The sequence below is a fragment of the Pistacia vera genome, unplaced genomic scaffold, assembly GCF_008641045.1.
Source record: "Pistacia vera cultivar Batoury unplaced genomic scaffold, PisVer_v2 Contig993, whole genome shotgun sequence".
NCBI classification, from domain to species: domain Eukaryota; kingdom Viridiplantae; phylum Streptophyta; class Magnoliopsida; order Sapindales; family Anacardiaceae; genus Pistacia; species Pistacia vera.
The window spans coordinates 181,287-239,632 of record NW_022196882.1 but is presented as its reverse complement, the minus strand read 5'-3'; the positions used below and the strand labels follow the sequence as shown (position 1 = coordinate 239,632).

The window sequence follows — 58,346 nt, the reverse complement described above, 5'->3', positions numbered from 1 at the left end:
TTAAACAGCGATTTAAGCCCAAGAAGTTTTATGCTCTAGTTCCTCATCGCGATCGCGACAGGAATCAATATAATATACCCCTTTGAATGCATTTGACTCGACCATTCTTGACAAGTCAGAAGAGGCCGGCCTGCTCGGAGAACCTAAGCCCATGAAAAATCCCCCCTCAGTTAGAAATAGTAAAAAGTACTATCGTTATCATTGGGACAATGGGCATCACACCGATGAGTGTCGAGCTCTCAAACAGGCAATCGAAGACCTTATCAAGTAGGGACATTTCAAAGAGTATGTTGATGACTCTACTCCCGTAAGAGAGAAAAATCGAGAGGAACCGGGCAAGAAGCATCGTGATCGCAAGGGTATCTGTAGCGTGGGGATAATCTTTGAGGGACCACACCTCAGAGGAAACTCGTGAGGTGCCCAAGAAAGATATGCTCGCGTAGCCCATCATGACCCTATTCGTGTGATGAACACAATGCAGCGACTGTCAAAGGTTCGTAGAGAGGAGGAAATCACATTCTCTGAAAAAGATACAATCCGATTACATCATCCCCACGACGATGCTCTCGTCATCACGCCCCAAATAGGGCGCTGCGACGTCCATAGAATGTTGGTGGATAACAAAAGCGCTGTGAACATACTGTTCCAGTGAGCTTTCAAAAGGATGAAATTGGATGAGGCTGACCTGAAGCCCGCCTCTATCCCCTTATATGGTTTTACAAGGGACCACCTGATCTCCAAGGGAACGATCTCGCTTCCAGTCACGTTGGGTGACTTTGACGAGGTGACCAGGGTCACTGAATTCTTGGTAGTGGATTGCCCCTCCGCTTTCAATGGCATCCTAAGGCGACCTTTACTAAGAAACTTTAAGGCAGTCACTTCGATCTACCATCTCAAGATGAAGTGCCCCACCCCAACGGTGATAGAGGAAGTAAGAGGATCTCAGCATGCATCTCACGACTGTTGTGTAAGGGCAATGCAGATGACGTGCAAGGGGAAAGGCATCCCACGTGATATTCCCAAACAAACAATGGCGATCAGTCGGATCGAACCACAACCTGACCCAGTCGAGGATAATATGGATCCTTGTATCCAGGAATGCCCTTCCAGTAGGCCAGTTGAGGATCTATTGGAAGTGTCAGTAGACCAGAACGAGCCGAGCTGAGTGTTGAGGATTAGAAGCAATCTCTACCCCTAGCTCGCTAATGACCTGACCAGCTTCCTCAGGGAAAATATTAATGTGTTTGCATGGACACATGCCGATATGGTCGGGATCAACCCAGACATCATTTGCCATGCCTTGAACATCGATAGAAAAGCCAGGTCGGTCCGCCAGAAAAGAAGAGCGATGGGTCCAGAACCATATGCTGCCTTGAAAATTGAGGTAAATTATCTCCTTCAGAATGTGTCCCTTCGGGGAAGCGCTCTATCTGAGCTGGGTTGTTGATCCGGTTTTAATAAAGAAGCCCAACAGCAAGTGGCGGACTTGTGTGGACTTCACCGACCTCAACAAAGCTTACCCAAAATATAATTTTCCCCTACCCAGGATCGACCAGCTCATTGATGCCACCTCTAGGCACAAGTTGTTGAGTTTTATGGATGCATACTCGAGATACAATCAAATTCCAATGTATGCGTCAAACGAAGAGCATACCTCATTTGTTACAGATCGGGGGCTGTATTGCTATAGGGTTATGCCCTTCGGCCTAAAGAACGCTGGAGCAACTTACTAGCGGCTGGTTAACCGAATGTTTTCCGAGCAGATCGGGAAGTCGATGGAAGTCTATGTTGATGACATGTTAGTCAAGTCGCATGTTGCTTCAGATCACATAGCGCATCTCGTTGAGATGTTCGACATCCTCCAGAAGTACAAAATGAAGCTCAATCCTTTCAAATGCTCATTTGAAGTATCCTCAGGAAAATTTATGGGGTACATGGTTAACCAGAGGGGAATAGAGATCAACCCCGAGAAAATCCAAGCTCTCCTCGATATAAAAAACCCGACCAACCGAAAACAGGTTCAGAGTCTTAATGGGCGAATAGCAGCACTCAATCGTTTTATATCGAGGGCAACAGATCGCTGCTTGCCATTCTTGAATATACTCAAGGCCAATAAGAAGTTTGAGTGGACTCCCGAGTGCGAACAGGCATTTCAGAGCATTAAAGAGCACCTCAGAAAACCATCTCTTCTATCCAAGCCTCTTCCGCAAGAAATTCTGCTCCTATATCAGTCTGTCTCGCAGTACGCGATCAGTGCAACTTTAGTTTGGGAAGAGAGCAGGATTCAATGGCCAGTTTATTACACGAGCAAGCGTCTGTTGGACGCCGAGATGCGGTATCCAAAAATGGAGCAATTGGTGTATGCCCTACTGATCGCTTCCAGAAAGTTGCGACCTTACTTCCACACCCACACAATCCATGTAATGACCAGTTACCCGCTCAAGTAAGTCCTCCAGAAGCCCAAGGCATTGGGTAAATTGCTCAAGTGGGCCATGGAACTAAGTCAGTTCGATCTACAGTATAGACCGAAAGCAATTATCAAAGGGCAGGCTGTTGTCGATTTCATCTCAAAATTCTCATATCATCCGATAAAGGAATCTGAGCAATAGGCCAGCGAAGTCACTTAGGAAACTATTCAGAACCTGTCGACCTGGAGCCTGTACGTCGATGGATCATCGAATAGAAAACGGGCCGGGGTAGACCTTCTCCTCTTAAGTCCCGAAGGGACTCGTATTCATGGCATCCTCCGATTTGGGTTCAAAGTGACCAACAATGAGGCCGAGTATGAAACTCTGCTTGCTGGATTGCGATTGGCAATCAGCGTCCACAACGACTCCATGCTGGTTGTCAACCAGATTTTGGGAGAATATCAAGCCAAGAAAGAAAACATGATTGGCTATTTGAAGAAAGCTAAGGCGACACTCGAGCCGTTTAAGCACTTCACGATCATGTAGATTCCTAGAGACAGCAATTCTATCATAGATGTCTTGGCAAAGATAGCCTCATCGCTGGATTTGCACATGCCAGAGAGCATTCCTGTTCGATTCATAGAGGCCCTCAGTATCAGTTTGCCCGAACAAGCCGTGAATGTAACTGAATCAGTCTCTTGGATGACCCATATCATTTAGTATCTCCGAGATGGGATCCTACCTAATGACAAGGTCGAGGCAAGAACCCTGCAAACAAGAGTTGCTATAGGAGATCAGCTGTACAAGCGAGAGTTTAGCGCCCCTCTTCTCCGATGTGTAACCGATGAAGAAGTATATTATATCATGAGGGAGATACATGAAGGAATCTATGGTAATCACACGGCCACACGATCCCTCGCCAACAAGGTTATTCGTCAAGGGTATTACTGGCCCCTGATTCAAAAAGACACCTACAACTTTGTTAAAACATGTGATAAGTGACAATGGTTCACAAACGTACCGCGAGCTCTTTCCCACCAGCTGGTAACCATGTCCAGCCCTTAGCCATTCTCCATGTGGGGAATCGATCTTATCGGACCCATGCCAGTTGGTAAAGGGGGAGTCAAGTATGCGGTGGTCGCGGTAGACTACTTCAACAACTGGGTCGAAGCAGAGCCATTGGCCACAATCACTACCAAAAATCTCAAGGACTTTATCTTAAAAAATATTGTGTACTGCTACGGGATTCCTCATACCCTTATCTCTAATAATTGGAAATAGTTCGATAACGAGGAGTTTAAACATTTTTGCGTCGAGCTGGGTATCCACAAGATTTTTGCCTCAATCGCAAGACCGCAAGCAAATGGTTAAGTTGAAGTTGTCAACAAAACCATCAAGCACACTCTGAAGGCCAAACTTGGCGCAGCCAAGGGAAATTGGGCTGACGACCTTCCTGAAGTTCTGTGGGCATACAAGACAACTCTAAGAACCTCTACCTCAGAAACACCTTTTTTGCTAGCATATGGCTGCGAAGCAATGATCCCTGTGGAGGTAGGAACCAGTTCACTTCGGAGGGACCTGTTCAACGAGACAGACAATGAGGCGCTTATGCGCGCAAGTTTGGATCTAGTTGAAGAACATTGCAGCAAGGCTCAGCTAAGAATAGCAGCTTATCAGCAACGCGTGAAAAGGTTCTTCGACTCTAAGGTCAGAAGAAGAGATTTCCAGGTTGGCGACCTCGTTTTAAAGGAAGTTCTTCTCGATATTAGAGAACCAAGTGCGGGAGTTTTGGGACCGAACTGGAAAGGCCTATACCGCATCGCCAAAGTGATAAGACTAGGGACTTATCATCTCAAAAGGCTGAATGGTTTCGAAGTACTGCGAGCTTGGAATGCTGAACATCTCCGACCATATTATCAGTAATTCCGAACTCAATTTTTCCTTGTAAAGACTTTACTTTTCTTAGTCCTTATAAAAAAAAGATGTCCTTTCGCAATTATCTTTCCATGTGTATGATTCTGTTAGCATAAATTTGTATCAATGTTATTATAGATAGTTAGAATGCGACCTCATGTGTAATAGAAAGTACGAAAATTGTAAGTATTCATAACAGATTAAGAAAGCCTTGTTTTTATTTATAAAATGAAAAGGAGTACAAAAAGTAAGAGCAATCATTGGCCTCCATCTAAAGGTGGAAAAGTAACCCGCCCGGCCCGGCCCGGCCTGGGTTACTTTGTTTGGCGGGCCGGGCCGGGCCTAACCCGCCCGCCAACAAAGGCAGGCCGGGTTAGGCCCGCCATTTTCTCCAAAATGGCTGGCCCAGCCCGGCCCGCCAGCCCTAACCCGCCAGGTTAGGTGGCGGGTTGGGCCAGGTTAGCCCGATTTTTTTTGTTTTTGTTTTTTTGTTTTTTTATTTAACTTTTCAAATAAATAATTATAAATATAATTGTTTTTAATTAACTTTTCTAATATCAATAATTCAATTCAATTTTTTTGTTTGTTAACATTTCAAATATTAATTCAATTTTGATACAATAAAATTATAATATAAGAAAAATTAGACTTATTGGAGTATGGAAATTGGAAATTGGAATTTGGAATTTGGAAAATTGGAAATATGAATTAAAAATTGCAAAAACTAATAAAAATTAAAATATGAGCAAATTGCAAAAACTAATAAATGAATAATTGAGAGATTAGAGATTAGAGAATATGAGAGAATTTGAGTTGTGAGAAAAATGTGAGAACTTAGGGCCAATTTATAGGAAAAAATGGGAAAGAGAAATGACGAAAAAGACCATTTCAACAACTATAAAACGGCTATATTTCAAGGGTAAATGGGTAATTTGAAAAATAAAATAAAATATTTTATTTTTTTTACTTTTTTCGGCCAACCCGCCGGGTTGCACACAACCAACCCAGCGGGTTGCTGGGTCTCTTGCAAAAGAGACAAAATAGCAACCCGCCGGGTTGCGGGTTGCCATTGTGCAACCCGGCCCGCCCGGGGGTTGCTGCCGGGTTAGGGTCAACCCGGACCGCCATCTTGGCGGTCCGGGCTTAACCCTCATTTTCCCGGGCCGGGTTAGGGTTGACCCGCCTAACCCGGCCCAAATTTTCCACCTCTACCTCCATCCCCAACTCCTGGGGGCACGACCTTATTGTCCCCAGGCTGATCGTCGTCCACCTGGCCGGCTGCGAGCTCCTCTGGGACATACTCCGGATGCTCTTCCAGGTCAGGTCCTAGGGCAGACTCCGCTGCATCCCCATCGTCAAGCTGTTCCATGGATCTAAGGATGTCCCGGTATTCCTTTGGGAGGTCGGACAAATCCATTTTGGGATTCTTCGGCCGTAGGGCATAGATGGACTGAATTGCCCATTCAGCAGCCTTCTTCTCGATCTCCGACTCTTGTGCTGCATCTCTTCGGTCAGCGAAATGACCTGGCCCTGGCTAACTTGGAGTTTGGCCTCAAGCGCCCACCTTTGCTTTTCGATGGCCTCCCATAGCTCCACCATTTCCCGCTCTGCTCGTAAGGCCCGCTGGGAGGTCGTTTGCAGCTCTTGCTCTTTCTTGCTAACCTCTCTAGTGAGTCTGGCCACCGTCCTCTGGAGCTCCTTTACCTCCTCTCCGTGTTTCTCTAGCTCGGGCTTCTGAAAGTCCACCGTGCGAAGAGCATCATTCCTTTCATTCAGATACTGGTTCGCCGAAATGGTGGACAAGTCTTTCTCTACTTCAGTGGCTTCTAACTCCCCTTTAAGCCACGTGTTCTCTTCTCTCAGCGCTACTATCCCCTCGGTAGCTTCTAGCTGGACCTTTTGTAGGGACAATTGCATAGAGAGCAGAGCCTGTGAACGAAAAGAGTAACAAGTTAGTTTCCTTGCTACTGAAAAGAATAAATGTAAAGTCCTCGCCGAGGACAGCTCGTTCTACTTTGCTCAGGTGCTGAGTGGATATGGACATCAAGTCCACAGGGTTGGAAGCCACGAACTTCTCAAAAGCCTCCACGAGCCCGCATTCCAGCAAGGTAAAAACCACCGGCTGCAGGTGATCCAGAAGTTGCCACATCGAGTCCAGCAGGAGTCGTATCGCTCACTGGTTCCTTGCCTGGTCTCCTCCCAAGGTCCGCAGCCTCGCTTTGCCTTGTTCGCAGCTCCCCCGAAGCAATGGAGATGACGGTCGCACCCATGGAAGGCCCTCCCAAGCGAAACGCTTGGTATAGCTGTGATCTCTCTGGCTAAACCCCCATGCCCTCCAGTTTGGACTTTAACTCTTTGGTCTGAAGTTGCTTTCGCTTCTTGGACTTTTGGGCCATGGTCTTGTGCTTCGGGCGAACAACCGAAGGCTAGGGAACCCTAGCAGGTCGTATCAGAGCACCTGTCGGTGCCCCTCCGATGGGGGGACCGTTGGGAGCTGCTCTAGTCGGTCCGGTAGCACTTACTCGGGGAAAGGTGAACTGTCTCGGTCGTGGCAATCTGGGCACCTTGGGAGGCATGGTCGCTGCATACGAACATCAGTAGCAAAACAGTTCGCTACGTAAAAAATCAAAAAATAAGCTAAGGTTATGAATCTTACTTGATGTGGTCTCTAGGGTCGCTTCGGAGTTGAAGAAACCATACTTCAGCAAATTTATGGTTGTCACGAGCAATCTTACGTTGCGACTCTCTTCGGACAGAAAGTTGAAGGTAGTGATCCTGTTCAGATCCTCGAGGAGTGTTAACCTGGTCATTTTGTTAACTGCAAAGAAACAGAGAGCTCGTTAGCGAAGAACAAAAGTAAGTTCGCAAACTCAAAAGAAAGGAGAACCTACTCGGCTCCTGAAAATGGCAAATGCCATCATGACGAAAGAAAAAGAACTTCGTCTCGTATGCCCCTACGTTGCTCACATAACTATGTATTCCTGCTTCGATAGTAGGTCGTTTGGAGAGATAGTAGGAATCCTTGTCCTTACTTTTTTTCAGAATGTACGAGCAACCGAGCTCTAGTGTAGATAGCTCGCCCAATCCGTTTTCGTCGCACACGATGTACATAGCCACGACTATCAAATACGCGTTCGGCGTGAGTTATAATGGTACGATCCCAAAATGATCGAAGACCGACTTGACAAAAGGGTGGAAAGGGATCAACCCTCCACTCTTGAATATGTTCTCGGAGATCGTAGCCATCCCTCGTGGCGGACTCCGAGCTATGTGCACCCTATCTCAGAAGACCTCCACGCTGAGAGTGTATTGGTCTACCACCCTCTGAATCTCCTCGGCAGTAATTATCGATAGAATCTCTTGAGGGGGACCCGTAGGAGCATCCTACACAGGCGAACTGGTCCCCTTCTCAGTTCTGGTCGTTGGGAAGTCTATTCTTCTGCGGTCTGAAAAGAAAAGCGACATGCGGGGAATCACTCTGTCATTGTACACTGTTTCGTACGATGACGTGGAGGAAAAAAGTAAAAGCTTCATCCCTTAAACCCTAGAAAAACCCTAACATAATACTTTTAGAAGCCACCGTCAAATGGCTCAAACCCAAGGAGAATATTTCATCTCCAATCAACTAACGATAGACTATCATCGCATGGAAACTATCGAAAGCAAGAAATAAAAATAAGTGGCAGAGAACCCATCCTTATCTCTTGGAATGAGAAGATGAATCGTCCTGCTTCAAATATCAAGCGCGCACTAGTCTGACAGACAAAAAACCAAGGCTCACAAAAATGTTTGCTCTCTCTGAGAAGTTAAGCATTATGGCATTACCTAAAGTGAGCTTGGGGTTTAATAGTGAAGGGAGTGGCGATTTGGTTTCCCAAAGTCAAACGACGTTTAGGCAAAAAATGTATCTGACCGTTGATTGCGACCACGTGTCGCAAATCAATGGAGAAGAGTGACCGTCATGCTTTGAAAAACCAAATCGTCGTTCTCTTCCATTGAAACACTCAAGCGATGCACGTTTCACTCTTCCACATTAAATGCGCCCACATTCGCATTTAATGCTCTGATAGGGAATGTCGTTTCAGCATGACTCGCATTTAATGTGTATGACTGACACTTATTGCGCACAGGACACGTCTGTCAAAGCAAAAGATATTTCATTAAATGTATCAGTTACAAAAGTGCAACGGATAACATCTGAAGAGGTCATTATATATAACACTCGTCGTTTTATGTCGGTCGCGAAGAGACGTGACTCTTCTATCTTGTCTTACGTTAGTTGCGGAGCGACGTGACCCCTTCGGCAAAAATTTCGCTAAGTGCAATAAGGTCACAGGCCTCGATCGAAAACCAGTCATTGTTATGGCACTGAACATGGTCTAAGAATAGGTCGCTGACCCTAAAGAGGAAGCCATGTCAGGGCGCCTACATGGAAACGTTTCTTTGACCTCTTTGCAGCCAGTTCGGATCGACCAGTATCTCGTCAAACGCATCAAATTAAGACATAATATGTAGTTTCCAAGGTTTGATTCTCAAACCTTAAAAACTAGGGGACTTCTGTTATGCCTGGAAAAGTAGGGTTGACGCAGAGCCCTGTCAACATAAGCGGTCAGAGCTTAGGCAAGTCCTGCAGCTAGGTCGCACGCTGACACAAGCGGCATGCTCCTGCCAGTGCAGTAGGTGTGTGCCAGGCTGGTGAAAGGCTGGAGGCGATCCACATGTCAAATCCTTACAAGAGTCGAGTACATCACTCGAGCAGATGAATAACGGGACGCAATGAAGGATTTGCACGACAATCTGACCCACTCCCTGATTTAGTAATCATTACTTCAACTCATCCCACTATAAATAGAGGGTTCCTCTCTCGTTTGTGGGATTAGCTAATTTCTCTCTGGAATAGCATATATACTCTCTCTTTCTCTTGTAATCTTTTGTAAATCAGTTCGCTGAACGCGACCTGATGTCATATATTAATGCGATACCAGTGAATGTATGATTCGCTTATTTAGGCATCTAAACCACTTTAAACACTGTTCTTCATCTTCTATTTAGCTCAATACCCTCGTATACGTGTGTCATCTGAGTCAGCTCAGTATTTCTCACGTGCGTTTAGTTAGTGTCAAAATCACGCATCAACAAAACTCTTAACAAAATAGCCATCAAGGACAAACATATAATCATGCTTGTATCTAATTGATTATTGATGAAAGTTAAACAATTATTATTATCGAGATATATTATAATGATGCTTATGGTTTTATAAATCATGTGTGGTCATTTGGTAAAGACTAAAGACTGGGTATAAATATTTTAGGCAGAGAATTTCATCCGCTGGTACCAATCTATCTCAAGTGAGATCAACATAGATAAGTATTTTATTGGTTTTAGGGGTAGATTGAAATAAAATCAATAAATCTTAGAAATATTTGGAATGAATATAAGTATTACACTATTATTTCTACAACTACTTTAGTTTTAATTGAACTCAAAATTATAAATTTACTTCACTCTCCTCTCAATGGGATATGAAATATTAATCTTGTTTAAGTTAAAAATAAAAAGAAAAACCCAAATTTTTTTTTAAAAAAATTTCTTCTAAAAAGATTAGCTTTTTCTTTCAATATAATTTTACTTATTTATTTAGAATCTACAAATATTCAGCGAAGCCAAATTAGTAATCGCCTTTCAAGGGCAAAAGCGGAAAAACAAGCATAAGAAGGTTTAAAACCTGAAGCCGAAAAAAAACAGAACGCGAAAATCATATCACTTGAGTATATGCTTCCCCAAGGATGCTCAGATTCTCTCCATCTTCTTCATTTCCATAGCACGCAACGAAATATCTCTCTTGCTCCAGTAACTCGATCTCTTTCTCCGACGATGGAGGCAATACAGAGCAGACTGGAGACATGGATCAGAGATCAGAAAGCCAAGATGCTGAAGGTGTCATGGGGCCCACTCCAGTGGAGAATGAGGTGGCCGCCTTGGAACGGTAACGACAGAGAACAGAGGAAGAGGATTCAGGAAGAGTACGAGAGACGAAAGAAGCAACTTCAAGATCTTTGCCGAGCCTTTAAGGCCGAGTCTGTGACTGATCTTCAGGACATTTTTTGTTGCATGGTGCTCGCTGAGTGCGTTTACAAGGTAATAATCTCCTTTTTACCAGAAACATTATGATTATTATCGTTTATGAACTTGCGAAACATACATGTATTGTTTGATTGTTTTTTGCTTGTAATTGTCTAATTTATTGCCTCAAATTTTTGCGAAATTAAGTGCTCTGCTGTATTCCTTATATTTTAATGTTCTTTTAATTATGCTAATTTTAGTTATCAGGTATTTTTAGTTCATTTGAAAGAATTAGGGTTATGTCGCTTCTTTCTTGTATTGATTAGGAAAACAATGGCGGAATACTTGGGTTGTAAAGAAAATTATATAATCTTAAAAGGGAGAATATCTTTAATTGTTTATTGTGTTCTGAATTTTACAAACAATGACTGCAGGAGTGGGTTGAGGCGAGAGAATATTGTATTACTTTAGTATTAGCTTTTATGTCAGAATTTTTACCTTGCACAATTTAACGGGCTTCTTAAGCAATAAATTTGGTTCTAAATGATCATAGTGATCTGAGTTTTTGTGGATGAAGGGGAATAATGTTGAAAGGCCAAATTTGACAATTCATTGTTGTACTACTCTTGGAAACGAGAAGATTATTTCCACAGAGCTTGGAAATGTATAGATAAAGTTCATTTTGACATTAAGAAGGGAGAGGTAGCTACTATGTTCGTATTGTGAACTTTGTTGTTGCTGGAGGTTTTTGCTCACATTGCTGGGTTGCTGTTATGCTATTTTGTCTTATGTTCAAATAGCAGTTTATACTGTTTTGAAACTTAATATATTTATAAAACCTGCAAAGCTTTTTCTTGAGTAACCACTTTGCAATGATAGAGAAACAATAAGGGATACATTTTTGTTTGATTATACTAAAAGTATTAAAGTAATGTTTATGATATTCTGGAAGAGGAATGATAAAAATGTTTCAGCCACTTTGCTTGAATGTCATGAATTTGGCCGTTTTTGTTTTGTGTGGTAGTATAGATTTCTGTCAATGGCATACATGTACCAGTTGAACAGAGTGGTGACCTTTGAATATTTGGAATGCCATAAAACTATGTCCGGTGAGACCATATTTTGTGTCAGTATTTGCTAGCTGACAAATCTTTAATTAAATTGTTGCTTTTTGAAATAATTTTTGGTGCCTTTATTGAATTGGTTCTTGTTATATGGCAGAGACCTGCTGCAGAGGTGGTCCGTGCTGTAAACAAGTTTAAGGCTGACTTTGGAGGGCAAATTGTTTCTTTGGAGCGTGTGCAACCTTCTTCTGATCATGTTCCTCACAGGTTTTTCTTTATCGTATGATTAGGTTTTGATTATGATTTCCGTTTTCATTTTTTTCTAGATTTTTTCAGTCAAACATTGCAAGAAAATTTGATCACTGGGATTGCACTTTTAGTGTTTTTATTGGTAGGGTTCCTGCGGATGGATTGTTTTTACAAATGCTAAGTTATAACTATCTGTTGTCCTGCATATTATTGGACCAGCTGGTCCAAGCAATATTTTAAAATTAATAATAGCCTTGAGAAGTTTAAAACTTTGCAATTACTAATCGGAGTGTAATATATGTTATGGGGCAATTTGGTTGTCCCCATGAATTTAATACTACTTTTCTCTTTTAATGTCTTGTTGCATGCATTAACCAAGCTAGTTGACCCTAATCCTCAGTAAATGGTAATTAAATATAAAAATAAAATCTTTGACAGAGATCTTTTATGGATGCATGCATGCATATCCATTAGTGTCGAGACACATGGATACACAATTTATGCAAAATGTATTTTTCTTTTTCATTTGCTTGAGTTTGAATTTTATGGACTCTCTTCTACCTTCTTTGCAGGTACCTACTAGCTGAAGCAGGTGACACATTGTTTGCTTCCTTTATTGGAACAAAGCAGTACAAGTAAGCATAGTAATACTCCTTTTTGAGCTTTCAACTAGCCATTACTTCTACAAAGTATGATAACTTTTTCCTGTTATATAGGGATGTTATGACCGATGCAAATATACTGCAAGGAGCTATATTTCATGAGGATGCTGCTGAGGATATTGACAGAACTGAGGTAGTTGAGACTAAAAAGGTTGAAGGACAGAAAGGAAATGGAGAAAATCAGTGGAAGCCCCTGGAATCAAAACCAAGGCAACTGAATGATAAACCTAAACCTGCTGCGCATCGTGTATGACTGCGTTATGTCATTTTTATCATTGCTTTAATTTGTATTAGCAGCATATGTTAAACATGTTTTGACTACTATCACCTATTCACTATTTTTCTTTTTTCTTATACATTTAAACTAGGATAGTGTGTTGCAATACATATATACATAAATATATTAACCTTTTAACTTTTTGGATTATAATATTTAGGGTTTCATGGCTCGTGCTAAAGGCGTACCTGCTTTAGAGTTGTACAGGCTTGCTCAGAAAAAGAAGCGAAAGCTTGTATTATGTGGACACTCATTAGGTGGAGCAGTAAGTCTGATTGGTTTTTTTATTAATATTTTCCAGCTTTTTGGTTGTGAGTAATGTAAATGTCTGTGCTCCATGCTTGTTTTGTTTCTGTAGGTAGCTGCATTAGCTACACTTGCCATATTGAGGGTTGTTGCTGCATCCTCGTCATCAAAAGAAAATGACAAAGTTCAGGTCAAATGTATAACATTCTCGCAGCCTGCAGTTGGGAATGCGGCTTTAAGAGAGTAGGTATCAGATCATAAGATAACAATCTTTAATTTTTCCTATGAAAAAATCATTTTATAAGTACCTATTAGAGTTGGTAGAAGAAGAAAGTCTTGATGTGTTCCTTTTTTTTTCGTTTCCCACTTATAGAGCTATATGGTTAATTTATTATTTTCTATTTGCCAGTTATGTTAATAGAAAAGGATGGCAGCATTATTTCAAGAGTTACTGCATTCCTGAGGATTTAGTGCCTCGTATCCTGTCACCTGCTTATTTTCATCATTACAATGTTCAGCCTTTGCAAGTGGCTGCTGAAGTTGAGAGTAATAGTTTGTCAAGGTCAAAACATGAAGAAGGGGTAGAGAGATCAAGAGCAGAGAAGCTGAAAGAAAATGAAGGGGAGCAGTTAGTTCTGGGTTTAGGCCCTGTGCAGAGATCCTTTTGGAGACTTTCAAGGCTTGTTCCTTTAGCGGGTATAAGAAGTCAATTCTATAAGTACAGAGGAAAACAGGGTGGTCCTCTAGAAGCATCTTCTGTGACTGATTCTGCTGTGGCATCTTCAATTGAAGAAGTAACAGATGAGCCAGAGTCTCTTGAAATCCAAGAGGGTTCTGATGGTGTCTCTCTTAAACCGCTTTCTGACACTAACAATGGATTGTCAGATGTAGCATCAACCAGCAAATTAGCAGAGAAAAGCAATACTTATGATGGGGATGGAAGGAAATGGCGAACGGTGCCTTCTTTACCTTCATATGTACCATTTGGGCAGGTACATATTATGTATTAGTACATTCTTTAACTTTATTGAAACAATTTTTATGGTGGTTTCTTTTGATGATAGGATGACCCTTTGATGGGTAGGATTGCACTCTCTTTAGACATGTTGGCTAGTTTTACCTATTCTTAGATATCATTTCTGGTTTGCTTTTGTCTTATCAAAGTTATTAATATGATTAAACTAGAATGAAAAAAATGGTATTTTGGTCAAGTTATTTGCTATATTTCAGAGCAAAAGCATCATTGTATGCCGTTTTTCCTGATCCGACTTCCTATGATATTTACCATAGGCTAATCTTGCTATTATTCAGTTGAATATGTTTATAATATCATTTAATGTTATTTATTCATAACAGCTTTATCTCTTGGAGAATTCAACTGTGGAATCACTATCAGGTGCAGAGTATTCGAAGTTAACATCGGTACGAGCTTCCTTTCATACTCAGTATCCATTATGCTTTTATTTTCTTAGAGAAAAGTAAAGAAATTGATCAACTTCTTGCCTTCTGACGGGAATGTTTGGCATATAATTCCGCACAAAATTTATTTATTTTTAATAGCACTGCAAGTTTACTGGTATTAGTTGTTGGTCACACCTTCTGGGATCTCTCATTTTGCTTGATTTCTTCTGGCAAAGACATTTTCAGGTCAGATCTGTGATTGCTGAACTGAGGGAACGATTTCAATCACATTCAATGAGGTCATATCGGTCTCGATTTCAGAGGTAATGTAATGCTGTACTCAATAGATATGTGCATACATATCTTATCTTTTCAGTCTTGATTTGGCATAGTATACGTTCAATTTTGTGGTTAGTAGGTCTAGATTGCTTGTACAGACTCCATGAATAAACAGTTGCTACTCTCAGTTTAAGATCACCAGCTGCTGTCATTATTGCTACCACCACCTGATTTGCTGCCACATCATGACCACTGCAACTATCACCTACACCAGCATCAATTTGATCAATGTCATTACCACCATGACATCAATGCCACGTGTTCAAATATTGAGATACTAAGAGTTTTGGATTGCATCTTAACTTTTGAAAATTATGTTGGGATCCCTAATTAAATAAATCCTTAATTAGTTGATCTCTGCAGAATATCTTAGATGACAGCAACAGATCTTTTTTCAGAATAACAAACTGGTGGTCATTCTTGTCCGTTACTTCTTCTTACGCACAATTTCTTATATTCCATTCTTTTTCTGCTTTTGTGCCTGCTCTCTGGACCAGAAATTTACAGTTTCACCATTTTCGCAATTATCACTTGCAAATGAAATAAGATTGAGCAAATAGTTGGTTTTTCTCTGAAAGCTTAAGTCACTAATGGGATTTGTGAAATCTTCTTCCTTTGTGTATTTTCGAGAGTTTTTCTTCAAACATGCAATTGGAGTAGATGTGGTTTACTTGAAATTTAATATGGTAGGTTTTAACTATTGGTGCATTCTAATTTTCTTTGCAGAATCTATGACCTGTGCATGAGTGATGATGCTGGGTTTTTCTCAGGAATGGAGCATTTACAGCAGTTTCCACATTTACAACAATGGCTTGGCCTCGCAATAGCAGGTACTGTGGAGCTTGGACATATTGTTGAGTCCCCAGTTATTCGAACAGCTACTTCAGTTGTTCCTCTCGGATGGAGTGGTATTCCTGGTGAGAAGAATTCAGAGCCTTTAAAGGTTGATATAACTGGTTTCAGGTTGCATTTGTGTAATCTGGTTCATGCTCAAGTAAATGGTAACTGGTATATGACTTTCCCCATTTCTTTGCTCATTTTTTTTTTTTTTTTAAAATTGGTTTTGGAACTTTGTGTGCCTATGAGTATTCTCGCTCTCTCTCTCTCTCACAGATAAGAAACAGTAAAAAAATTATTATGATAACTTTAAGTGTGCATATATCCCCAAACTTTTTCCTTGATTAAGATGTATTTTCATCTGTTTGATCTTTGGACCTGACATTTTTCTTATAAGTTTCTGGGTTATCCTCTCTTTGCTCTCTCTCTCTCTCTTTCCTTTTGTTTTGTTTTTGAAATTTACTATAGGAAAATTCAGAGATTCATTAGTGTGCAATACTGAGCTTGGATAATTTAATCAATCAAACCTGGAGTGATTTGAATATCAAAGGTTTCAAATCAGAAGAGGATTTATAGCCTAGAGTGTGCATTGCTTATAAAATGTGGGCATCTTGAGTTGATGTACACCTTGGTAATTGTAGTCCATCATATAAATTGATTTATTATTTTTCTTTATCATCAACACTTTTATGAATCCTGTTATTTATTAACATAATTGGTTATCATTTATATTTTTTTATTATGAGATTCTGTTGTTTTTTATCACATTTTTTTTCTTAATCAGGTGTTCAACTACTGTGGAATCATTTCCTTCAACCCCAACATATTCATACAATATCGGATTAGAACCAGAGTTGCAAAAAATACGAGTCTTAGTTGGAGCTCCATTGAGACGACCTCCAAAGCATCAGATGGTGGCAGACTCTTTAATGTCTGTGTTTCCTTCTATTGATTCAGAAACTGTTAACCATAATAGGGAACATAGATCAGGGTCATGTCATATCGAAAAATCGATCTGTCCTGAGGGTTTGAGTGACTTTTTTATATTCTGCACTAGTGATTTTGCCACTGTCTCCAAGGAGGTTCATGTGAGAACTCGTAGGGTGCGACTACTTGGCCTTGAGGTATGAATGTGTTACATTCTAATTGAAATAGTGGGTGATTCTGTTTGTTTTTTGCATAATATTAAGCACGGCTATGGGTATCGTGTAGGGTGCTGGTAAAACGTCCCTTTTAAAGGCAATCCTGAGTAAAGGCAAATTAACCACTATTCCCAATAGTGAAAATTTGCTTGTGGAAGCTGATGTTCAAGAAGGTATTGCTGGTGGTTTATGCTACTCTGAGTCAGCTGGCGTAAATTTGCAGGTACATCTATTTTAACCGGTTGCCCGGTTATAACTTTNCTATAGGAAAATTCAGAGATTCATTGGTGTGCAATACTGAGCTTGGATAATTTAATCAATCGAACCTGGAGTGATTTGACTATCATAGGTTTCAAATCAGAAGAGGATTTATAGCCTAGAGTGTGCATTGCTTATAAAATGTGGGCATCTTGAGTTGATGTACACCTTGGTAATTGTAGTCCATCATATAAATTGATTTATTATTTTTCTTTATCATCAACACTTTTATGAATCCTGTTATTTATTAACATAATTGGTTATCATTTATATTTTTTTATTATGAGATTCTGTTGTTTTTTATCACATTTTTTTTCTTAATCAGGTGTTCAACTACTGTGGAATCATTTCCTTCAACCCCAACATATTCGTACAATATCGGATTAGAACCAGAGTCGCAAAAAATACGAGTCTTAGTTGGAGCTCCATTGAGACGACCTCCAAAGCATCAGATGGTGGCAGACTCTTTAATGTCTGTGTTTCCTTCTATTGATTCAGAAACTGTTAACCATAATAGGGAACATAGATCAGGGTCATGTCATATCGAAAAATCGATCTGTCCTGAGGGTTTGAGTGACTTTTTTATATTCTGCACTAGTGATTTTGCCACTGTCTCCAAGGAGGTTCATGTGAGAACTCGTAGGGTGCGACTACTTGGCCTTGAGGTATGAATGTGTTACATTCTAATTGAAATAGGGGGTGTTTCTGTTTGTTTTTTGCATAATATTAAGCACGGCTATGGGTATCGTGTAGGGTGCTGGTAAAACTTCCCTTTTAAAGGCAATCCTGAGTAAAGGCAAATTAACCACTATTCCCAATAATGAAAATTTGCTTGTGGAAGCTGATGTTCAAGAAGGTATTGCTGGTGGTTTATGCTACTCTGAGTCAGCTGGCGTAAATTTGCAGGTACATCTATTTTAACCGGTTGCCCGGTTATAACTTTTTTTTATTTTAATTATTCTGTCAACTTCGATATTGACATAGAGGTTGTGCATAATTTAATGACTATAACTTCATAAGCTTTACCTATTTTAGGTTGTGTGATAAATTGCAGAATATCCACTTGCTGCTCATCTAATTCTTTGTCTCCTCAATACCTGATGTTCTTTTAGTCTCATTTTCATTTTACAGAAAAGCTGGCAGTTGCCTATGTAACCTTCAGGGCTGCCATTGGAATCAATTTGGGTGTGGATTGAATAAAATTTGTATTTGAATCTGATTATTAACATAGAGTACCTGACTTTGAAGTGAAATAGAGGATCTTCTGAATCTGAAACAAGTTCGAATTTGGTAGGAAATTGTAAGCCTAAGTTTAATCATTGGATCCATATTAGAAAACTTCTGATTGTAATCTGGTTTTTGGAATTTAACTTCTTACCCAATGGAATTAGAATAAAGCATGGCAGAAAATGAATGCAATGTATAAATTTTGGAATGAAAATGAATGCAATGTATAACACAAGAAGCAGCATCAATGAATTTGAGGGCTGTATTACTTGGATAGATGGAATATCTTTGGAATATGAAGTTTTTACTTTCGTTAGGGCTTGAACTCTTTTTCTGCATTTTGGTTGCTTTTTTTATTTTTTCTAATGTTCTCTGTTTTGTAGTTTAACTTTATTTTTACCTCATGCTTTTGAACTGCAGGAGTTGACCATGGAGGCTGTCCGTTTCAGGGATGAACTATGGATGGGAATTCGGGACCTCAGTAGAAAGACAGATTTGATTGTTCTTGTGCATAATCTATCTCATAAGATACCTAGATACAATCAACCGAATGCATCACAGCAGCAGCCAGCGCTTTCACTTCTGTTAGATGAGGCTAAAGCCCTTGGAATCCCATGGGTCCTTGCCATTACCAATAAATTTTCTGTCAGTGCCCACCAGCAAAGAACAGTGATTGACGCAGTTGTGCAGGCATATCAAGCGTCTCCAAGCACCACAGAAGTTATCAATTCTTGTCCATATGTTATGCCTGGTGCTGCAAGTGCTTCTTTGTCTTGGAATGAAACTGGTGGAGATTCAGATGGGAGGATGGGTGCTCAGAAGCTTCTTTTTGCTCCAATTAATTTAGTCCGGAAGCCTTTCCAGAGGAAAGACACTATTTTCCCTGTGGAGGGTATAAATTCTCTTTGTCAGCTTGTCCACCGAGCGCTTAGGAGTCATGAGGAGGTCTCCTTACAGGTAGGCACATTGCAGTACATATATATGTATATGTGTATGTGTGTGTGTGTGTAATTTATCAATGAATTCTTTCTGTGTAGTTTAAGAGAATCATAGGAATAATGAAATAACTGACTTAAGTCTTTGTGCAAACTCCAAAAATAGAGAAATTAGAAATTGTTAGTTATATGGAATGAATTGGCAAAAACATGTAAATATGTCCCTAGACGATCAGTTCTTGGTACTGCTAAAATCCGTTATGGTGGCTTCGAATTTGTTGATTGGCATCTTTTTATAGACAAGTTTGCTTGTAACATTTAACTATGTTCATGAATCTGGGTATTTCTAATGTAGATTGGATTCAATTAGTGCCCTTAGCATGTATAAGTTTGGTTGGTTGAACATAGGATAATTGTTCTAAGAATCAACTTATTGGTTATTCAATGATGTTATAGTTTTTATAATCTCCTCTTATGTTGCCTCTTTTTTCCCCAAGGAACTTGCTAGAGATAGGCTGTTGGTCGAGTTGGAAAGAGAACGTGCTTTGGCAATAGAGGCAAATTCAAAAGCCAAGGAATTCTCTTTAACGGCAGCTGCTGTGGGTGCTTCTCTTGGGGCTGGTCTAGGCATTGTCTTGGCTGTTGTCATGGGTGCAGCATCTGCTTTGAGGAAGCCCTGAGAATTCACTTTTTGGGGTCATATTCGAAACCTACTTATCTTCTCGATGTGGGGTCAGACTTTAGGGTTACCCTGCTTCAACTATTTCTGTTTACATTTATTTATGTCCCTGAATTGTTTTAGGTACCATCCACAGATCTCAGGCCATTTATTAATTCCATTCATGTAAATTTATTAAAATCTTGTGTAGAGAGACATGTAACATCACGTATAGAGAATTAAGTTGATTTGTTCCAAATAGAGTGCTCCAGTCTAGTGATGGATACGGCACAAATTGGAAATATCTCTCCTGTTGTCATCATGGAGAATTTCTTGATGAATTGTTTTAACCGCCAGAGAAATGAGAGAAAAACCTTTCTGAGCAAAAACTGGAAAGTATGCTCAAGTTGTGGATATAAAATTAGATCTCTATCTTCCGTCTTTATAAATGGAGAGAGGCGCCGACTAGTAACCCAATCGGTTGGTCAAGATATACGCTTATTCCAGAATGCTATTGGGGAAGGGCAAGGTACAATTGCCGGAAAATAAATAATTAAATATTGCTAACCGATACTCAGTGCTATGTGTTTGCACTTTGCACCAACTACACTTTCATGCAGAACAGAATTTATGTGATTTTGATAGTAGATTGGCAGGTTGATACACTTTAGTTGCCTATGAGTATGTAAACTGTGAGATCCTTTTTATTAAAAGCTCTCAATTGTATTTGGTAAACAATCGTAAGACATTCAGAATAATTGGCTTTAGAAATAGAAATACAATCATGTTTTATAGCTTACCCTAATGAAAACTTTCATCAAAATTGGAAAAACTTGGTAAAAATATCAGGTGAAATGAACAGAGCTCATCTGGTGCAGCATGAGAAATTGATCATACTTTCCTTTGATGAGTTGGCCCCATCCTTGACCAAAGTGACTCGGTTGCCGGACAACTCAGCTTTGTATGCATCAGAGTTTATGACTTTCTTGCTAATGTTGCTGTAAATTTCCCGGATAACAATCTCAAAAGCCGTTTGAACATTAGTAGACTCAAGTGCAGATGTCTCCATGAAGAATAATCCCTCTTCTTCTGCAAGGCTTCTACCTTCCTCTACGCTAACATCTCTTATATTCTCCAAATCACACTTATTTCCTACCAGCATTCTTGCCACCGTAGTATCACAATGAGCTGTGTGATTATACAAATGAGGGTTAAACTTCGTTGACTTCCCAAAACAAAAATTGAATAGCTAATTTCCAACGTCAGGCTCATAAATTGAAGAAAGAGGAGGTGGAATATTAAACATATCGAGATTCAGAAATGGAAATTGTTAGCTGTGTTCCACCCACAGGATTTACCACATTGCAGAAAGATTATTCACATGATAGTAATCTAGCCAATGAAGCTGGATTTAAGATTTGAAATTGTCTATTTAGAACCAATCTAGCTATGTTATATTTATATATAGCATTCAGAAAGGAATCCCGTCACTCATGTCTGGTAGGACTAAAGTATGCTTCCACTGGTTGAAAACTGGAATAGTTTTTGAGGATCATAATCAGAAATACAGAGTTCAATCACAATAATATCAATTTGTGATAAATATGCATCTGACCAAAGTTCAATTTTACAGAATCTCAATTTCCACCGGGAAAACTAGGCAACAGCAACAAGAGCCAAAAATTGACAAGCTAATTAGGGTTAAGGCTTATTCCAGAAGAAACTAACCTTCTGTTTGGTAGCCAAGAAAGAGAAAAAGAAGGGAAAACAAAAAGTCGGATTTCCATAATATATCTTATCACAATTTAGGGCAGAATATTCAGTATCAATAAACTTTTTAAAGGCCTAATACTAAAAGGAAGGCAACTTTTAAGCTAATCAAGCAAAATATCCAATCACAGAGTTACACACATCCATTTCCCAGAACACAATAAAGCAACAACATCAAACATAGTTAACCATAACATTTTTTTCTTTCTCGCACAAATTTTACTTCGCAAAACAAACAAGACACAAAACAGTGGAGGCAAGGCCATTGAATCACAGAAACTAAAACACAAATAAATAAATAAATAAATAGAATAATTACAAGACTTACTGGTTAGCTCTTCAAGCCAGCGTTTAATGCTATCAAAGCTACTTCTTCTGGTAATGTCATAAACAACAAGTGCACCAACAGCACCTCTATAGTAAGCAGAAGTAACAGCTCTGAACCTCTCTTGACCAGCAGTGTCCCAGATCTGTGCCTTCACTTCTTTCCCATCAATCTCCACCACCTGCGTCTGAAACTCTACTCCGATAGTCGCCTTTGAATTATTATCAAACTCATTCCTTGCAAACCGTGACAGTAGGTTTGATTTTCCCACCGCCGAGTCACCTATTAACACAATCTTGAACAAGTACTCTTCACCTTCTTGCTCTTCTTTCCCCATTGTTGGAGAGGCGCTTGTGCGTTTCGATGAGAATGTGAAGTGGGGTTTTAATTTTGAAGGGGGAAAAAATTGGCACGGACAAGACTGCGTAATTGGCGGGGGAATATTTTGGTGCGGCTTTGACTCTAATATTGAGTTGAGGTTGGGAGGAGATGGTGCTTCAGTTAAGTGGCTTTAGTTACCGCAGATGGATAGTTGGATTGAATAGATAAGCATTTGATGAGTTTGGTTGGGTTGGTGCCAGATGAAATTCATCATGTCAGGACATGTATGGCAATTGATGACTTATAAGACCATTTTAAGTGACTTGACCTCCAATAAATAAGAAATTTGTTATTTCATTCCCTCATTTTATTGGATTTTCAGCATTTTTCTTTTAATTCTTTGTTTATCATGTGAATGAAACGTCAATTATAAGCTAATTAGTCACTCTTCAATATTCAATATTCAACATCCACCGCTCCAACAATCTATCTTTATTCTTTTCACACCCTTTTTGTTTGCCTATCCAATAATTTTGGATCATGCTTAACAATTGTGATTAAGATCCTTTTTATTGTAGCCTAAGTAATAACATCTTACTCCCATAAAATTATAGTTTTGAGTGTGTTGAGATGAAAGAAAAGAAAAACTAATTAATTTTGATTTATAATTATATATACACCCCTATTTCTTCTGATGATCTCTAGAATTGTGGGTTCTGCATTTACCAGTAAGGGGCAGCTGTCCTCTCTCCAATTTTGACACATCTATTATCATTGGACTCCAAAAATGGTTGTTATTTCATTCTCGAATTCATGTTCTACAAAAATGGTTAGCAACCAAGCTGCTCTCGTTTCTCATGTACAAGTATGAACTGGAAGATAAGTAGTCATTGTGTGGCTGTGCGAGTGAAATGGTAACGAATAAAAGTTGGGGCAGGGAAGAGTGGCCTTCTTTTCAACTAATTTAAGCGGGTTGATAGAGGAAGTCAGTGGAGGAATCAATCATTGGTCATAACTATACAGTTACACCTACGACTATGATTCATCCAATCAACTACCCATGCCTGAAGGACTGGATTTCATTACTCTCTCATCAACTCTCAACCACATATGCACAATTTTTAAAAGCACTCATCTAAATTCTAAAGTGCCGTATATATATGCCTGATTCACAGCTGTCTATTTTCTACTTTACTCTGATATTTCACCAAAATCAACCAATCATTCCATTATAAACACATTATAGCCTTAGGTTAAGACATTAATCTGAGAAAATTTAACTCTCCGGCCATCCAAGTTTCAATTTAACAAAATGGCCTTAAAAATATTTTTCAATTTTTTTTTAATTTAGAGAAGCTGATGTGGCATAGTTAGGTTTCAATAAACATGTTAAATGGGTTAAAATGAAAGGATTAAAATATATGTGGGAAAAATATAATCAATAAAAGTTTTTTAAAATTTCAAATTTAAAAGTTCGCCCCACCCATTCAAATCGCTTAATCGAAACTGATTAGGGCAAAAATCGATTTCTTGAACCCTAAACAGAGACTGTGCGATTTCCAATCCAAACTCCAAATTTTCACACCATATTCAATCCTAAAATCAATTTGTTGAACCTTAAACGGAATAGAGTTGCGATTTCAGGCGATACAGTCGTGATTTTTCGATCGAAACTGCAAATTTTCACACCAAATGCAATCCTAAAATCGATTTCTTGAACCCTAAACGGAATCTCTGCGATTACCGACGATACAGTCTAGATTTCAGATCGAAACTGCAAATTTTCATACCAAATGCAATCCTAAAATATATTTCTTGAACCTTAAATGGAATCTCTGCGATTTTCGGCGATACAGTCTAGATTTTGATCGAAACTGCAATTTTTCACACTAAATTCAATCCTAAACCATGGCTGACATTCACAATGAGAACAAAAACCCAACGCCACTCGGAATCCTAGAGTCCGGTGACGCAAGCAGTTCAATGGCTGCTCCGGTGGATCATCCAATCAGTGAAGGTGGTCCACAGGCAGAGGAGACGACGGCGGCACAACAACAGAGAGAAGAATCGCAAAACGGTTCTGAAGAGGAGGAGACCAGCGAGAATTCAGGCAAGAAGGAGGAGGCCGAAGAGAATGTAGGCAACGAGGAGGCCGACGAAGAAAGGGTATGTATTTGTTTTGGGAGTGTATTGCTCTGTACTGTCGCTTAAGCGATCATTTGTATCGCTTAAGCGATTTATCCCTTTTACTCATGGTCGCTTAAATGATTCCAGATCGCTTAAGTGATCTTGTCCGAGGCAGAATCAACATCTACCCAGATCTAAGTTCGCTTAAGCGATTCATCTCTTTTACTCATGGTCGTTTAAGCAATTCCAGATCACTTAAGCAATTCCAGATCTCTTAAGCGATCTTGTTCGAGGCAGAATCATCTGCCCATATCTAAGATTGCTTAAGCAATCTTTTGTATCGTTTAAGCGATTCATCTTTACTCTTGGTCGCTTAAGCGATCTTGTCTAAGGCAGATTATCTGCTCAGATCTAAGATAGCTTAAGCAATTCATCTTTACTGTTGGTCGCTTAAGCGATTCCAGATTGCTTAAGCAATCTTTCGTATCGCTTAAGCGATTCATTCAGTTTAGTCTTGGTCGCTTAAGCGATTTCAGATCGCTTAAGAGATCTTGCACGAGGCAGAATCAAGATCTCTTAAGTGATCCGAAATCGCTTAAGCGACCATAGAGGTAATTTTTTGTTGTTGATATATTGTTTATTAGTTGTTTTGGTTTATTTTTGTTGTTGATATTTTGTTTATATTGATTGTGCAGATTGTACGGACCGTAAACTATAAAGACTACGGGTTAGACATTGTAAGCGAGAATATATCGTACTTCCCTGTAAGGGTGACGGTCAGGTCGAGTTGGGATGTTTTTGAGAGAATAAAGGAGATTTTACATGGATTGAGGAATGGTAACGACAATTCAAAGAGACTTGTTTCGGTCAGTTTTTGAAAATTGGAACAAATTGGAAAAAGGCGTTCTGGGGGCAAGGAGTGCATTATATGTTGTTGCACTCAGTAAAATGCCAAAAAAAGCAAGAAATGTGGTTCGTGGTGGATGGAAAGCCACTACATTTTGGGATGATGGAATATGCCTTGGTGACCGGCTTAGGATGTGGGAAAATGCCAAATGAGGATGAGGCACAGGCAATAAAGGAGAGTGGGCCAGCTGTAAGGTTGGCTAAGAAGATTTTGCAGGGGAAAACATCTATTACAGGACACGATTTAGAGAAGATTATAGGAAGAGTTCGGTTTACCGATCCAGAGAAGTTCAAACTGTGCTTGGTATTGTTCTTACATTCGATCCTAATGGCTGGTGACTCAATAAAAGCCATTGATATGGATTAGGTGAGGTTTGCAAGCAACTTAGACTTCTTTAATTCTTATCTGTGAGGATGGGTATCATTTAAGCGAACCATGGACTCTCTGCAAAGGAAAAACATGGCGTTAAAGTAGTCCCAATGGGTCGTGAAGGGTAAACCGAACACGTACAATTTGTTTGGCTTCCCATGGGCAATGCAGGTAAATATTAATAGTTTTTTGTTATATTTTTTGTAATATATGTGTTTGAATTATGATATGGATTGTTTTTTTATAATGTAGGCTTAGATGTATAAGGTCGTCCCTATCTTCGCTAAGACGGGGGGGAGGGGGAAGAGTTTGGATGTGTGACAACAATTTCTTAGGATGTTGCGGTGGCATGTCGAGAAGTGTACCCATTGGGATTACGATCAAATAGACATTGAAATTGAAGCGGCTGGGGTAAGATTAAAGGAGTAAGTTTTTGAATATGCAGTTACTTTAAAATGTCGCTTCAATCTGATTGATTTTGTTTCTTATTGCAGAAAGTCGTCCGTCTCTTTCTCACCGCTACCAGGGGTGAAGCGGAACATGAGTATGTCACATCTTTCGAACCGGTAGAGGATGAAAGGGATGAACTGATAGACCGCCTGATGCAAGACCTAGAAGGGGTCACGCATGTGACGGCAGTTGTAGGGCCACTGCTTGAGAATGTGGTTGACGCCGAGGATGATGAAGCTTCAATCGGCGAGAGGGAAGATGAGGAGAAGGAAAGGGAGGAAGAGGTTCGTATGCCTCAGCAAACCGGTACAACAAGTACCGCTTTGTCGAGACGTCGGCGTCGGGAGAATGAGGTGGTTGACCTCATAAATGGCTTGTTTGAGAGTTTTACAATAGCTGTTTATGACAGGTTTGACAAGATAGAAGAGTGGATAAAAATGGTGGAGGAGAAAATGGATAAGGTGGCTGAGAAAATTGGTACGGTGGAGGAGGAAGTTGGTGGAGTATTAAAGGCAGTTGAAGTGCAATCTGGGCTGAAAAGAGAGAGCCGAAATAACAAGTTTGTCAAATCGCCTTACACGGTAGTAACACATGGAAAGAAGAAGAAAATTAAGAAACAAATGGAGGAAGAAGCAAAAATAGAGGAGGTTAAGGAGGTTGGTGGAGGAAGTGGGGCAGTGATAATGGAGAAGGGTGAGGTGGGAGACGAAGGAGGCAGGGATGTACAAATGGAGGAAGAGGGAGGAAGTGGGCAAGCAGAAATGGACTCAAAGGTCGATTTGTACAAACCAATAGAGGAGGAAAAGAAAAAACTCTTCTATGCGTATTACAATGAATCAGGAAGTGATGCCCATGTAAAGTATAAGACAGGGGATTATCATCGGAAATGGTTTGAATAGTTGTTGACGATGGGTAGGTGGCTTGAGGACTCGGTGAGTTATTTTTGCTTAATTTTCCTTAATTTTTCTTATGTTTTCCAAACTTATCATGTTATTTTTAATTGATGCAGCACATCGATGAGGTATTAGCACTGATAAGGCAACGGCAGACCAGTAATGGTGATCTATTGTATCCCAACTGTGCCATCATCGATGTGGCATTTGGCCAAACGCTTTCGACATATCATAATTTAATTAAAAGGGCTGTTGGTGGAGGTGCAGCAAAAGGAGCCAAGCGAAAAAGACTAGCCCTAGAAGACTTGAACTGCATCCCTAATGATTTTAAGTTTGATGACAGGATTATGTAGTATATATGGGGGAAAAGGCCCAAATATGACCACAGTTGGGCAAAGGTTAAAAGAATCAACTGCATCATCAATGTCAGAGATATACACTGGATAGCAGTTGTCGCACATCTAGAGGAGGGGTTGTTGAAGATCTTTGACTGTAACCCAACTATTTGTCGAGACAAGCAATTGGAGATCGAGTTGGAGCCACTGTCATGATTGTTCCCACGGCTGTTGCATGACAGCAGGATGTTTGAGCACTTCGATGATCAAGTATTGACCGAAAAGTGGCCAGTTAAGCGCTCTACCGTCCCAAAGAATGAGTCAAGGTAAATTTTATATAAAACTAACTTACATAATACAATTGTTCTATAAGTTGATTCTAATGCTAATGTCTTATTCCTATTGTAGTACTGATTGTGGGGCATATGCCCTGAAATTTATTCAATTCGACATGAGCAACACCCCAATGGACGGCTTGAATGAAGAAACAATGAGCAACTATCGGGAACGCTGGGCTGTTGAGTGCTTTCATGGGCATATGGATCCGTTTTGAGTGACCAGAACCCAATAAAAATGTATGGAAGTTGGACTTTGAATATTGTAGTTTATGTGATATTGATGTTAATACTTGGGTTATGGTGCTGATGCTACAAATGTCATGCTTATACAGAGGTTTACCGAAAGAGACGGACTAAGTGAACTTCTCAATCTTGCACTCTATAACTTTTTGGATTTTTTTTTTTAATTTACAAAAGTTGACGTGGCTGCAAGTGTGTGCCGGATAATTTTGCAGGTTCTTGGCAAACAATGAGAGGAAACTTCTCAAAGGCTAGTTGGCAGGAGGAGGCATCTGCAATCAAGGCTACTGGCAAGGCATGGGTACCAACAATGATCTCAAACAAGTTCCTGGCAAATAGAATTTGAAAACTTCTCAAAGGCTGGTTAGCAAGAGGAGTCATCTGTAGTCAAGGCTGCTGGCAAGGCATGGTACCAAACAATGATCTCAGATAGTGATTATACAGAATTTAAAAACTTCTCAGAGGTTGGTTGACAGGAGGAGGCATCTGCAATCAAGGTTGCTGGCAAGGCATGGTACCAAACAATGATCTCAGACAGGTTCCTGGCAAATAGAATTCAAAAACTTCTCAAAGGCTAGTTGGCAGGAGGAGGCATCTACAATCAAGGCTGCTGGCAAGGTATGGTACCAAACAATGATCTCAGACAGGTTCCTGGCAAACAGAATTCGAAAACTTCTCAAAAGCTGGTTGGTAGGAGGAGGCATCTACAATCAAGACTGCTGGCAAGGCATGGTACTAAACAATCATCTCAGATAGTGATTATACAGAATTCGAAAACTTCTCAAAGGCTGGTTGGCAGGTCACAGGAGAGAAATGAGAATGTATGGAAGGGAAATGAGACGAAAAATGATATTTTGAATTGGGTTCTTCTTTGCAATTATTTGGGTGGAGGAAATTTTATTACAATCAGAACTAGAGTTAAATATCTTAGGAATTATTGTGTTTCGGCACTATTATGGATGATTTTAAGTTTAAACTTTCAATTATATTGATGTCTTTAAACTTTTAATTACATTGATGTCTCTTATATTTTTATTTGTGATGAATTAGATTGATATAAATTACTTAACTTTACGATACAAATTCTTTTCGGATTTGGGAGGGAAATGAGTGAGGTAGAAATGTATCCCAATCACAGTCATTTCGAAATTAATTAACTTAAAGACAAGCATGGTACCAAACAATTACGTATATGAGCGACCACATATATCTCTTAAACGACCAAGAGTTTTCCACAAATGATCGCTTAAGTGATCTAAAATCGCTTAAGCGATCATACATTTGGGCAGATGTTGATTTTGCCTCGGTCAACATCGCTTAAGCGACCAAGAGTCTTTTATGAAGAATCGCGTAAGCGATACAAAGGGATCGCTTAAGCGATCATAGATCTGGGCAGAAGATAGATCGCTTAAGCGACCAAGAATAAAAGCCAAGAATCGCTTAAGTGATCATAGATCTGGGCAGATGATTCTACCGTGGACAAGATCACTTAAGCGATCTAGAATCGCTTAAGCGACCAAGAGTAAAAGCCAGGAATTGCTTAAGGGATATGTAAGGATCGCTTAAGGGATACGTAAGGATCGCTTAAGCGATCATAGATCTGGGCAGATGTTGATTCTGCCACAGACAAGATCGCTTAACCGATTTGAAATCGCTTAAGTGACCAAGAGTAAAAGCAAAGAATTGTTTAAGCGATACAAACGGATCGCTTAAGAGATTATAGATCTGGGCAGATGATTATGCCTCGGTAATGATTGCTTAAGTGATCATATCCGTGAACATAGCTTAAGCGATCTCTTAAGCGATCGTCCATGTGGGCACTTATGTATTCTTTGCTCATGATCGCTTAAGCGATCGTAAATCGCTTAAGCGATCAAGTGTAAAAGGGTAGGATCGGTTAAGCAATATCATAAATAACACTAGATCTCTTAAGCGACTAAGTCTAAATACACAGGATCGCTTAAGTGATATATCAAATTGCTTAAGCAATCCTGTGTATTCGGATTTTATTTATTGTATTTCAGAAGATCGGTTAAGCGATTAACGCTATCTTAAACATATAAGGTGTATGATACGTTCTCAGTAGAACATGACCGTTTTTATATTTTAATTAAACATATAGTTCTTTTACGTCAATATGAAATATATAAGGTATAGAATGTTTACGTCTATGCTAAACATATAGGGTTTACGATTTGTTCAGTGGACCATGACCGTTATTATATTTATATTAAACATATAGTTCTTTTTATTTTGCATAAACAAAGAAAGAGCGAGAAGTACCTCATGAAGTTTGAAGGGTATAAGAGAACTAGGTAACCATGCAAGCTTAGTGAACATATATTCTTCTTCTTTTCTTGGAACATAAAGATGTTAAGCTTGCATGGTTACCTAGTTCTCTTAAACCCTTCAAACTTAATGAGGTACTTCTCGCTCTTTCTTTGTTTATGCAAAACAAAAAAAACTATATGTTTAATATAAATATAATAACGGTCATGGTCAACTGAACGAATCGTAAACCCTATATGTTTAGCATAAACGTAAACATTCTACACCTTATATGTTTCATATTAACGTAAAAGAACTATATGTTTAATTAAAATATAATAACAGTCATGTTCTACTGAGAACGAGTTGTATACCTTATACATTTAAGATAGCGTTAATCGCTTAACCGATCTTCTGAAATACAATAAATAAAATCCGAATACACAGGATTGCTTAAGCCATTTACGATTCGTTCAGTAGACCATGACTGTTATTATATTTTTATTAAACATATAGTTCTTGTACGTTTATATCAAACATATATGGTGTAGAATGTTTACGTCTATATTAAATATATAGGGTGTATGATTCGTTCAGTGGAACTTGACCGTTATTATATTTTAATTAAACATATAGTTCTTTTACGTCTGTATTAAACATATACGGTGTAGAATGTTTACATCTATATTAAACATATGTCCATAAACTTGAAAAAGAAATATGGCAGTAAATTATCCTTAATCACTTAAGCGAAAGGATCTATTTAGCTTTGGTCGCTTAAGAAGGTTATAGCAGTTGTGCTGAAAACCTTATTGTGATAACAGGAGCCGTTGTTAATAGTCAAAAAGTTTCTGAAAAATTCTAGCAGTATCTTACTCTACAGAGTGCAGAGCATATTGTTACAGAGTTCAATTTTATATATCGGTTAAGTAATCCTATATACATAAGTCATGATTTGCTTAAGTGATATCTTGCATCGCTTAAGCGATCATGCCTAATTTCCTTTGTATTGTACAATAATCATTCGCAAATTCAAGGCTAGAGATTTGGGTCGAAAAGAACTAGATAACCATACAAGCTTAGTGAACATAACTTCTTCTTCTTTCTTCAAAACATAAAGGGTTCGTTTGGTTGAATATTCCTATCCATATTCCCATTCTTATTCCTAAAATATTTGTTTGTTTAATTATTTGGTAAATATTAGTTTATTTTTTAATTACTTTTAGACCCCTTAAGTTTATTAAATTCATAAAAACTGGCAAGAAAAATTTTAAAATTTAACAAAAACACCCCCACCTACCCACCACCGTCGGAATCTAGCCAGAAAAGGGCGTTACAATACAGACCTATTGGATCTGGCAGGTAGGGCATCGATATGGCCTTTTCAGGCCACATCGACCACAGATCTGGCTAGAAAATGTCAGATCTACGGTCAGATTTGGCCGTCAATGGCCGTAAAAGTCCAGATCTGGCCATCGTTGACCATCAATGATGGCCATTTCTTTGGTCGTCCATGACGGCCAGATCTGGCCTTTTTGGGCCAGATCTACTGTGGATCTGGCCGAAAAAGGCCACATCGGTGAATTACCGGCCAGTTCCAGTTGTTTATAGGCCGTTCTAACAAATTTCGGCTACCACCGATGGTGGTTGCCAAAATCTGGCAAGTATGAGTGGGTGAGGGTGTTTCTGTTAATTTTTAAACTTTTTTTGGGGGGTATTTAATGAAATTAATAAACTTAAGGGGTTTTAATTAATTAAAAAATATAATAATATTTCCTAAATAATTAAACAAACAAATATTTTGGGAATATGGATAGGAATATTCAACCAAACGCACCATTTATGTTCGGAAGAAAGAAGAAGATATGTTCACTAAGCTTGCATGGTTATCTAGTTCTCTTCGAACCAAAGATCTAGTGATCCTTGATCGGCTCTACAAAAGGAAATTCGTTTAATTGCTTAAGCGATTTAATGTCTCGCTTAACACTAAAATATAATAATAATAATAATTTGAACCTTGTAACCATATGCTTTGTAGTCTGTAGACTAAAAGAGTGCCCGAATTTTTCAAAAACTTTTTGACTATTAACAACGGCTCCTGTTATCACAATAAGGTTTTCAGCACAACTGTTGTAACCTTCTTAAGCGATCGCTTGCTAAATAAACGGGATCGCTTAAGTGATTAAGGGTAATTTATTACCATATTTTTTTTCCAAGTTTATGGACATATGTTTAATATAGACGTAAACATTCTATACCATTTATGTTTGATATAGACATACAAGAACTATATGTTTAATTAAAATATAATAACGGTCAAGTTCCACTGAACGAATCGTATACCCTATATATTTAATATAGACGTAAACATTCTATACCATTTATGTTTGATATAGACATACAAGAACTATATGTTTAATTAAAATATAATAACGGTTAAGTTTCACTGAACAAATCGTACACCCTATATATTCAGAGTTGGAGCAAGAAAATGGCTTCAGAGTTGAGATATGGATAAAGAAGAAGACGGTTAAATTTTCACTTGGTCGATTAAGCGATCGCAGCGATCATGTGATGGGCAGAATCAATAACTGCCTAGGTGCATGATCGCCTAAGCGATCCGTGATATCGCTTAAGCGATTCTTCTCTTTTTCACTTGGTCGATTAAGCGATCTATCATGTGATGGGCATAATCAATATCTGCCCAGGTGCACGATCGCCTGAGCGATCCGTGATATCGCTTAAGCGATTCTTCTCTTTTTCACTTGGTCGATTAAGCGATCATAGATCGCTTAAACAATCATGTGATGGGCAGAGTCAATATATGCCCAGGTGCACGATCGCCTAAGCGATCCATAATATCACTTAAGCAATCCTTTATGAAAAACCCTTTGTCGCTTAAGCGATATACTTAGTCGCTTAATAGATCATGGGCAATACATACTTTTCCATCTTTTCTCCTAATTTTTGACAAACTAAAATTACCAACACATATTAATTCTATACTTTCTCCTCAATTTGACAACCTAATTCCAAACTAAAATCACCAACCAACACATATTTAGGCCGTCTAACAAGAATACTAAATATAAAGAATTATTTATTCAAGGTAACACTAAAATTGAAAACATCAATAATTGAATACAATAACTCATCAACGGTTGGCCTTGGCAACTCCTTGAATTTCATCCTCCTTCAAACCTAATTTTCTGGATCTGCATGGGATTACTTCTAGCAATTGCTTCTCTTATGGTCAGGTTGCTTGCAAATTGAGCACTTATTTATCTTTCGAGGAACCTCAGAGGTTGATGGAATACGCTTAACTCTTTTTCTCCCCTTTGCTGTCTTCTTGAATGGCGGATGGATGATAATGTCAGCCAACTCTGGCAGCACTACCCACTGCTCTTCTGGAGGCACTGGATATATCATTTTTTGAATAAGCTAGCATGTAGTGAGTTGCCATATAGAGAGGGGAGCAAAGTTCCATGTAAATTCTTGAACCAAAATCCGGCTTCCGTTGGTGTTTCAGTGCTGCTAGTGCATGAGGACAAGGTAAACATTGAATGTCAAGCACTTTACAACTGCAAGTTTTACTAACAAGGTTAACTAGGGCATCCAGACCATAGCCGCACACAGTGAACTCTTGAGAATTAAAAGGACAGGCAAACAGTGCATTTGACAGTTTCATAAGCTCTCGCAATAATTTTTTAGCTGACGGAACAATGGTTGTAGTAAAATTATCTGACTCCGTACGACGCTCATGGAACCACCATGACAATGTCTTCTGGATTGCGTAAAAAAGTGCAACTATTAGAAACTCTCTTTCTATTAACAACTTCGAATTTATGGACTCGGTTATGTTCGTGGTCATGACATCAAACCTTCTTCTAGAAAAGTAAGCTCTACTCCATCGCTCGAAACCAACATAATGCTCAAGATACTTAGCAACTTTATCATCCTTGATTCGGATTTGCTAGAAGTGCTCCTCGAACTCATCAACCCGATAAGCTTTTGCTGCCATGTAGTATATCTGAAGGAGGCCTGTAAACTTAAACTTTTGTTTTATGTTCTCACCAAGGTGCCTCATACAGAATTTGTGATGTGCTTGAGGGTAAATAGTGGCAATCCCCTTCTTTATAGAGTTGTGCCTATCAGATATTATTCACAACACGTCACTGTTAGGCACTATCGTACGTAATTGCTGAAAAAACCAAGTCCACGACTTGTCATTCTCAAAGTCAACCACACACCATGCAACAGGATATGTGTGATTCTCGCTGTCCTGTGAATGGCCACCAACAATGTACCTCCATACTTTTCCGTAAAAAAGCAATCATCAACAGCCAACACCTTTCTCATGTTTACAAAACCCCTTATAGCAGAACTGTAAGCAACAAAAATATATTTAAACATCATATTCTTGTCCCATTTCAAAGCCGTCTTGCTACCTTCTTTTGTCAACTCAAGCATATAACGGTACGCTTCTAATACTGCGTACCCGTGCTCCAGCGTGCCCCTCACAAAATCTTGTGCACGTTGTCTCCCTTTCCAGCATTTCCAGTAACTAACAACACATCCCAACTCTGTATGCACAAGTCTCTGAATCTCTTTAGGAGATGGACCTTTCCCTTCAACGAACTGACTTTTGACAAATTGTCCAATAACATCAGCAGAGGTCTGTCGATACTCACCTGAAATATGTCCCAAACCACATGTGTGCTCACGGGTATATATGCTAAGAATAAATTTTTCGGACTCCGCCAACCTTCTACAATAAACCCGCCACTTGCACTTTCGGTCATGATATGCAACTGTCACAACCAATGAATTTGACTTTTTGGTGATGAACTCAAAATTACCTCTCACCGCAATAAGTTTTAGCTTCCTCACCACTTCCTCTTTGTTGTCAAACAAATACCCTAGGCGTAACTCTGATCCATCCATAAAAACATGAGCTGATTCACTACTACCTGCAATTGCCCCCTTTGAACCTGTATAAACGACTATAGTGTTTTCTTCCTCACAAACTACACCTTCTGCATAATTTTTATTTAAAGGAATCTCTACATCTGCGGGAACATGTACGGGGTCCTCCTTCTCAACATTTTCATTCTGCCACCCATGACCAACCTCTTCTACAGTGTCCTCCTCACCACCCAATTCACCGTCTACTCTTGATTTTTCAACTAACAAATCAATGCCCTCGTAGTTCAAATTAAAACCAGGCAAATCTCCGCCAACTTCCTCGTTATCCCCTTCCTTTAAACCAACTTCCAACAGTTTTTCTATAAAAGAAACCCTTAAAATCGGCCTCGAACCATTATCGGCCACATCAATCATATATAACTTCACACTTTCATTCGACTTTAATATAGCAGGAGGTACCTTATAATGTTCAAGAACTCTGCTTAAAATATACTTCACAACTATATCACTACGTGAGCAACTCAAATCACCTCTTCTAATTATTTCATCAATCAACTCATCAAAACTAACCTCTGTGCTCACAGCAATTTGTATAACTTCTTTGCTCTTCCCAATCCACTTCCACCTATTTTCTTCCTCCACCCACTCACCAAAATATTCAACACCCAAAACAACTTGTCCAATGTCTAATAATAGCCAACTACCTATAATGCAAGAAAAAAAAAATTCTTAACTGATGTACTAAGGGTTGAAATATTTTAAAAAACATCTGCACAATCACTTGACAGATCTGGTGTATCGCTTAAGTGATCTGGGATATCGTTTACTTGTAAATAAGCATGATCAATTAAGCGATCCAGTGTAAATAAGCATGATCACTTAAGCGATCCAGTGTAAATAGGTATGATCGCTTAAGCGATATTATGTCATTTACTGATCACTTAAGCGATCTGCTGCTATACACCAGACTTTTAGCAGATCGTTTAAGCGATCTATCTGCTGCATTACTAGACGTACTAGATCACTTAAGCAATCCATCATATCCAGAACACGTTTTCAGTCATTTCCATCTACAATCAGTGCTACCACCCCCAGCTACCCACAATGCAAGAAAATTTTCAACAAATTCCACTCCTTTCAACTTCCATTACATCAAATACAATCCAACAACCTAAAAAACTAAATCAAAATCATAACCCAAACCCAATCCATCATTAAATCTTTGTAAATTGAAAGGGAAGATACGCATACCTAGACGAAATTTCAGCAGTAGCAGTAGGAGAAGGAGGAGGATCTGTGTTGGAGAAGATGTTAATGGTGGAGGAATGCGTTAATGTGGCGGGAGGAAGAAGAAGAAGGTGTTTGGATTTATTTGCAAGATTTTTGACTCTTTAGAGACTTATTATAATTTTTAAAAGATTACACAATTATTCATTAATCCTAATTAATCCCCTAATTATGTTTAATTAAGCTTAATAAAAAACATGACCATTTAGTTAAAATTTACAAACTCTATAACCTTTTAATTAAATTTTTAGTTAAAATGGTCTTTTAATAAAATGTCCCCATTAATCTCTCTATCCCATTTTCAAGTGCAGTGCAATGGCCAAAAAATCATTGACTAAACTCCCATTTGTCGAAAGTCAAAATGGTAATAAATAATACATCAAAATAAGCCAACAATTATTGAACATTTTCATAGAAATATCAGTGCTTAAATTTGACTTTTAAGGAAGCAATACATTGTGCGCTCAAAAAAATCTGCTATCATTTCCTTCCTACATGGTATTTGTTGGAATTAGCGACCAACAAATTCAGGCGTGTTCTTTCTTTGTTTTTTGTATGATTATTTTTTCTTTGAGTAATGTTATGTTTATTTATGAATTTATGAATTATTTTATTCATCTTTATTAAAATTATATATGATATCCATATTATGCTTATAATACCTATACTATATTTTATATTTACAAAGATTAGTAAGATAGTTAATAAGCTTGGTAAGCATAACATTATTGTTTTTCTTTTTTATTCCATATTATTTTAGTATTTACACGCTAGATAATAATTATTGTCATTATCAACTTGTGGGATGTGACTTCAATGACAATCCTATTATCCAGGGAGCTTGTTAGAAAATTAATGGTGTTTTTACTGACAATGCAACTTCAGATTCTTTCCAGCAACTAATGATTTTTAGTTTAGTTTCTTAGAGACATGGAAATGAATCGAACATACAATTCTAAAAATCAATGGTGCACAATTTTGTATTTAGTTATTATATTTTTTAATAGATTTAAGTAAAAGGAAATCAAGAAAGACTTTCTAGAAAAAACTATTTCGAGTCTTCCACTCATTGTGGTACGTAGTGAGCCTATGAAAAGTGATGAGTCAAGAATGTCTGCTGTGGAATCCCACTCCAATTATCCCTTCCACCAAGTCATTATAAGAAAAACCTTCATTTAATGGAGCTTCAAGTGAATAAAAATGAAAACAATGACTTTGCTGCCCAGTTTTCTTCTATTAAATTTTCTATGCATCTGTTTTGCCGCTGATCCTTTGGGGGATTATTGTAACAAAGGCACTAGCATAAGCGGCAGTAGCCAGGTATCAGCTAATATTGATAAGTTGTTAGATGAACTGGTTTCCAAAACTTCCGAAACTGGTTACATTGCTACTTCCTATGGTGAAGACCCACACAAAGTCTATGGCCTGGCACAATGCAGAGGAGATGTCAGCAGCAAAGATTGTTCAACTTGTATACAAGATGCAGCGAAGCAAATTCGCGAACGTTGTCCAGATGAAGCTGATGCTAGGATTTGGTATGACTATTGCTTTCTACGATATAACGAAGAGAATTTTGTTGGGAAAGTTGACACTGGTTATGGTATATTCTACTATAATGTTGAAAATGTAACAGATCCTGAAAGTTTTAACAGAGAACTAGGAGCTTTAATGGACAAGATAAGATCACAAGCTGTTTTGCCTAAGAATGAAGGGCTTGGGAAAGGCAAAACTACACTGTCATCATTTCTGACTCTTTATGCTTTGGTGCAGTGCACAAGAGACCTAGCTCCTATTAATTGTGCTCAGTGCCTGGCCATTGCTATTGGAAATTTTCCTAAGTTTTGCGACAGCAGGAAGGGATGTCGAGTTCTATATAGTAGTTGTTACGTTCGCTATGAACTCTATCCATTTTTCTTCCCTCTTGATTCAAACAATACCCACCCTGATGCTTCAATCAAGACAATAGTTTATCCATAGATATTCCAGTCCTAGTTTGCCACATCAAAACCAGTTTCTTCTGAGAAAATGATGCATGATCTTAAAGACAATTTTATTTCAATCTGTAATTTTATTTAAGTTATGTACATCAGATCAAATAAGCATAAAATGCTACAGAGCGATCTCTATTATCAATATTTACAATATGCTTTTTCTGTTTCAAATCTCAATGTGTATGTTTACATAACATTTTCTTCTCTTTCAACAACACAAGCAGTTCAGGATCAAATATCTTCGCCTTTGGAGTATACTTTGCAGGAAATCAGACTAATTGTTGGCTTTTCCCAGACTTCTAGGAAAAGGGATTGCATCTTTGACATCAATGAGGCCAGTAATGAAGAGAACCATGAGTTCAAACCCAAGACTAAATCCAGAGTGCGCTACTGTTCCATGCCTGCGTAGATCCAAATACCATTCATACTGCTCTTTTGGCAAGCCCAATTCCTCGATCCTGAAACAAGATATCAATGAACAATTTTATGGACTCGAGAATGATACAGCGTCAGAGGGACCTCAGGTTAAACTTGTTTATTAAAACTTCCGGAAAACTAAACATATTTATTCTCCTAGATTAGTTCGTATAGAATTGAATTGGCATTAGATTACCTTGTATTCAGCTTATTAAGGCGTTCCTCATTTTGGCTGCCTGTAATCAACTTTCCAACCTGCAAGCATATGCATGGCCTTTTTATAACTAACCTAGAATGTAAAATGTATTTAGTTCCTTAAACTTTTTAGAAAAATGTAGAGCTCACCTTTGGTACAACCATATCAAATGCTGCAACTGTGTTTCCATCATCATTAAGGCGTACATAAAATGGTTTAACCGCTTTGGGATAATCATATACGATTACAGGACACTTATAGATCTCATCAGCCAAATAACTGTCATTAAATTAAAAGAAAGCAAGAGTTAACAGCCACTTAACTCCTGTCATTTCAGATACTTGCATATTTATATTAAAAGCAGAACATGAATACCTTAGATGTTCGGCTGTGAGAGCCACACCCCACTCGAGTTTTGCTTCGAAAATCTTTTCTGTAACCTAGTTAATAATTAATAACAAAAGAAAAAAGGCTTTATGAGATAAAATTGCTAATGTCAACATGTTTTACCAAACTGTTCAGCTTCAGCTTTACCTTTTCCAGAGCTTTCACTGCTTCTGTGTAGGTAATCTTTTCAATGGAGGATGACATCATTGATTGCAGCCGATCAATAATGGTTTTGTCAATCCGTCTGGAGATAAATTCCGCATCTCGTTCACAGTTTTCAACAATCCATGTGCAGAGGAACTTGAAATAGTCATCCGCACAATTCATGACATCCTGGGAAATCCGCAATGTATAAATATCAACATAGAATAATTACTCTGCATGTGGGACAGTATGACCAATCTGTTAGTTGACCAAGGCCTAATGTAGATGGTTCCAAATAATCTTAGCTGGTTGTTATGCATAGTATGCAAGGACAAACTCCTAATTCAAGAATATGATTGTCATTATATTTTCCACATAAATGTTTTGGTTGATAGGCGGAAAGCACCATAAACTCGGTCAATAATACTACCATGTTATAGTATCTATCTTGAAGGCATGTACAGTCTTAATGAAACCCAAATTAGGTACATTTGCACATGACTATCCCCCTATGTTTCAGCTATGCAAAATTGAATCACTTATATGAATCTCTAGACTTTGTGAATTTATAAGCAAAATGCCGACTACAAAAAATACTAATTTAGATAGTGGTGAACTGACTTTGTAAAGGAGAACTCGTACCTCTAATTGTGAAAAAGCGATTTCAGCCTCAACCATCCACATCTCTGCCACTTGTTTAGATGACTCTTTCTTCTCTGCTCGAAACCTGGGTCCAAATGAGTAAACCTTTCCAAGGGCACACGCATAACTCTCCAAATGAAGGCGACCGGAAACAGTGAGATAGGTCTGGCGAGAGAAGAAATCTTCAGAAACGTTAATTTTATCAGTCTTAATTGAAGGCGCTGGCTGCGTTTTTTCTTTTGCCTCTAGCTGTGATGCTATTTCATTTGTCTTCCTTAAATCCTGAAGAGCAGCAGCGAGTGCTTCCTTATTGCTTTCACTTCTCTTGAGTTCTTCAACTTGATTGCTTTTTTCCTTTATAGCAGCCTTTATGTTGTCAAGGCTAACGCCTTCAATTTCCTTAGCGGCTTTTGGCTCCTCTTTATCTGCTTTTTCTAAAAGAGTTGTCACCTGGAACTTCTCACTAAATCCTTCAGCATCAGTGGTGGTGATAATGGGAACTTGAACATACAAAAACCCATTGTTTTGGAAGAATGTGTGAGTTGCGAAAGACAGGGAACTACGGATTCGCATAATAGATGCCACCTACATGGCGTTAAACATTCTAAGATTTAGTTTCTGGATATGCTTGTTATGTCGGAAAATTGAACATGCTAGATGTGCTTTTAGATGTGGCTGATATATCCAATCGTAATACTGTGAAGTTATATGATGAGATAAAAACATCTCAATTGTAATGAGGGATGCAAAAACAAAAAGAAAATTACAGAATAGCAATAGATGAAAAAATTACCGTAGTTGTACGAGGCCGAAAATGCGCAGAATCCCTTAGCTTATCGAGTGGTAGTCGCTTTCTTGATAAAATATACTTATCATGATCAACCGTCCCAACATGAAGAATTTTATCTACTTTGAGTTCAACAACACGATTTCCCTGAAATGAATGATCCAACACACCTTCTGCTAATATACAAGTTCCAATAGGCAGAAGTCTGCTAGGTGAAGCCAAAGTAGATTCCACCACCACCTGAAATATCGTAATTCAAGTTTTTTTTTTTTTTTTTTTTTTGAAAGAATAGAGAGTATATAAGTAAATTTGTTTTTCATTAGTTCAAAAGAAGAAAAAATAATGGATAGATTTATCATTTTCATAGCTACTAATAAACCTTATTTTCAAGAAGTAAACATATATATAGCCATAAAGTTGTACCTGGAGAGCAGCTACAGAAGAACCGTCACTAATTTGCAAGAAGAGAGTGGAAGGCAGTGGTGGCTTAGGAAGCACAGCTTCCAACTTCTCACGGATAGTGTTGGTACTACCACCACCAGAACCGCCACTCAAAACCTTTATTATTGTCCTGAAAAACGGGATTCTTGATTGAAGAATCTCCACACAGCTCACATCTTTTTCTTTACGTTTAGGACTTGAAGCCACTGCAGCACCATGATCATCAGATGTTGGTGCTGGTGCTGGTGCTGGTGTCACCGGCTCTTTTTTAACTTCTTTGGAAGACTTTACCCACCCGCCAATTACCAATCTCTCACCAATCAATCCCACCCCACCATCATCACGTTCAACAATGGTTTTTACAAGTACCCGGTTCGAGTACTTCGATGTTAGACTCACCATGCCGGTGGAAGTGGTGGTGGCAGCGTCGGTGAAGGTGTCAATGGCGGTGTTGGCCATAGTGTTAGTTTCTTGCTGAGAATCCATTTTCGGGAATGAAAATTGAGAGGATGAGAATTGAACAAACAAGAAACGTGTTGAAGAGAACTGGTTATGAGGAAGGAAACGATTGAATGGTGGAGAAGGGACATGGTGATGGTAGTGATGATATAGAAGAGAGATGGATGCTTTTCTTGGAAGTGATTAGTAAGGAGGAAGAGATTGGAGGTGAAAGGAAAGGGATTGTTTGGAGATATTGAGAGAGTGTGGGCGGCAAGGTTTGGTATTCTTCAAGATTGGGGCATTCGCGGGAAGTCTAACCGCTTTCCAAATAAGAAGGCAATCTTTGGGCTGTAAAAAGCCTGGGCTTCTGTTCACACTTGGAAAATTTTGATAGCCCATAATTTCTTCATTAACCTCAAAAATGAAATTGTGATTAAGAATCACCGAAAAGAATATCAAAACCTCTTTAAAATATAATTTTTTTTTACATATCTTTTAGGTTGAAACTTTTTAATCAAAATTACTTAAATAAACATATAATTACTGGCTAAACCCTCATCACCATAAGCCATCATTTTCTTTTGTACTTCCTAATAACTTCATAAAATCAATTTCGAAAGGTGCAGTCCTTTGAAACCCAGTAGTTAAATTTTCAAAGAAACAAGACCCACTCGAACAATTGTCAGCATAATATGGTCCCGTATGGATAACTGGATATGTAAGGGTGTAAGAGAGAAGTCAAATATTGAGCTTGTATTTGATATAAAATTCTGATTCTCTAGTTTTGATATATAAATTCGTTAAATTTAACTTCAAATCCAAACGATGAATTTAAAAATGTAGGGTCTAATTTCAGTCCGAATTAAGATTCAGTATTCTTATGTATTTAGATAATCAGCCCCAGCTAGAACAAAAACGCTTCTCAGTTCAAAATCTTAATAAAAATAGAGACCAAGCTAACTTCGTTGCAAGGAAAACCCTTTATACTATTCAGAGAATAATATAAGTGGGAAACAAGAGCCTGAATCATCATTTCCCAAGTCTGAGTGTTAAATTTAGAATAACTGTCGTTGAAAATTGTGGATGCTTATTTTAAACAAGAAGCAGGAAGTGCATATATCTAAGGATCTGAGCAATATTATCTAAGCCTGGAATCCCTGGATGCTTCTTTTGGTGGGTGAAATGTCTCTACCCATCTAGAGACATACGAATGATTTTTTTAACTTGAATTCCAAAACAAAAGTTATTCTTAAAACTGAAATCCCTCTTTTCACCCTTCAAAATATCAAAACAATATAATGTAAACGAGTGATTTTTAATAAAAGACATGAGCATTTGAGTAATTGTAGCTAAAGGGTCCAGCCCTCTCAATATGTTTTATTGGTTTAGTCCCAACAATCGATCTGTTGGTTTAGGGAGCCTGGGGACCCCTACGGTGTGCTACTCTGATTCACTGCAGATTTTGCCAGTCTATCTCTTATAGCCATTATTTAGCCACAACCCTTTCTGTATCTATCTGATTTATAATAATATTTCAAATTCCTTCAACTCCATTTCATATCAACCTTCAAGGTTACTCCTGAAGAATGGCTAACTTTAAACTATGCAACCTACTCTTGCTACTCTTCGCTTTACTGCTTTCTGCATTTGTGATACAAGGTCATAATCCCACTTCTTTCTTTCTCCGAATCTTCTTTCCTTTGTGGGATATACTTACTTAATATATACTTTTTTTTTCCTTTTCATTCACATTTTTCTTTAAGGAATCCATTTTCAAGCTTATCAGAATTGCTTTTTTATTTTTGTTGCAATTGGATATCTCATGTTTATCCTTCCAGCATTGCAGGGTCTAGAACTCAAATAACATTTCCTTATTATCAAAGGTCCTTTGATTCCTCTCCATCTCATTTGAAGGTAAGAACTGAGAAAACATTGACTGCAAACGTTAGCCCAATGTGTCATCATACTTAATCTCCTTGTTTAAACATTTTGGTGCCAGCAGGGAAGCAGTGAAGCAAAGATAAACAGGAATTCAAGAAGATTAATGATTGGCTCAACTGCACCAACTTGCACTTATAATGAATGTAGAGGTTGCAAATACAAGTGTAGAGCTGAACAAGTTCCAGTCGAAGGAAACGACCCAATCAACAGTGCCTACCACTACAAATGCGTATGTCATAGGTAAAATTTCGATCAAATTAATATTATTGTAAGGTGAACTGATGAGCTGCAGGGTGCAGTTTTGAATCAAGATATTACGGAGCAGATTGTCTATTCAATTAGCTAGTTACATGAATATCAATATTAGCTGTGAAGTGTCCATCTGGGACGCATCAACTTTCACCTCTTAGATTATAATGCATCTTTCTTGGCGAAAATCAATTGAATTTTCACACTCTTGTCTTTTATTTTCTTGATTGCTGTATCTGGAACAGTAGAACTCATGTATCATGAGTCTTATCTTTTATGAATCGTCCTTGTTTGTCTCTAGCTAAATTTATAGGAAAATACGTTGTAGTTCAGAACAACTGTAAACTCACATGAAAGCTTTCAAAGGAGATAAGATTCTTACACACCACACACTCACATTCACAATATTCAAATTTCTGTCGAGTGTTTTTGCTATATACGTACATGTCCAAATGGCTTTCTAAATTGTTGAAACTGGTTGATCTTAAATGACTTTGCAAATAGAAATTACAAGGATGGCTTCTGGGAAACACTATAACACTTGTAAGGTGAATTGAAATCGCAATTAGAATAATATATGGCGTGAAGTGATGCATCAATTCCATCTTGGTATTCCTCGTAAAATGAGAAATAGATAGGTAGGTAGAGATGTTAGGGTTTTGAGGCATTGGAGAGTTGAATGTTTAAAGAGAGAAATGGTGTGCAAGTGGGCACATGGAAGTGGTCCCAAATTAAGAAATAAGCTAAAAAGAAATCACATGGGCAACTTGTTTGAATTCGTTCATCTGCGGAAAAGGGCAAAACTGAAACGAAATGAATGAAGCCAGAAGCTCATAAGGGAATGGAGGACCCATTTTTCAGTGTACAAAAACAACTTACATTTGTATATATATTTGCACTTGCTTTTCTTTCTCTTGAGCTTGAGAATATTCTATTCATAACCATTACACATTCGTTCTGTTACATGGACAATCATTTACCCCATCATTACATTTAGTTGCTGTTGCTGTTGCTCCTTCATCATTTCACCTTCCCCGTCACCTCTCTACAGTTATCAACTATCTTTCGTGTGCAATGACATTTCGCATGAGCTTGATTCTATGAAATAGTATTACCTTTCATGGCTTGTGGGGTTAATTATGAGACTTAATCGTAATTACATCTCAACATTAGAGTTATAATTTCCTTAATTTTGTCAAACTAAACTAAATTTTCTCTTATTTGGGAGATGCATACAGTAAATGATTGTATATATCCAATTCAAATTTAAGGATGATGGAGAAGCCAAGGTAATTTGGCAAACAAACTTGAATTAGTAACAGCCCACAACTTTTTAGTACTCTATTAATCCACGTATGCCAGGACCACAGTGCAAGACCGGTCCCATAAGATATTCTGGACCTGAGGTTAATTCTTCAGTTTTTTTTTTCTTTTTTGGTATTTGTACCTTAATTAATTTTGGGATCCTTTGAACACTCTACAAACCTAAAAGATTAGGTAAGTCACAAAGTGAGTGACCCCAAGGTTTGAATCCAAAAAATCAATAAAGGGAATAACCATTCTTGACCACCAAGCCAACCCTTAGAGTTTTATTGAGTAATTTTAATTTGCTAACAACGGTTTCAAGTGTTATATGTGAGGGATCCAATGAGATACTTAGAAAAGAGAAGAAAGGTTATTTATAATATCAACAAACTTTTTATATAAATTGTTCTTATACAAACTGAATGCAATATAAAGAATCAAATACATATTTGAAAAAAAAAAAGAAATTGATAATTAAATAATTAGTATGATTACATACAATGTTATCATACCAATTTATATGACAAAATTTATATAAATTTACTTATATTTGAAAAGAATAACATATTATTATTTTTATAATATTTAATATAAATTTACTTATATTTGAAAAGAATAACATATTATTATTTTTATAATATTTAATTCATTTCTGTTTTAATTTTGGTGTGGGCACCAACTGATGAATCAAGGAACTGATGTAACTTTGAAAGCTCTGAATTGAGCATAAGTACTGCCTATAGGGTAGATTAAACCCGTGACAACAACAGTACCTCTAAGAAACCAAAATGTCAAAAGCTATTTGTCCAATCTAATTTCTACCGTTAAATTTCAGACATATATAAAATTATTTCATCCAATTATCTTTTAGAATCGAAACCCAAAAGCAACTCATGACATCAAGAAAAAGAAAATCATGGTTGATGTCGTCCGCTGTATATTTTCATGAATTTTTTTACCAGACAATAACAGTAAAATTGTCCTAATTATATGCATAGATGTTGACATGCATATATATATATATATATATATATATATATATGACGAGGTCTAATCAGTATGACATTTCATGTACCGACACTGACAAGTCTAAACTCTTAATCAGTCAACTATAAAACAAAAACTATTAACAACGACTTTGTTCCAAACCCAAAATTTTAGGGTCGTATTGGTAGGTCAAAGAAAGACAGGCAGTATCTTTGAAAATTCTTGTGTTGTTCATCGTCCAATTATAGTTTCACTTTCGGTCCACAATGACCTTCAATTCTATATTGATAGCGACTCTAATTACCTTTTTTGCTTTTTGATCTTGCTTGAAGCCTAAGACTACGTATACGCAAACCCTCAAAAGAAAAAGGTTACATGTGACAGCAGGAGACAAAGAATTTAGCTAAGAAATCTCTAGTTTCTGAGCAACGTATCTTCTAATCAAGGATATCAAGACTTATCTGGGTCAACAATCTTGCATGATATGTTAGCTGTGGAATATATACTCCTTGACTGTACACATACTTTAGATTCTAATTAATTAAGGCCTCTACACTTTTGCCCGTGGAAATTAATGAATAAAGAATTAATATCGAAGATAAGGGATTGAAAGTCAAATTAAGATCTCTCTGAAAAGTGTTCTTGACAAATTTTATTAGATATATATGCAGTGACAGATTAAATAATCTCCAGGTTTAGAGAAGTGTCAGTCTATGCCTTTGATATTTTTGTGTTAATTTATCCTCAATATCAAACGCGTGGAGATGCTTCAATGGCCAAATCTGATATTTGAAAATACTCTCCATTAATAAATTGAATGGGTATGAAATTTGGGTTAAGAATAATCAGAATTAATTTGGAAAATCTGTATTGATAGGTATGTTTACCTTAAATATTTTTAATATCCAACACATGCTTGTCGTGATTTTCTTGGACTAATCACTTAATCTCCAATTACCATGCTAATTAAGGAAGGGTACAGTGAGCATGCTTATGTACTTTACCAAAAAATGCAGTTTTTAAAAGGTTCCGAATTTTATTCTCTTATAATTTATATGGCTCCGTATGATAATTAATTTTGTAGCAATAATATTTTTTTGGAGGGGTAGGGCACTTAGGGGATGGTAAGTTAAAGAATTAACAGACAATACTTAATGTATTTGACAGCCCCCAATCCTGGAGCATAATCAATTAACGCCTGAAAGAAGTCACCGTGTTGTGCAACGAAATATATTAAAATTTTGCACATGTCTCACGCATGGATATGGTCATAATTATCTAGTTAGCATTGAAAGGAACAAATGAATAACATAATTAAACTTACCGGACATTACTCACACCAGCGGCTAAACATCATAAACAATATCATTATTATGCTTTTCTTAATCCATTAAACGATGTAAAAATATACATTATGCAATGTAAACACGATCTGGGTTTGAAGCCGCCATACAGCTTTGACTGTTGGTATGGTCAAGATAACTTAATTTTGATCAGGCTCAAGAGTTTGATGCTTTTGTTTATAGCTTTGGAAATGAGTTAACCACTTTTTCCTAACCAAATAATTGTTTAATGACATTTTCTCACCCACAGACTTTTAAAATACTATTTTATTATCCAAATTTATATTTTGACAGCGAACAAATAACAAATTCGATCCAAACTGTTGAAACTTTTGAAGAGGGGAGGCCAATAAATCTTTTGGTGGAAGGTTGTAGAGGTGGGCGGAATTCAAAGGAACCGGAAACGGCCGGTACCTTTGATTTGGAACTGGAACCAGAATTGTCTGTTCCAATTCCTAAAAACGTAGAATCGGAACCTGTGTTACAGATTCAGTTCCGGTACCCAGAAAAATATCAATTACCCTCCTTTTTTTATTAAATGACAAATAAACCCTTATAAAATTAAATTACACCCCTAATAGTTTTATGAAATGACAAATACACCCTACAGACTTTACAAAAATTACAACTATTCCAATATCCATTTCATCCTCCTAAAATTAAAATTACATAACACATTAAATTACACAATAACATAACATAATAAGTTAATAACATATCAAGTTTCATCCTCCCAAAATTGTATTTTGATATATTGCTCACATGATATTAATTGTATTATTATTTAAATAATTTTTATGTCATACAATTTAAACGATGTTTTAAGTTTTTAAACTTAAATATAAATACTAAGTTGAATTAAGATGTTTTAAGTTTTTAAACTTAAATATAAATACTAAGTTGAATTAAAATGTTCTATCGAATAATATAACACGCTAAATAGAGATTTTAAAGTGAAAAAGTGTTGACGCATGACATAAGTATAAAAAGAGTTATTTAATTGGACATATGGATAATTGTTGCTACTAAATAATGATAATATTATCAAAATAATTAAAACAAATTATTCACACATTTTTTATCAAGTAAAAGGTAAAAAAGAATTAACTTTCTTAATTCACTTAAGTGGCATTTGATAATTTATTTGACAACTAAGTATGTCTAACTACTAGATAGGCCTAAGAAGTAAGTGCAAAACATTAAATAATATATTTGTTTATATTTACTTGATGTTTGATCATAAGTATTTAATTGTTGGTTTCCACTCATAATAAACATTTAAAAGTTATCATTTAACGTAAATATCTTAATGTATATTAGTTTCTTATTCAAATAATAAGTAAAATTTAAATATTAATAAAAATATTTTGAAGAACTGATCTTTTATTGAAAAATTAATAAGACTTTTGATATTAAGATTTAAAAAAAAAAAAAAAAACCAAAATTTTCTTATATATTTATATGACACGTAAAATATCAAACCCCCTACAAAATATCAAAAAACCCCTTATTCTTTAATATTATGTTATTTTAGTCCCAGCTCCTTTGATTTAGAATCGGAACCGAAGCCACACAGTATTGGTTCCAATTTTTTGGAACCGGAACCGACCTTGTCATCGCCGGTTTCGAGTAGGAATCGAAATTGACACTCGGGTACCCGTCGGTTCCGGTTCTACCCTAAAATTTTGTCCACTCCTACAAGTTTGATTTTGGTGGTTGGGATTAATCGGAATTTGACTTAGGAGGGATAGGTACGCAAACCCTAATCACTTGATTGCCCAAAATTGGCGAGGTCGGTGGGACTAGGGTTTGAGGGGTTTTGGTGCGTGATGATTAGGGAAGAGAATGGTGGTGGTGTGGGGTCGCAACGATGTTGGAATCGGAAATAAAATATAAATTTTGATAGTAAAGTGGTTTTTTAAAAGTCTGATGGTCGAAGAGTGTCATTAAGTCATTATTTGGGTAAGAAAAAGTCGTTTACTCTTAGGGGTGAGTGGTTCCGGGTACCCTGCATTAATTTTTCGAGGGAATTAGAACTAGAACCGTACAGTGCAGTTTCTTAAATTCAATGAACCATAACCGAAACCTGAAATGCAGGTTCCGGTTCCTTTCCCAGGTGCCCTGTAAACAACAATTACCCCCAATTAGTTTAAAAATGACAAAAGTACCTTAAAATTTTACAAATACACCCCTAAAAAATTTTAATTACTCATTCGTTTGTGTCCAATGTGACCCATAAATCCTCTAATCTCTAGACAACATCTGAATTTAATCAATTCATCATAGTTCACATAAAATCCTCAATCAAAACGAAAACACAAACAATTAATTAAACAATCATACTATAAATCTATCATTTAATATCATAGTTAATTAAATTTCTTATCATTTAATTAAGTATTGTACTAATGTTTATGATTGAATATTATAATTAAGTAAGTAATCATACTATAAATCTATAATGTAATGTTATAATTAATTAAATTTTTAATCATTTAATTAAATAATGTACTAATGTAGTAAATCACTAATGTTTATAACATAATATTATAAATTTATAATTAATTAAGTAATCATTTAACTATATAATGTTATAATTAATTAAGTGATTTTAATATAATGTAATATTATTATTAATTAAGTAATTATTTAATTATAATATAATGTTTTAATTAATTAAATTTCTAATCATTTAATTAAGTATTGTACTAATGTTTATAATAGAATGTTATAATTAATTAAGTAATCATACTATAAATTTATAATGTAATGCTATAATTAATTAAATTTTTAATTATTTAGTTAGGTATTGTACTAATGTACTAAATTACTAATATGATAATATAATGTCATGACTAATTAAATAATCGTTTAATTATGTGATCATACTATAATGTAATATTATAATTAATTAAGTAATCATACTATAAATCTTTAATGTAATATTATAATTAATTAAATAATCATTTGTTTATAATTAATTAAGTAATCATACTATAAATTTATAATGTAATGTTATAATTAATTAAATTTCTAATCATTTAATTAATTATTGTACTAATATAGTAAATTACTAATGTTTATAATATAATGTCATAATTAATTAAGTAATCAAATAATTATGTAATGTTATAATGAATTAAGTAATCATACTATAAATCTTTAATGTATTATTATAATTAATTAAATTTTTAATCATTTAATTAAGTATTGTACTAATGTTTATAATGAAATGTTATAATTAATTAAGTAATTATTTATTTATAATGTAATGTTATAATTAATTAAGTAATTATACTATAAATCTACAATGTAATGTTATAATTAATTAAATTTCTAATTATTTAATTAAGTAATGTATTACATTACTAATATAATGTTATAAATTTATAATTAATTAAGTAATCATTTAATTATAATATAATATTATAATTGATTAAATAATCATTTACCTAATAATGTATTAATATTTATCAATTTATCATATATAATTAATTAATTACTAATTTATTAAAGATATACTTATAACTTGATAATTGAAGTAAATAAGTAAATATTATATTATTATTCAATCAAATATACTATTTTATTCAAAAATAATTCTTTTAATAACATTAAAACACTTTTAATTGATCCTAATTTTAATTATACACTTAATTAATCAAAACTTTAATATTAATATATTAAAGTTTTTTATATGGTGTAATTTATATGTAATAAATATAATTCAATATTTATTTAATTAGGTTATTGTAAAAATTCAACTTTTTCCATTTTAAATTTTTTATATGTAAAATTGCAATAGACCCCTCATTCTTTACAGATATTTCATTTCAGCTCAGGTTCCAAAACAGGGTACCCGTTGCAAGTTCCAAACCCGATACCCACTACAAGTTCTTTTTTCCAGGTTCTAGTTTCGGTTCTGGTTCCGAAACCAGACAGTGTCAGTTCTAAAAAAAAGGAACTAGAATCTACCCGCACAATGTCAGTTCTGAGTAGGTTATGGTTCTGGTTCTACCCTTAGATTCTAGTTTTACCTGTAAGTTTCGGTTCTACCCGCTATCCGTAGTCCCGTACTCACTCCTATTTACTCTTTTGGAAATTAAACCATACTTGACTAACAATACATAACTGTGTGTTGTATTATCATTTTTAATTAAGTGAAGAAACTCAAACTCAATACCTCACGTTAATACATCTAAAAATTATTATTAAACATAAACCAAAAAGTTAGGGAGGACCATTTTGCACAATATACAAGTTGGGTTGTCATGCATTTCAGCATTTGTCAGAAATCGTTGACGAGGATTCAATGCCCTTATGTTCACTGTCTGTCTTTACCCCACACGCACCCACAATACAACCCTTGAGATAAAGTATAAAACTGAAAATTATACTTTATTTATTTATTTTATAAATAACTGAATGTGGACTAGCATTTGTAGATTGATGCATTAATTTAACAAAAACGTTGGGAATCCCCGAATCGTATTTACTCAAACATTTAACCTAAAAGTTAAAAGGACTCAGATTGGTGAGACAATTGACGAATTAATCTACACCATGGACATTGTACAGTTAGGCATCTTATCTTATCTCCATTTTTTCCTTTGGGATATGGTTCTTTTTAAGTAAAGCAAGATACATGTAAGTATGTTCAAAAAAATATAAAAATCGAACCAAACAAGTAATTGAATCGAAAAAACAGTTTGATTACGGTTCAAAAAATTCAAAAAACCAGATTTTCAATTCGGTTATCGGTTCAGGAAAAAAATCAAAACCGGTTTTTTGAATCGGTTTATATATATATAATAAAATAATAATAATTTAAACTAAATCCCTAAATTCACTCGACCTAAATCCCAACCCAAATTCCCGATATCCCTTCTCACTCTCAGTTCTCAAAACTCTCCACCGTCACCGTGTCATGGCATCTTCGTTGTGTTCTTCTAGCAGCAGGACAAGCTTCATTCTCTGTAGTTTTTCGGTAAGCAGGAGTAGCTCCATCCATGATCTTCAACTTAATTAAATTTGTAGGGCTGTTTTGTAGATTCAGTATCCGCAGAATGTTGACTTTTTCTTACATGTTGACATTGCCCCTTTTATGCTTTGTTTCTTACAGTCTTAGATATGGTGTAGGCTTGTTCTTTGAATCGCTAATCTAGTTAATTTCACTTGTGTTGTTGTTTCTTTCTGCCAGTTGAATTTGATGTGGGGTTGGATTGTGTTTTATTTAGTTTTGAATGTTTGCTTCTTGAACAATGCGGGTGTTGTTTAGGATTCTTCTTTCCTTACTTTGTGTTGATACAAAAATGAGGATGGTTCTTCTTCACTTTGCTTACTTTTTATTATTCTTCAAGGGGGAAAACTAATTCAAAACTGATTAACCGGTTTTTCAATTAACCGAAAAAACTGGTTTTTCTCTCAAATCGGTTCGGTTTCAGTTCGAGAATTTTCTTAAACCGAAAAACCGGTTCGATTTAGAAAAGCAGTTAACCGGTTTAATTAACCCCTTTTGAACACCCCTAGATACATGTGAAGAAAAAAACTATGGGTAACCTTTTGTCTCTTGTTTGCTAATTGTATATGTATAATAATTGAATTGTTTAATATAATTCACTAGGTATTTGGTAAAATAGGGAAATGAATTGTGGTGTAATTATTTTAATATTAATTGTGTAATTGATTACGCGAGATATGAAAGAAGCATGATGGAAGTGCCAAATATTTCCATATAATTTAGAAGTCAAATCAAATTACACCAAGGTTCCGCAAGAAGACAAATAAACAACCAACTTGATTTGGTTTTAACTTGAAACGGGAGCATCCTTTTCCAATCATTTTTCCAAAATTAAATTATGTTGTTTTAATTATATACTACTTGAAGAGTAATCATATCATTTAGCAAGCAAAAACTAGGTGTCATCATATTGACCTTATATTCTAAATTAATACCATTATTGCCTCTCCATATATTTGAAAGTCTAATTGTCCTAAAAAATTCCCTCATTTCATTCATTCTTGTAAATAATCAAGGATATCGCTGGATTCCACTCAGCCCTCCGATTGTATTATTTAATGAGTTAATAACTTGGCCAAATGAGGGAACGCATTTACTCCATTAATTTAGGAATCAGATTACATTTATAAATTATTGACATTAAATTATGGGACAATGTGTCTATTTCTCTCTCTCTCTCATTTTTTTTTTTTTTTTTAACGAAGAAAATCAAGTAAGTAATGTACATTAAAACTATGAAAATGATAATGAATAAAAGTCATTTTACTATTTATGAAAACATTATATATATATAAAACAAGAAAAACGCTTTAACAAAAAAATTAATTAAGTGGAAAATGATTGTAATTAGTAAGATTTAGCAGGGTGTAGTCACATGTGAATAAGCGGTTCAAATATACAAACAAAACTCACATTCACAAAAATAATTATAGTTAATATTTTATTCTAAGCAAAACTTAATTGAAATAAAATTTTCCGAAGTAGCAAGACTAGTAACTTTATAACAAGGTTTTAAAACTCAACTCGGGGAGTGACTTGATTAGGTCAATGGGTCATTAGGTTGGTTGATCGAACTGATTCAACCGCTGGGTCAAACCGTGATGCATCACGCTAATGTTAATGTGATGATGTCATTCTAATCTCAGTATAACATTTAAAAATAAATAAATAAACGGTTCAATCACTGGGTTAAACCGGTTGAATTGATACTTCGTAACAAAAAGTATGATCCAACTACTATTTAAACTGGATCATTTAATATTTCTGATTTTTTAATCGAATCAATGTGGTTTGACCATTGGTTCCGGTTCAACCAATTGAACTGGCCGTTCAACCAATTGAACTGGCCAAGTCAGGCCGAATTTTAAAACCATGCTTTCTGATGTAAAATAATAATTATTTCATCGTTGACTTAAGTTACGGTGGTCGGTAGGTCAATTTCACAGAAAGTTGATCAGTTTTTCTATATTTAACATCTAAGAAGCCAGCTCTGTACTTGATATTGGTCGCCAGCCATCATACACCTAAGGCTATATGGCTAAAACAGAGTTTAACATGATTATTTTTATTCCGCTGTAATAATTTCTTATGTTAAAGTATAATAATATAGTGTTAAACATGTTTGATTTAATATTTTTATCCCTGGTCTAGACCTACTCTAAATAGCGTTGTGTATAATATTCTAAAAATATTATCCTATTTTTTAATTCTTTTAACCCCATAAGATATTAATTTCACTAAATACCCCCTGAAAAAAAATTTAAAAATTAACAAAACCCCCCCATCACCCCAACTTGTCAGTTCCGGCACCCACCGTCGGTGTAGCCGGAATCTGTACACACGCCTAACTCCGACCATAAATGGCCGGAAGTTCACCGCTGTGCCTTTTCCGTCCAGATCCCCACATCTTGCCGAAAAGGCCAAATCTGGCCGTCGTTGACCGAAAACGACGGCCAAAGATGGCCCTCGTTTGACCTTTTCCGGCTGTCGACGGCCATAACAGACCGTAGATCTGGCCTTTTCCGACCAGATCCATTATGGATCTTGCCGGAAAAGGCCATAACGACGTGTTACGGCACAGATCCGACAAGTCTGTGCCGTAACGAAATTTTTCAGCCAGATTCTGGCGGTGGTGGCCGAAATCTGACACTGCAGGTGGTGGGGGTGTTTTTGTCATTTTATATGTTAGGGTCTTTAGTTAAATTAGTAAACCTAAGGGCTTTTTTACAAATTTTTAAAATTTACCTCGTAATACTCCCATATCCAATAACCCAATACTATCCCTAAAATCCTATCCAAAATACTAAACCAAACGCACCCATAACTATTATATATAAAAATATATATATATATATATATATTTAAGTTGGAGAACGTACAAAGACCACAGTTTACACAATTTTTAGACTATGATCCATGCATTTTGAAATATACTGATCACATGGTTAAAAAATTGTGTAAATGTGTGAGACTCTTAAAAATTATATATATAGGTTATCATATTTAACATTCTTTATATACTAATACTATTAATCTAATTTCAGCACCTTTAATCAAATTTGATTGGTGGCTGCCCAACTCGGTAATTAGTATGGCACTTCAACGGTTGAACATATATTATTGTTAAATTTTAATATACATTTTTTTTTATGAATTTAATATAAAATGTGATTTATATAATAGTATAAAATAAAATTACTGGGAATAAAAACTAAAGATGGAAATGGCAAGGAGTCACAAGAGCACAGAAGGGAATGCAGTTTGCAAAGAAATCCAACTACAGCCAGCCCTGAGTCAAGATGAAGAAGGAATTTATGGATTATGGTGCCGCGCCTACAGCTACAAGGAAACGAGGCTCACGGAAACTCCAGGCCACAATCCACCGAATATGGCCACGTGGGACTCTAGTCAGGCAACACGGTATGTACCCCAGAATGTCTACGGTGGTACCGCTTGTAATCTGCCAAATTTTCTGATTAAATTCTTTAACTTTTTTATTTACTTTATTTTGTAACATGTATCAAAATATTTACGGGTTTGCAACAAAACCTACTTAAATGACAAAAAAGACAAGAAACAGAAAATTTTATATGTAATTGATATCCAAAACTAGTTTTAAAATTTTAGTACGGGCGTGGCGTGTTTAGTAAAAATCATTTTAGGTATAAATATTAAATAAGGAATAAAAAATAAATATTATATTTATATATACTTGGTAATAAATAAATGAATTTAACTTTCTTAAATAGTGTTTTAATTCATAGTATACAGCTATATTAAAAAGAAAAGAACATAATTAGTGAAAATAGGTATGAGATAAGTAAGGTAATTTAACTGGCAATAGCGTGTAGGCTGTGACGTGGCAAATGTATGTACATTTTATACAACCGAGGAATTTACTCCTCTCCAAATCCCACAATAGAAGCATAGAACATACCCTATTGTTTTTCGGTCTTTTCACGACTTTCTCTCTCCTGCTCTTTTTATATTCACATCAGCCTTTTTCCAAGAAAATTGCACACAACCACCTTTGCTCTGATAGCTTCTGTTTTACTCTCTCTCTCTCTCTCTCTCTCTCTACTTGCCTTCTTGCTCCTTTTGTTGCTGGTCAAGAAATCATGACTGGTGTTCCAGATGGAGAAAGTGTCACTCTTGATCTTCTCAAGAAGAAGATGGATGAGTTTGCCAAAGAACGCAACTGGGAACGCTTCCATAGCCCCAGAAACCTCCTTTTGGCTCTGGTATGCGTCTTTCATCTCTACATCCTCCTATAAATTATGCTCCTTTTCTGTATTTATTGTTTTTGCCTAATTTCTGTTAAGAGTCTTGATTCTATGGTAGAGAGGTGGATGATAAGCAGTCACGTTATTATTGTATTTAGCTTTCATTTTCTAAAGGTTGGATTTTTATATTTTTTGAAGATTTGACCCATGAATACAACCAAACGCCAGTTGTATTAACAAAGTCTGGTTGGTATCATATTAAGTGGGCTTCTTCTTTTTCCTTCTCTCGATTTTCCATCAACTTGCTTAAGCCTCAAGTTAGGGTTTAAACCTTTTAACCATTTCTATAAGAAGTTGTTTAACCAGACTCATTTCACCAAATCTCTCTTTGTGTTGTTATATGTTACAAAAATCTTTGAAATCCACTTTTTAAAGGTTTTACTTTTTTTTTTTTTTTTTATAATCTTTTTTGTCTCACTTCTCGCAAAACATGGAAAATTAACAGTAATGATTGATTAACCCTTATGATTGGCAAACATACAGGTGGGTGAAGTGGGAGAGCTGAGTGAGATATTCCAATGGAAAGGAGAGGTACCAAAAGGATTGCCTGATTGGAAAGAAGAGGAAAAAGTACATCTTGGGGAAGAGCTCTCTGATGTTTTGCTCTATCTCGTCAGGCTCTCTGACATGTGTGGCGTGGATTTGGGGAAAGCCGCTCTCCGTAAGGTCGAACTTAACGCCATTAAGTACCCTGTTACTCTCAGCAAAACTTCATCAGACGAAAACAATAATGCCGCTCACGATAGTGTGTGATGATTTCGTTTCGTCTCTTTTGATCTCCTGGGCAAATATGGAATATTGATTTTGAAGTGGGTTCTAATTTAATTTTGTTTTCATTGCATGGGGACGGTGATGGAGATGAGATGTAGACTACTAGTAGTTAAGGCCGTGTCGGGCATTTATTCACAGATTTTAATACAGTGTTATTAGCTGAATCGTATCTCTCTTAACATATGTGAGATATGGCTTTTGTGATATCATAAAAAATATTATTTGATGTTTTGGCTTCGTCTTCTGGCCTTATCCAGTTTAGAACAACTTTTCCTTTTATCTAATTTTAAGGTATATATAATCTGCCACCAACTTGGACTGAAAATAAAAACTAAGTCAATATGTCAAATCAACTAACACCTGTTCAATTTCATCAAGACAAACTATGTTATTACAATTTAGAAATTGGTAGCCACGTAAGCTTCATCAGACTAGTCATTAACCTAATGGGTTTCCCTCAAGTGTAACTGGGAGAGCCCAATGATATTAATATCAGAAATCAAAATCCCATCTTTAGTATATTAGATTAGTTCATGTTTATGTAGTCTAAGATTTAAATTCAATCAGATCAAATCCATAATTTAATTTAGTAGGGGTGGATGAATTGTTTGTTTTGTTATAAGAAAAAAAAATAATCTATTTTATCATTTAAGGGGGTGTTTGTCTAAGCTTATAAGTTAGTCAAACTAGTTTATAAGCTCTAAAATTAAGCTGATATGTTTTTTTATAACTCTTTTGAGCAAAAAAAAAAAACTAATAAGT

General features: G+C 36.6%; 6 protein-coding genes across 7 annotated transcripts; 4 read left to right on the top strand and 2 right to left on the bottom strand.

The window, feature by feature from the left end:
- Positions 1-10,199: 10,199 nt before the first annotated feature.
- On the top strand, positions 10,200-19,985 carry LOC116121548. The gene is made up of 14 exons (XM_031407505.1): positions 10,200-10,463; positions 11,610-11,719; positions 12,274-12,336; positions 12,418-12,610; positions 12,801-12,905; positions 12,999-13,129; positions 13,296-13,878; positions 14,243-14,308; positions 14,534-14,610; positions 15,353-15,634; positions 16,248-16,587; positions 16,676-16,828; positions 18,511-19,047; positions 19,523-19,985. The coding sequence occupies exons 1-14, from the start codon at positions 10,200-10,202 to the stop codon at positions 19,703-19,705; spliced, it is 3,087 nt and encodes a 1,028-aa protein (XP_031263365.1). The 3' UTR covers positions 19,706-19,985.
- Positions 19,986-20,299: 314 nt separating this feature from the next.
- Positions 20,300-22,372, bottom strand: LOC116121547 (ras-related protein RABA5b-like). The gene is made up of 2 exons (XM_031407504.1): positions 21,782-22,372; positions 20,300-20,871 (listed from the first exon to the last, which is right to left on the bottom strand). Exons 1-2 carry the CDS (start codon positions 22,113-22,115, stop codon positions 20,549-20,551), a joined length of 657 nt encoding a protein of 218 aa, XP_031263364.1. The 5' UTR covers positions 22,116-22,372; the 3' UTR covers positions 20,300-20,548.
- Positions 22,373-37,439: 15,067 nt separating this feature from the next.
- On the top strand, positions 37,440-38,403 carry LOC116121539 (cysteine-rich repeat secretory protein 55-like). The gene has a single exon (XM_031407490.1). The coding sequence runs from the start codon at positions 37,440-37,442 to the stop codon at positions 38,214-38,216; it is 777 nt and encodes a 258-aa protein (XP_031263350.1). The 3' UTR covers positions 38,217-38,403.
- Positions 38,404-38,482: 79 nt separating this feature from the next.
- LOC116121538 (asparagine--tRNA ligase, cytoplasmic 2) lies at positions 38,483-41,803 on the bottom strand. Its single transcript, XM_031407489.1, has 8 exons — positions 41,227-41,803; positions 40,810-41,043; positions 40,017-40,601; positions 39,378-39,563; positions 39,219-39,283; positions 38,993-39,122; positions 38,844-38,902; positions 38,483-38,688 (listed from the first exon to the last, which is right to left on the bottom strand). The coding sequence occupies exons 1-8, from the start codon at positions 41,728-41,730 to the stop codon at positions 38,505-38,507; spliced, it is 1,947 nt and encodes a 648-aa protein (XP_031263349.1). The 5' UTR covers positions 41,731-41,803; the 3' UTR covers positions 38,483-38,504.
- Positions 41,804-43,120: 1,317 nt separating this feature from the next.
- On the top strand, positions 43,121-44,166 carry LOC116121523 (EPIDERMAL PATTERNING FACTOR-like protein 9). 2 transcript variants are annotated; one of them, XM_031407477.1, is made up of 3 exons: positions 43,121-43,344; positions 43,532-43,599; positions 43,688-44,166. In XM_031407477.1, exons 1-3 carry the CDS (start codon positions 43,272-43,274, stop codon positions 43,868-43,870), a joined length of 324 nt encoding a protein of 107 aa, XP_031263337.1. In that variant the 5' UTR covers positions 43,121-43,271; the 3' UTR covers positions 43,871-44,166. The 2 variants fall into 2 exon arrangements, with proteins under 2 accessions (XP_031263337.1, XP_031263336.1); XM_031407476.1 differs by having other exon boundaries at positions 43,685-44,166.
- Positions 44,167-56,502: 12,336 nt separating this feature from the next.
- Positions 56,503-57,810, top strand: LOC116121545 (dCTP pyrophosphatase 1-like). Its single transcript, XM_031407500.1, has 2 exons — positions 56,503-56,771; positions 57,297-57,810. Exons 1-2 carry the CDS (start codon positions 56,649-56,651, stop codon positions 57,564-57,566), a joined length of 393 nt encoding a protein of 130 aa, XP_031263360.1. The 5' UTR covers positions 56,503-56,648; the 3' UTR covers positions 57,567-57,810.
- Positions 57,811-58,346: the final 536 nt, after the last annotated feature.

Coding starts and splice junctions, on each gene's coding strand:
- LOC116121539 (XM_031407490.1), top strand. CDS start 37,440: ATGAAAACAATGACTTTGCTGCCCAGTTTTCTTCTATTAAATTTTCTA.
- LOC116121548 (XM_031407505.1), top strand. CDS start 10,200: ATGGAGGCAATACAGAGCAGACTGGAGACATGGATCAGAGATCAGAAA. Junction 11,720..12,273: donor TCTGATCATGTTCCTCACAG/GTTTTTCTTTAT, acceptor CCTTCTTTGCAG/GTACCTACTAGCTGAAGCAG. Junction 19,048..19,522: donor ATGAGGAGGTCTCCTTACAG/GTAGGCACATTG, acceptor TTTTTCCCCAAG/GAACTTGCTAGAGATAGGCT.
- LOC116121538 (XM_031407489.1), bottom strand. CDS start 41,730: ATGGATTCTCAGCAAGAAACTAACACTATGGCCAACACCGCCATTGAC. Junction 39,123..39,218: donor CTCACAGCCGAACATCTAAG/GTATTCATGTTC, acceptor ATTTAATGACAG/TTATTTGGCTGATGAGATCT. Junction 38,689..38,843: donor CTTAATAAGCTGAATACAAG/GTAATCTAATGC, acceptor ATCTTGTTTCAG/GATCGAGGAATTGGGCTTGC.
- LOC116121523 (XM_031407476.1), top strand. CDS start 43,272: ATGGCTAACTTTAAACTATGCAACCTACTCTTGCTACTCTTCGCTTTA. Junction 43,345..43,531: donor TTCTGCATTTGTGATACAAG/GTCATAATCCCA, acceptor CCAGCATTGCAG/GGTCTAGAACTCAAATAACA. Junction 43,600..43,684: donor CCTCTCCATCTCATTTGAAG/GTAAGAACTGAG, acceptor TTTTGGTGCCAG/CAGGGAAGCAGTGAAGCAAA.
- LOC116121545 (XM_031407500.1), top strand. CDS start 56,649: ATGACTGGTGTTCCAGATGGAGAAAGTGTCACTCTTGATCTTCTCAAG. Junction 56,772..57,296: donor GAAACCTCCTTTTGGCTCTG/GTATGCGTCTTT, acceptor GCAAACATACAG/GTGGGTGAAGTGGGAGAGCT.
- LOC116121547 (XM_031407504.1), bottom strand. CDS start 22,115: ATGGGGAAAGAAGAGCAAGAAGGTGAAGAGTACTTGTTCAAGATTGTG. Junction 20,872..21,781: donor CTGGCTTGAAGAGCTAACCA/GTAAGTCTTGTA, acceptor ATAATCACACAG/CTCATTGTGATACTACGGTG.